Here is a 72,089-nt window from a genome sequence, read left to right as displayed (position 1 = left end):
TGAACTCATTAGTTCAAATTCAAATCCAAACAAAATTCAAATAAAAGCCAGTTAAAACCAAATTAAAACCAAACATGCGTATGAACATGATGTGCAAGAATTTGACTTTAGGAAATCAAATTTAAGCAATATTTGATCTGTTTGCCTAACTTTTAACTATAATTCATAATTGGACAAATTTATTCCAAATTTTGATCTTAGTGAATTTCAATGCACACAGTGTTACGCTCTCCTTTTTTGTTTTTTTCCGGCACGTGGCCTCTCAGGGCTACATGTGTAAACTATTTTCTTTATCAATGAAACAGGTACAATCTTGTGCTTGTTCGTTAAAAGAAAAAGAAAATCTTGTCGTTCCGTTTTTTTCTTTGTGCATTACCTAATCTCATAAAAATAAAAAATAAGTAAAATGAACATTCTACTACTTTGTAGTCACCCCTTGCCCACCATATTCGCTATAGCCTCTACGCATCGAGGTGCAAAAGTTATTAATAAATGTTAGGTCAGATCAACCGCAACCACATGAATGGAATTTCAGTCGTCGTCGATCCACCTGGCCGGCGCACGCGCACGAGAGGACGAACGCGGCTATACAACCGGCCAGTGTACGGCGTGTAAGGAACTATAGCGACGTCCGTCCATCCGAGTGGACCAGGACGGCGACGGCCATCTGCGCGCATGATGCACTCCTGGGCCCACCTGTCACTGTCCTACAGGTACGCCGCCGCTGACCCCACTTCCTGGCAGGGGCGGGCCTCCCTTGATTCAAGGCCATTCAGCTGAGTGCCTAAATTTTTGTCAAATAATTAAATATATATATATATATGTGTGTATTTGATATATGTATAGATATGTAATCAATTTGTTACGTATAATCAAATCATTTGCTTCAATTTGTTTGGTTTTATCTATGAACTTTTCAAGTAAGTATTTGACCCCTCTTAGTTACACATTTAGACTATTTATTTATGATATGTGTATAGATAAAAGGTCTAGAAATGTAAAAACTTTGGAGCTTTCGGTCATGCTTGTTAATTAAAAGAGATAAGGGTCTTATGAATTCTATTGTTTATAAGCTTTTTAAGTTGATGTTAGAAGTTTCTCAAGTTGATGTTAGTTTTCACGTGGCAATTGCTAACGTTGAGAGAGTACTTTCAGCAATGAATTATACAAAGAATAAGTAAGAAATAGAATATGTGACTAATTATTGAGTGTTAGTTTTTCAATCAAGTTATAGATGAGGTCCTGATATTACGCATCCAATCCGTGAAGAAGTACTTAGTTAAATCATATTATTTATTTTGTAATTTGTGTAACTACTTGTGTTTGTCTCTACTATAAATAATTTATATTATATTATGAAGTTTAATATTAAAATATTTTCATTTTTATTAAATACTTTATGCTATCGTGGAAGTTTAAATACCCAACAGAATGGTCGACCACTGCTTCCTGGCTGTATCCACGTGTACTTGCTCATGCTCGTTTGGTACAAATCGTCCAGATCACCTACTAGCAGCCACGCTTTATTTCGTTCCTAAATGATTTTGTCACGCTAGTAAAAAAAACTTAAAAGTGATAAGTTATAATTACTATAGGTGATAGGTTCTGTACTCGTCACTCTAAACGTGTTACTGATAATTAGTCATAAACGACAGGTAAAAATCCGTCGTCATAAGATTATAAGTGACGGATCAAAACTTAACCCATCGCTTATAAAGGTCATAAATAACAGATTATAACTATAACCTATCATATATTATAAGTTATAAGTGATAGGTCATAGTGACTCGTTACATATGACTGGATGAATTTTTTTTCACAATTTTAAAAACGAAAATAGTCTCAAAAAATATTTTTTTACCCGACCCGAGCTAGCACGAGCCCATCGCATGTGCCTCACAAGCCACGCTCTTTTTCAAAGTACTTTCAATACTTGTGTTCCGCAGGAATCGAACCCGCCACCTCTCTCGCACGCAAACCCCTCACGAACTCAGTTATTACGTTATTGTGATATAATGCGGATGTTTTATCCTTTTAAGCTTCATTGCCGAATGTTATAGATGACAGTCATAACTGTGATCCGTCACCTAATAAGTCATAGGTGACAGGTCATAACCGTGACTTGTCACCTAAGTTATAGGTGACGGGTCACGGTTATGACTCGTCACCTATATCTATGTTACCAATTTGAATTATAAGTTGCTACAGAGCTTAACCGCAAAGGGAATAAAAACATTTTTAGTGGTTCGATTCAAAGTTTTGGAATCAGAGAGTGGGATTAAAGTTCAATTGAACTGTTCACTTCGACCAAAAGTAGTTGCATAATTGAAATAAGCAATATAACTAATGTTTCAAATAAGTCACTCAAAGCGCCATCGGTAAAACGAGCCTAACTTTTTCATACAGACTCCAAATTCACCGTTCTTTTACTCTACAGATATCTATAGAAGAAGTTACATCCATTCCCCCCCTCCCACTTTGTCGGGTTCGGTGAATTTTTCAAGGCTAAAAACAGCTTGAAAGATTGAGTTCTCACCCTCGAAAGTTTATGTACCATTTTCGAAACGCGTGTTTGTGTCAATAGCCACCACCCCTTACATCAAACTTGGACAGATATATACATATTTACTATATAAGTAAATTTTTGAATGTACATTATTTCTTATACTACACATTTTATGGTCTGTAAATAAATGCATCAAACTGGTCATTAGTGACGATCACTAATAACTCTCTAGGATAATCCGTAACTGATGAGTTAGTCATTGGTGACAGGTCATAACTTAATCTGTCACTTATGTTAAATTATGACCCGTTACTTATGTCTAGCCTAGGAAGATCCGTCACAGATGACGAGTGACAAGTCATATTACGATCCGTTATTTTTAGCATAAGTGACAAATCATATTACGACCCGTCACTAATTTCTATCTCAATTGTTTATTTTTCATGTAATGTCATTTTTCTTTTTAGAGGCTAACATGTTTTAAGAAATCTCATCGGTAGATTGATTGCTGCAAAAATGTTGCTGTCAAATCTCAATCGAGCGCTGGTTGATCGATGAGAATAACTTTTCTGTTGAGAGGTAGAGAGGAGTGGTGCAGGTCCCACATACAGCAACGCAAGGAGTATACGATGAGATTGGAATGAGGTTGCTGCAATCGCCTCATAATTGCTGGGTGCAATTTAGAGAAAATCCTATTTTTTATAATAGCCAGTCTGTGGTTGTTGTGTTGTGCTTATGTTAGAAGTTATGATCCTTATTTAAAGCAGTGGTGTAAATTCTGGTAGTTTGTTTGGAAAATCAAATAAGTTTGGATAAATTTTGTTATGTAATTGTTGTTTCTCACACACTGCCTAGGTAATTTGAAACACATTAAAATATCGATCAATAGTTAGCGAAACACCATATTTTTAAAAAGAAAATCCCATCAAATGAGATTAGCGTAGATAGACAACTCCATGTCTTCTTGTCTCTAGTATCCGTATTTAAGGTTTCTTCGGATGAATAAGATTTCGCTAAATTTCCTAGATTTGGAGGAAATTAAAAAAGAAAATATTGTCTTATCAATATGGCTCGAATAGCGGACGAGGATGTAGCTTGGTGGCAACGCTCTGGATAAAGCTGAGCCAACGAGGGTTTGAGCCCATCACGTACTCCTAGATCTCCAATGAAAACAACGCTGTGGGGCGCCGTTAAAAAAAATGGCTCGAATAAACCCATCATCTAAACAAGATCTTACTATAGAAGTGAACTAGCTTGTCGCTATAAGACAGATATGTTTCTCCATCCAAGACAACACATGTTATCCCATGCAACCAAATTACTTGCGTCAAAAATTCATAATCCTATGTCTCGAGAGGTAATTTGTAGATATACTTCATAACGATGACACATAGTAAAAATAAACTGTAGTCGCACAACAAATCCTATAAACACTTTAGGTGACGAGAGACGAGACATGGTAAGACGAGAACTTAACCATTATCTTAGAATGGGTTATGATAGAAGGTTGTTAAACCATATCAGATGAATTTTATTTCTGTGTGTAAAAGTATCTATATTTTTGCGCTTATCATAAACGGATATTACTCTGTCTATAATATAGTTACATACAAATAGATCTGACTAATAACTACGTCTGTAATATGACTACACAACTATCAAGTTCAAAAGTATCACAGACGAACTTACGGTAGTAAGTGTCTGCGTGTATATACTATCATAGATGAGTTTTTTTTATAACCGTCTGTGTCTCTCAGATGGTTTCAGACAAGGACTGTAAAAACTGTTTGTGCCTTTAAGATGGTTTCAGATAGGGATTGTAGAAATCGTCTATGCTGGCTTATGGTTTGAGACAAAGTTCGTAAGCAACCGTTTGTGTTATATGACACGGACTGCCTTTCAAGTAAAATTTTACAGACATGTTATTTTAAGAACCATCTGCATGTAAATATTTCAGATGTCACTACTATAAAACCATATATCACTGTCGGTTGTAAAAGGCCTTTCAATGCCACACTACAACAAATTTGACATTATATGACCAACCATAATCGCCACAAAAAGTTATTTTTTGTCATAGATGATTATTTGTGATTAAAATTCACCGTCACACCTATCATCACAAATAGTGCATCATATAATGTATTTTATGACAAAAATTTGACGAAATGTCATAAAGTTGGGAGAGGGTTACCCAGCCGGGCAGCATGCATTCTATGATGAAACACAATCGTCATGCATAAACTTATTTATGACGAAAAAATTTTCCATGCATTTTGACCTTTTTTTTGTCATAGTTGAGTTATATACATGTGCATGAAATGAAATTTGTGATGAAAAATAATAGACACTGATATTGTTGTCACGAAAAGTATACCTCATGCCAACTCATTATTCCATTTACATCAATGAAGCAATTTAATTACATTTATACCACCATTCACAAAAATGTTCATACATATACTCCCTCTGCACATCTGTTATATAAAATGAAATAATCTACAACTATACAGGTCCACCGCGTACGCCACCTCCAGCCCGTACCCAGCCCTTATCTTGGCCGCATCATCGTGGACCCTGACGCCCACGAAGGTGAACCACCGTCGATGAGGAAGTCAAACATCGACTCTGGGACATAGTCTACATACATGATCTGGAAGACGAGGCAACGTTGGTCAATGCAGATCTGGAGGAGATAAGGCAGAGTGAGAGCCAAGGAAAATATCTATGGAGCTGGATGTGAGAGCGAGCCAAAACTAGAATCCATCAAAATTTCGGATCCAGATGAAATATCAGTGGCGATTCATGGCTAGAACCAGCACTGATAGTCGGTATCAGTGCTGTTTTGTAACCCAGCACAGATAGTAGCTCCAACATGGTTCAGATGCGAGAGGTTAAGAACTAGCAGTAATACATTTTCACTGCCGGTTCTTGCACAATCAATAGTGATGAATCGCCATCTATGATCGGTTCTGTAGTAGTGCGTATTCAAAAAATCGTCTATGTCTCCCTAAACCCTTCTAGCATTGTAGCATGTATAACTAATCAGTATTGTGTTTGCCTTCATACATAACTAACCCCTAAAGTGGTTGTACTCTTTTTAGCCTTGCATTCTAGCATTCTGACTAAATAATGTTGACTAAAAAAATTAAACATTTAGAAGTTAGACATACATAACTCTACTTCAATGTGAACTAGAGGTCATGCAAGAATTATGTATACATAACTAATCCTAGAGAACAAATGCAAAAAAAAAAAAAAATCCTACATTTTAAACCAAACTCTAATATTATACAAATGACTTGAGTAGCCAGCATTCAATACCAGGTAACAAGTAATAACAAACGCAAGAATAGTTTCAATTACCAAACACTAGAACTGTAGTGGGGAGGAGGAGGGCCCGAGCAATACCTAAAAAGTGTCGAAGGGAGACCTGAGCGCCGACTAAGGGGACGAGGAGGAGGACGAGCGCTGTGGTAGTGGAGAGGATGACGACGAGGACGAATTCCTAAGCACTACCGCAATGGAGAGGAGAAGGGCCTGACCACTGCCGCAGTGGAGAGGACGAGGAAGGAGTGCCTGAGCACCACCGCAGTTGAGAGGGGGAGGAGGACTACCCGAGCACCGCTGCCGTGGAGAGGTGGAGAATACGAAGCGTGCGCAAGATTTGTTTGTGTGAATGAACAATAGAATATGTGGCTAGGTTAAAATACATAGCACAAATGATTTTTCTTAATATCCGTCTGTATCTTACCACATCACAGACTATGTTAATTATTGTCTGTCTGTGACCTATCTTGTGCCTTATGGACCCGCACTACTATTCACAGATAGTTTTCTCTTAATGTCCATCTATGCCGTATTCCGTGCCTTGTTGGGTTGCCCTGTATGTCATAGATGGTTTCCTCTTAATATATGTCTGTGACCAAGGACACAGACTACTAAGGAGAGCCAATACTAATAGACAATAATTTCTTGATGTCTGTCGGTGTCATATGAATACTAACAGTTTGTTGCTCGATGTCCATCTGTGTCCTCTTACTATCATATGTGTCTCCAGAATTACCATACGTTATCAAACATCATATAAATTTGAACACAGACATTATATAAATTTGAACATAGACATTTCAACACGGGAATTTCAACAGCAACATGATACAAATTAATTTCAACACAGACAATATTTTAGAATTAACACATATTCACATCACTTCATCAGTATATGATCTGCAATTTACAAAAATAGTGTAATATCAGCAAAAGGGGGAGCTTCATCAAATTTATTGTACTCCTCGTCAACGACATTTTCAACTCCGACGATCCATCTTTTCCCATTGAGAACTACATGTCAGTTCTTTTGTGATGTATCACGTATATAAAACACTTGGGTAACATGCTTAGCAAGAACGAATGGTTCTTCCTTATATCTAGCACGTTGTAGGTCAACATTAGTGATCCCATACTTATCCACCTTCATGCCCTTTGCACTTTGAATCCAACGATATCGAAACAGGGCTATCTTGAAACCTATATAGTCCAGCTCTCATATTTCCTTTATCTACCCATAGTAGGCACTCTTGTGCATATTATTATTATAAGCATCTATGTGCATACCACTGCTCTGATTTGTACATTTCTCATCCTGTTTAGCCATGTAAAATATGTACCCATTAATATCGTATCCTTGCCATGTCACAATTGTAAAGGTCATACCTTTTGCCAATTTCTTAAGTACCTGACTTGTATAAGAACTCGATTGCATTCTATCTCGGAACCAAGTGTTGAATCTTTTGTTATGCTCTCTAATTATCCATAGATCGGTGCTTTTCGGATTTTCTCAAATGAGTAATGTCTTGTGCTCCTCAATATATTTTGACACTTCATCCATTTGTTGCAACACGAGGAAGTGAGCATGAGCATAAGATTTCTGATAAGAAGTTATTGCCTTTTTTTTTCCGATGATCCCTTTACCTACCAGCCAGCCCTCATGCTGAGATATGCACATACCGATAGAACCTGATAAATCAATGAAGTTGACACACCACTCGACAACCTCCTGAGATGTATATCCTTCAATTATGCAGCCCTCTAGATGAGATCGATTCCTTATATATGATTTTAGAATACCCATGTATTTCTCTTAAGGATACATCTAATGTAGAAATACTAGACCAAGATACTTTATCTCATTTACAAGGTTCACAATGACATGGACCATAATATCAAAGAAATAAGGTGGGAATACATCTCAAGCCGATATAAAGTCTTCACCATGTTTTTTTCTATGCATCTATTGTTGTTGGATCGATGACCTTTTGGGCAATTATATTAAAGAAAAAATGCAGGCTTATGATTGACTCTCTGACTGTGATTGCCAAAATATTCCTAATTGCAATAGGAAGCATTTGTGTCAATATCATGTCTTTTGCTCATGTTACCAAAAGAATTCATTTCATCCGTACTCAAAGCAAACCTAATGTTCCTCAGTTCTATGGCAAACTCCCCAAATTTTATATCAATGTTTTGCCACAGCACACAATTAGCAGGGTGCCGTAGGTTTGAATCATTCTTACGGACCTCCTTTTTGTGGGCAACCTTTATAGGAGGTCCATTGTTGCTATCAGCATCCCCTCATTGTTATGCCTCTTGTATCAAGAGGTTTCACATACTGGGCAATAATGCAAGTCTTCATACTCTTCACGATAAATAATACAGTCTTGCTTGCAAGTATGGATTCTTTCCACTTCCAATCCTAAGGGGTAAATTATCTTCTTTGCTTTATATGTGGATGTGAATAGCAGATTCCTGTTTGAAAGCAATGCTGCTAATAGCCATAACAAGACAATAAAACTCTTATGAGATCACCCATTACTTGCCTTCAATTTCAAATGTACAAGTACCACATGCAAAAACGTGTATTTCTCAAGTATAAAGGTTCATTCGACTACCGCACAAATTCTTAAAATATATCAAACTATCTATCATTGTATTCATTATTGCCCTCGTCATTGCGGACCATCAACTCTAAATTTTCAAGAATATCACCTCAGAACATAAAGTTATCAATAATCTATTTGATGCCCCTATCTGGAATAACTTTATACACATGACACGCAAGCTCTCATGCTTTATGCATATCGCCTTTAGACTCATTCACACATTCTTCTTCATGTTTGGTCCAACATGTATAGTTCAGTATGAATCCACAAATATGCATGTATATTCTGTGCCTTTAGAAATTTTCTCTCATTTCTGCAATCAATGCAAAGACAAGACATAAATTTCTCATTCTTTTTCAAAATATCTACCTCGGCAATACGTATGAACTCGGATATGTCATTAAGGAACTCATCACAAATACAATTATCTAGGTACGTCCAACTTCAATCGGCCATCTATATTTTTCAAAAGTAATTGTTATTGAATTTTCAAACTAAAGAATGGTTTTAAGTGCAAATTTTAGAGGTAATATAATAGTCCTAAACTAGAAAAAGAAAATAGATGTATTTTTAACAGAAGTTTGAACACAAGCTCAAATATTTTTAAGCTATAGGTCTATTAATCTACCCATTTAGAGCTAAAGAAAGTAAATTCTAATCTCTACAAATTTCAACAGAGGAAGCTCGCGTTGCAGAGGAAGCTCGCGCTATATAGTTGAACATAAACTCAAATATTTGGACGCAATGGTTCTATTCCAATAGAGGAAGCTCGTGCCAAAGGGTTAAACCCAATAATTCAGGAACACAGATGGTTATTATAATGAACTATCTATATGTTCACTATCGTGAAGACAATCGTTAAGTCCAGACGGTTTATTATTTTCAACTGTCTGTGAGTACCACAAAGACACAGATAAGTTTTAAAAGAAAATGTCTGTGACAAAAGTAAAACATGTCTGTATTTATAGGAGAGGCACAGACGGATTTTTAAAATCCGTCTGTGGAGGTTGGTAGACCCAAATGGTGGGGATGTTATAAACTCGTATGTCTTAGCAATCATATGTGGCTATTTTATTATTAACTTGTTCTAATAAATTATTTGTGACACTCACTGCTTTAACTGTTTTTTGGTAGTGAAGAAACCATCCATAAAACCTAACATCTGCCGAAATTCCTGGCCAAACAAGACCAATCAATAAACAAGACAATTTTAGCAAACCACACCTCACATCCCTCTATCTCGAAACCACAATTTTGTGCAACTCCGATCCGATCTTTTCCAAGACGACGGCCAACACTACTCATCAGTGAACTCAACATATATCGCCATCAGCGAATGAAAGAATGAATGAATGGCAAAATTGGTTTGGTGCTCCATTCGTTTCACAGAAAGGAGCTACCGGATTGGGACGCGTACGTGTTGTCCGGTTCCCAACCAGCCATGTGTACGGCTTTCTTTGTGTGCATCTTCGTTGGCTCATCGTCGTTCTGTGCAGTACGGAATTTGACGCCGCCCCCTCTCCTTTGTGTCGTATCTGCACTGATTTCTTGCTTGCTCGATTAGGACTTATGGTTACAGTGTCTATCTTCTTCTTTCTTGGAACCATTATTCTATTTGCAAATTCTTTTATCTATTGTTGTTGTTTTATTATTTATTTGTTTGAAATGCCTTATTCCTATTTTAGATATACCGTTCTTTCTGAAAAAAATACATGTTAGTCAGTAATTAAGCAGGCTTGTAAAATCAAGTCTTGTCAAATTAGAAAAATAAAAAGTGGTGACAGTGCTATAAGATGTTTGTATCTGCAGTGATTTCTTGCTTGCTTGCTCGATAAGGACTGATGGTTACAGTGTCTAGCTTCTTTTTTGGAGCAAGTATTCTCCAAATTCTTTTATCTCTTGTCTTTCTTGTATTTATTTATTTAATGAAATGTCTTATTATTATTTTAGATATAGCGCTCTTTCTGGAAAAATACATGGTAGCCAGCAATTAAGCAGCCTTGTAAAATCAAGTCTTGTCAAATTAGAAAAATAAAAAGTCATGACAGTGCTACAAGATTTTTTGTATCTCAATAGAAATAAATAATGCCACAACTTTGTTGCACTTTTGTGATAATAGAGTACCGGATAATTTCACTTTCTTTTTCGAATTCCTTCTGTGCATTTTCAGCTTCCACTACTACAGAATACCCATTCAGTGCTGGTTCAAAATGGCCTTTAGTGTCGGTTGTGCAACTGGTAGTGAATGGTTGGCATTGAAAAGGTCCGGACGAATCACTGCTGGTTGCACAACCGGCACTGAAGACCCATTCCCAAATCCAAAAGAATTAAAATGAGTCGGTTCGATTCTAAGCCAGCTCGGTTGCCGCTCTCGTCACCACTCGATGTGGTGCTCCTGCTACCGCTACCCTGACAGTTCTGCCGACCCCATCCTCGCCCCGATGTCGTAGACAAGGTCGCGGTTCCCACCACTGTCATGGATGAGCTCCCAGATCTAGAGATCGCTGTGGATGACCACCATGCCCGCGAGCCCCCATGGAAGGCCATGGCGGCATTCTTCTTAGCCTGCTTCTTGGTCCTAGCAGGGTCGCCCGCGAAGCTCAACCCAGCAAGCTCAATGGTGGAGGCAAACACCGGCAAGTGGCCTAGGTCTGACCGCACCACAGGCTTTTATTCGAAGCGATTATGTCCACCTCTTTCTAGTAAAGGTAAATAAAATTAAAAAAATTGACAGATTAAGCGCACACTATATTGTGGATCGGGGCTTAACTAGAATGAAGTTCAGCAGATAAAATCTATCAAGAAAGGCAAGTTCAATTACATCAAGAAAATGAAAGCAAGCAAGCAAGAAGGAGGAAAGGATAGGAGGAGCAAACCTACTTGTCAATGCGGACAACGATGTAGAGGTCATTGGACTAGAGATCCTAGACGGCTTCAGCAGCCCAATGAGATGGTCCAGCATGGTGCTACCCCTCTTCCACTCCCTCCTCTCCTCTCCAAGTTATGTTCCCTGCCGATCTTCTCTGTGATTTCTAGGTAGTAGAGATGGGGCTTGAGGAGGGGCTATAGTGGGGAGAGAGGAGATGAGAGGAGAGTTCGAGAGAAGGAGGAGACAAAGGGGATTAGAATGAAAAAGAGGATGAAGAGAGAGGGGCGTAGAGGAGAAAGAGGCACAGTTAGTTGTGAGCCGGATGTGAGGCTTGCGTTCCCATAGATTAATGAAGTGAAATTTCATATCCGGACATCGTATCAATGACAGTTCAAATTAAAACTCGTCAGAGATGTCTAGGATCGTATTATGCCTGTTACTGAACCTACGAATGAAATGTCGAAGGGATTCTTCCTTACCCTAATTCAGATAATGAAGATCGTCTTCTATCCTCGGGCGCTCGAACGTACCCTGGAAGTTTGTGATGAACTGAGCCTTCAGCTCGCTCCATGATCGAATTGAGTTAGGCGGCACGTTAGAAAAAAGGACCTCGCAGGTCCATCAAGGGCAGTTAATAGATAATTGGTCATCACTCAGTTGTCACCGTCAGCTGCTCGAATAACAATGGTATAGATATGCAACCACTCGTTAGGTTTTAGCTTCCCGTCGTACTTCTGAATCGAACCCGATTTGAATTTCTCGAGCCATCGTATCGACTGAAGCTCATGTACGAAAGCTTCACAGTCTCCGTTGAATTCCTTAGGAGGAGATGGTGGAGAACTATCACGCATGTTCCTTCGACCAGGGGAGCCACGTCGACCATCTCATCTCAGAGATCTCTTGCCGTTGTACCAACGATCATCCTCACAGTGTTCCACATGACGATTGTCTATCACACTCCATAGATCATGCTGATCGTGAGGAATGTGGTTCCTTAAGTCTTCATAATTTCCGCGCCTATGGATAGGGTAGTTACAATTCAGCCCATAGGGCTAAGCTCGGTTCAACCACCTGAGCTTCCCATCTACGATCCCTCGACTCTGGGATATCCACATATGTTCCTCCTTGAGCTGGCACCTTGCCGACTGGGGTGCTAGAGCCACTGGGGTTATTTGCTTGAGCCACCTGGACTTGAGCCGTATCGAGTAGGGTCTTAAGTTGGTTGACCATCGGGGTCAGCGGATTCACCAAATCCAACTCGGGGAAAGATCTTAGAATCATGTGGGTGTCCTAGACATTGGCCTCTAGGGTACTGAAAACACTGCTGCCAAGGATCTTCTACGGTCGGGCCGATGTCACCCCGTGATTACTATTCTGAGGGAGTTCATCCCTTGATCTCTGGGGCGCTGCTGGTGGAGGTGTATCCATAGCAAGTCAACATTGAAGACCAGGATGAACTTGACCTACGGTCCATCAATGAAGAGTTGTATCAGGAACAACGCTCGGCGGTGGCACCTCCGTGGCGCCGGTTCCTGTAGAAGAGGCCACCGCCGCTGGGTCTTCTGGGATTTCTGCATCATCGTTCATCATAGTATCCTGATCTCCAACGTTCTGCCCGACGGGTGTTTCGATGGCTCTGGCCATAAACATGAAACGATTTGTTCGACTGCTCTAATTGTCGATGGAGCCATTGTTGTCACTTCCTGACTTTCGTCGTTGCTATCAGTGTCCATGAACTAGAGAACGTTAGGCTCCTTGGGATTCCAATCGAGGTGCCCCACCTCACGGTATGCGTCCAATGGGTTGGACTCGAGAATACCGTTGTGGATCAGTCCACCCTGATTATCCTAGCGGTAAACCATAGTTTCAAAGATGATTTTAGAGCTGGTGGAAGGTGATTCGAAGATGACTGCCCCCGACTCAAGGTGATCATAGAAACCGGTGTCAGAGAATCCAACGTAGATGCCCATTTGAGACATGATCGATCCTGAAAACAGAAGAAGGCCGCTACCTGGCACACCAACTGTCAAAGATTTGTTCCTGACAATGTGTCAGGAATTAGACTGGGGTACCTTCAAGATCATGGATCGAGCACAAAATAAGACATACAATGTAGACAGGTTTAGGCCACCAGCTGAAGTGATACCCTACCTCCTGTATGGAGGTTGATGTATGTGTATTCTCTTGAGTACAAATAAGGTGGCTACACCTAATATTAGGAGTAGATCAGATCTAAACTAAACTAGAGTTGAAGTCGCTGAGTATCTCTTATGGAATTTGTGTTTGCATTGAGTTGAGTTGCGTTGAACTGCTCTGGGTTATCAAAGTTATGGGGTTTGTAGAAGTTGAAGTTGTAGTTCTAGTTGCCCTTTCAAGGGTCTAGGTCATGCCTTATATATATCCTGACACTACCCTAAATCCTACCGTAATCGATGAGGAGTCCTCTTTCTAGTCAATCAAGGCAAGACAACCGAATCCAGCTTGGATACTAGTCATACTCGAGTCAGTTAACCCAATCAAGTCATTTCTAGTATGGGCTTTCATGATCTCTGAATATACCAGGTCTCATGGATTCGGATCTCACTAGTAGAAAAATGATTTGTACAGACAGTTCGAAAATCCTGTGCGGGACACTTTTTTGTACCGTCTGTAGAAAAGAGTTTGTACAAATCAGATTTGTATAGACAGTTTTTGAACCATCTGTAAATTTTTTTTGTACAAACGGTTCCAATAACGAGCCATCTGTACAGATGTTTTGTACAAAAGATTTGTACAGACAGTTCTAGTAACGAGCCATCTGTACAGATGTTTTGTACAGAAGGCTTGTTATTGGAACCTTCTGGACAAATGATTTGTAAACAAGGCTCGTTATTTCAACTATCTGTACTAAGTTTTCTAGAGCTAAAAAAATATTTTTATCTACCCACACTAGCCCCCTATATTATTGTGTAGGAGGTGTCGTAAGTTACACAATTTTTCACACGAAATACCACGAGTGTGTTTTCTAGGAGTCGAACCCGCAACCTCTAACCTCGTGCGAATCTTTCTTACCATCTCACCTGTCGCTTATTGCTGACCATTGTATGAAAATAATCTATATACGATATACGCTCAAAACAAGTGGGATACTTTAGTACAGATGGATGTAATTTGTGAACATCTGTACTGTAGCGTTACGCTTTGTTGCAACTGCTCGTTACTATTTTCTCATACGGTTCTAATTTGGAGCTGCCTGTGGTACCTTCTGTATAGACGGCTCTATAAATCAGTCTGTACAGAAACGTCCCACTAAATAGATTAGGTAGTAGTATCTGTAATATCCGGAGTCGTTAAAAATATGAACAATGTATCTTATCCATATATGATATAATTCTTATACGTATATACTCTATAGTTAGATATTCGACAACATGTAAGTCCTATTTTATATACCTTCCACACTGCATCTCGGACCATACCTTGATTTTGTCTACTGCAGTCTTAGTTTCAAAATTCTTAAATTGATCAATATGTTCAAAGACAATACAATTTAGGTTTGTAGCGACCATCATTTATTTTCTATTCAGATATAGGCGCAGGCAAAACATAGAGTTAACATCCACATACACATCTTAGGTGGATTTCACGGACATATGACACCATCCCATTTGTATTGTACAATTCAAGTTCAATTAATATCCAGGTCTTCATCTTTCAGCAAAAATACTAAAACTAGGTACTAGTGCCTTGTTTATGTTCTTGTTTAAAATTTTGGAATTTCACATAATTCGCAATAACTTCAACGGATTAATTCTAAAACTAGGTGCATAAGGTACTAACGCATTGTTTATGTTCTTGTTCATCAGTAACCAGACTCAGAAGTTCAATTATGCAGGCGTTATGCTGAGAATTAATTCTGAGAAGGACGGTTTTTTTTCCCGTTTTGATCTTTCTTGAAACTATTTTGGAAAATAGATTGGCGACAAAACTATTTTCATTTTGACCCCCGGCTCCGCGCCAGAGGCTCTAGCGCGGATATTAGTGCCCGTGTGGCACGCTACGAGGAGTGATGCTAACGGGGATCTAATGTGGCCCACGCTCCGCGCCACGAGCTCTGGTGCGGACCCCCCGACAAATAAAGCCCCGTGCAGGCCCATCCTCCTTCTCTATTCTCCAGTCTTCTTCCAACCGAGCCATGCACAGGACCGGCACCCGAAAGCTCCTCCACCACCCCCTCCTAAAATCCAAGATTTTTGGGTGATTTGACTGTGGATTTGCTTGGAGATTAGGTCTTCAAGGTAATCTCATATAATCCCCTGTTGTTTGTCTCGATTTGTGGTGATTTAGGGCGATTTTGGTGTGAACCCTAGAGGTAGAAATCCATGAAAAACGCTTGCTTTTGGGCTTCATTTGTTTTTGGATTCATATATGGGGCAATGTAGGTAGCATATAGGTTGTATATGTAATTTGGTTCAATTTTGTTTAAATTTCTGCTTTTTGGTAATTTAGGGTTGTATATCATGGCAATTTTATTCAATTTGGGATGAAATTTATATGTATGTGCATGATAAATGTAGATTAGTTTTGTGATTGTGTTAGTTCATTTGAAAAGTGAGGGTTTATTGTTATGCATTGATAATTTATGATATTGTGTCTTCATTTGATCCTATGTAGTGTGTACATGTTGTTCAACACATCATAAATGTTGTGTTTTATTTTTGCCAAATAACTTATATGCTGTGTTTCGATGTCCTGCTATAGATGGAATGAATAGTCCACGTGCACTATGATGGTGAAATTTTGCAAAATGATGATGGAAGTGCTAAGTTTAGCAGTAGTATGAGATTGAAGGTTGTAGTTTTCAAGAATCATCCCAAGTTTATTGAGTTGGTAGAACGAGTGAAGGAGGCGGTGGGGTGGAATGAACCGGATATAGTTATTGAATTGCAAGGAAGGTATGACATGGGTCATGGCCATAGTCACAAATTAATGCTTGAGTTGGAGGGTGACATAGAGTGGGAAGCATATATGGACACGGTGAAGGAATCTCAGTGAAAAACTCTTGAGGTGGTTGTGGCAAGGAAGGTGGTTCAGACGCAATGTGTTGGGCTAACGAACGATTAGATACTAAGGTTGAAGTAGGTGCAAGCCAGCCTTTGCCCTGGGATGGTGGTTCCCAACCTGCAATTGAAGATGCTTGTGAAGAGGAGGTATTGAAGAGTGATTTAGTGCGTTTGGCACAAGAGGTTGGTACGATCAATGCATCAACAGTTGGTGGTAGGGAACAAGCTGATTTAGAGGAAGCATGTCGTGCAGCCAAGAGGGAGTTGGTACGGCATGACTTTGATCTAGCAAGGGTATCCGATGAATTGGACCCTCGTGTATTTGGCGACATGACAGCGAACGATGTCCCTTATGAGACTGAATACGAGGAGGACTCCGATGATGATGGTCCCGTTGGTGACATGAGGGAGGAGGATTGCCATGCTTTCGAGTCGGTCATTGGCCACCATCCTCGTGTCTTTGAATTTAGGGACCTTAGTGGAATCGAAGGCGTTGTAGTAGATGGAGGTCGTACTACGGCCTTGGTACCTGCCATTTCTCGAAGACCAGTTGTGTAGAAAGGTAATGAATTCCCCACAATGCTATTCTTGAAGATGTGGCTCCAAGAGTCAGTGAAGCACAACCGACCATATAAAGTAGCTCACTCTAATTGTAATGTGCGGTACACTGTGCAATATGAGAGAATTGGATGTGTGTGGATGGTCTGGGCCCGCAAGACAAACCGCAACACATGGAGAGTCACTAGTGTTGTGGAGCCCCACACATGTGCTGATGACGAATGTTCGGACAAGCATTTGCAGTTGAATGCCAGATTCATTGCATATCGGCTATGTAGCACTGTGAAAGCAGAGCCTAACATTACTCCTAGAGCTTTGATTAAGATCGTGGAGGAGAAATTTGACTACAAGATCAGCTATGGGAAGGCTTGGAAGGCTAGGGAGATGGCAAGGACGATGATTTATGGTGATTGGAGTGAAGCATATGCACATCTTCCTATCTTGTTCAAAGCAATTAAGGAGTGGAACCTGAGCACGGTGTACCACATAGAGCCGCATCAGGAGAAGTTCATAATGGTTGATAATGTTCAAAAGCCTGTTTTCGATCATGCATTCTGGTGCTTCGGGTAGTGTGTGGATGCACTGTTATTGTAGGTCGGTCCTCTTGGTTGATGCCACATTCTTGATGGGGAAATACAAGGTAACTTTGATGACCGCAATAGGTGTAGATGGGGAGGATCATTTGCTTCCTCTTGCTTTTGCTCTAGTGGAAAAGCAGGACAATAGGAATTGGGCATGGTTCCTGTACTTAGTTAGGATTAATGTAATCGGGCCACATTGTGAACTTTGTATCATATCCGACAGGCGCAAAGGTATTCTGAATGCTGTAGAGATGGACATACTTGGTCATTGCAATGTGCACCATAGGTGGTGCATGTGGCACTTTGCAGCCAACTTCCATCGGCATGGCACTACAAAGGGTCAGACGGAGGATCTCAGACGTATTTGCATGCTTGAGGAGAAGAAGTTGTTCTTTGAGGAGTTGAAGAAGTTCATTGTGTTGCTTGATGAAGGTCCTCGTAAGTGGTCGGAAGATCATATGGCTAAGAAGTATAAGTGGGCTAGGGCATTTGATAGGGAAGGACGCCGATATGGTATGATAACTAGCAACATGGCTGAGGTTTTCAACAAAGTGCTTAAGAGAATTAGGTCTTTGCCCATTACAGCAATCGTGGCCTACACCTTTGAGAAGCTGAATGAGTACTTTGTTGATAGGCTAAGCAAAGCTGAGAAGTTGAAAAATATGGACAAGCAAAAGTGGGGAAAAGTGGTTCTGAAGAAGTTAACCCAACAAAAGACTAAAGTGGTGCATCAATATGCGGTGTGCTTTGAGAAGAAGTCACAGAAGTATGAGGTAAATGAGCGTGGTGGCACAAGTGTGGGTGGTGAGCAATATGGCGGTCGGGCATTCGTGGCCGTTCTCTCTACAAATCAGCGTAGTTGCCAACGACCCCAAATATATCACCTTCCATGTTCCTATTTGATAACACTTTGTCGTATCCATAAGTTGGACTATCAGTCGCCTTTACGTGTGCCATTCGAGTTCTCCTTAGATGCTGCCATTGAAACACGGTCACCTCGCTTTGAACCGTACCTTGATCCTACACAGTGGCCCCAATACGAAGGTTGCACATGCGTGGCCGATGATACTCTCTTGGTCAGCACTAAGGGAAGACGGAAAACTAAGCGGCTATGGAACGACATGGATAGGATGGGGTCATCACGGAGACAAAACAACATGGATTACTTTTTGTACCATGGCACCCACGAGTAATGCTCACATTGCTATAAGAAAGGGCATAAAAACCAACATGCCCTAAACGTGAGAAGTCTAAGAGGGGAAGAGGGGGTAGTAGGCATAGGCCACGCCGCAACAGGACGTCTAGACAATCTTTGTGTTTCTCATCTACCGTAAGAGTTAGAATTTGTAAAATGTCCTGCAATTATGTTTCTTTCTTATGAACTATGGACTTGAATCTGTATGAAGTTAGTATGAAATCTGTTAAAACAATGAGTTGTGTAACTATGCAATGTATTGTCTTGAGAAACTATGTCTGTGACTTTACTGCTGCTGCTAGGATTCTGTGTGACAAGTGCCCGGAATGTGCCTTTGCCACGAATGCAAACTGGTAAGAATTTGCCTGGAATACAGGAATTCCACGCCAAAGAAATTGGTGTGGCCCTGCGGATGCTCTGCGCCAAATACTCTGGAGTAGACATATCAACCAGGCTACCCCCCACCAATCTCTCTATATCATTGCGCTAGACTGTAAATACTCCGCGCCAAAGAATTTGGCGCAGAAGTGCTACTGTACCCAGGCGTGTGCATGAGCAGTCCAGCGCCAAAGGTATTGGCGCAGGCTATGAGCAGTCCAGCGCCAACGATAGAGAGAGTTTGGTGGGGGCTGGGCGGGCGACCTATCCGCGCCAAAGTATTTGGCGCGGGCTATGAGTAGTCCAGTGCCAACGATACAGAGAGTTTGGTGTGGGTGACCTATCTGCGACAAGGTATTTGGCGCGGGCAATGACCAGTCCAGCGCCAACGTTACAAAGAGTTTGGTGGGTGACAGGGCGGGGGACCTCTCTGCGCCAAAGTTCTTGGCGCGGAGATTCCATTGTTCTATGCCAAAGTTTTTGGCACAGAGATCTTGTTGTTCCGCGCCAAGGCGATTGGCGTGGAGGAACCAACTGAACCAGGTCAGCAGGCGCCAACCCCACAACCACAGGATACAAGGAGTTCATAGGCTGGTGATTACTCAAGGGAGCAGAAGTAGTGGCCGATGCATAGCAGGGAGTGCATAGGAACTGTTCCAGGAATCTACCAAATTAGCCAAATCAACCAATCAAACTCGACATACAAATAGGGGATAACATATTAAGCTCACAAATCGTCGATGATATGGTTCACATAGTACAATCATCGACGATTACACATTAAGCTCACAAAATAGTTCACAACATTACACCGAACAAATAATAGATAGGCCCAACACAACCGCATACCCAGCCAACTAACCCATAATACTAATTGTCCGCCCCATTATAGATCAATTCATCATCAGTGTCATCAACATCATCGTCCGGGATAAGCACAAGTAAATTAGCAATAAGTGCCTTCATTGTCTCCATTTGCACCGCCTTAGTCATTGCCTCTTGACCCTCCATAGCTCTCCTTGGAGGACATGGTTCTATCACCCTTTTGCCTTTCCCTTTATTCTCTTCCTCCTCCATACATTCACCATCGGGACCGTACAACAAATCTTGAAAGTTACAAGTAGCACCATGGCGCTACATTCAAATTCATGATACAAGGTACATGACATCTAATTATATCTCATTCAAATTATAAACAAGCAACCATGCCCAGTTTTTACCTTCGTTATCCCTTCACAACGGAAGTAAGGAGATCCCCCTAAAGGTTCGCAAAGCACGCTTTGCTTCCCTCAGTTGCATAACGGAGGATCCGCTACACATTTTTCCCCTCAAATCCGATTTCTCTTTATAGGTCAGTTTTGGTGGATTTGGCGGGGGAGGAACCCAACGAATAAACTTGTCATATGGCTTCGAATACTAGGTAAATTGTTTCACCTTTAAAATTCTCAGGTCATACATCTCAGGCCCATCAATCCATCAAAAGAAGTAGCACATCTCCCACTCCTGTAAATTATTAAAATATAATGTCAGCAAAAGTAATATCATATGCTTCTACCCTAACCCAAAACAAATATATACTCACATGATAATCCTAGCACATGTAGTACGCGCGGCCAGCAGTATCTTTATGTAGGGTCTGAAGGACCACAATAGGCTTACCACAGTCACAAGTCAGGACGGGAAGAGCGGGAGGAACGGGGGCATCCTTACAACTAACATCGGGATACTCCTTGCCAATGTGTGCCCACTTTTGCTTATGCCACAAATGGTTCATCGTATCATACAACTGCATAAACACCAATCCATTACGAATTTAACATGCACCAAATATTTTTACATTCAACTCTACCATATCCTACATAATAAACTTAGTTACCATCTTCTAAAAAATCATTGCACACAACTTCAACCCATCACAACATATTATACGGGCATTTAAAAATAGTATCAATTTTGTTCTAGAACAAATATTCAATCATATGCAACCTACATTGCATTTCTAACCATTCCAAACCATAATTCATCAACTAGAATGGCCAATTTTGTACCACAAACTACATCTAGGGTTTCCACTCAAACTCACGTGAATATGGTAGAATCGGAGGAGAAATTAAGGGAAGATCGACAAGTTTACCTTTACAATCCGATTCCGATGACAAACCACGGTTAAAACCAACAAAAATACAGATTTGAGAGGGGTGGTTAAGAGGGAGGGAGAGGGGCAGCTGTCCTATGTGCGGCTTGGTTGGAAGAAGACTGGAGAATAAAGAAGGAGGACGGGCCCGCGCGGGGCTTTATGTGTCGGGGGTCCGCGCCAGAGCTCGTGGCACGGGATACGAAAGGACCGTGCCGGAGTTCTTGGCGCGGAGTATGGACCACGTTGGATCCCTGTCAACATCGCTCCTCGCAGCGTGCCACGCTGGCACCAATATCCGCACATTACTACTGGTGCGGACATAGTTAACATCCGCGCCAGAGCCTCTGGCGCGGAGCCGGAGGGTCAAAACTGAAAATAGTTTTGCCGCCAGTCCATTTTCCAAAATAGTTTCCAAAACGGGTCAAAACGGAAAAAAATACTCTGAGAAGCTATTTAATCCTTTGCTTAATTTGCAAGCTAGTAATTACCTCGACCATTATAGGCAGTATCTACGAAATTAATCCCAGATTATGAGTGTGTGGCTCAGAAGGAGGCGGTAGGCCCACCACCCACATGAGATGGTGAGTTGAGATCTCATTCCCCCACGTTAGTGGGAGAACCTGAAGTACACTCCGTGAATTGCCAACCCAAAATCAGTTGGTATTTTGGCCTCTGTCTGTCCCCAAATCTGGATTCTCCTTTTTGGCCTCTGATCTCAGATTTTAGGTACTCATTTAAGCTTCACCAGACATGCATGAGAACATAGGGGGCACTCTTTTTTTAATATCTTCACAGTTGTCTTCATATCTTAAAAAAGGAAAAGGAAATTGATGGAGGTTGTATATGAATGCTGCCTATTCATGACTCGTATGATTTGTTACAGAAAAATTTGCTCCAAAGAAATTCGCGTGTCAATAATGCTTGATCTGAATCGACAGAGCTGGACCACTTACCAGTGATGAAGTTTGTTAGGGCAGCAGGCAGCATCGATCTGAAGGTTGCATACGACATTTTGTTATTGGGTATATATGGGTTAATTAGTGGGTTTAGTCTTTTGAGTACATGCATTAGAGTACCACTCCTCTAGATGTATACTATTATAAATTAATGGTTAGTTAACTATATTGCACATGCAGGCACGATTTGCTAATGCTAAAGCTCAATAGAAAAATAATTGTATTGACTATATCATCATGCATGGATGATGCATGTACTTTGACTTGGTAGTTTTTTTGTTGTAAGAAGTGTCTCTATCGATGTATATACTGGTTATTTTTTAAAAATGTTGCTTTTATTGGTAGGTTTTGTTGTGAGAAGTGTCTCCATCGGCGTATATACTGGTCAATGACAAACACATGATGAATTGCTAAAGGCGACTCATCTTCTTCATTCACTAGCTTTCTCTCCCTCTTCCTCTTCCTCTCTTTTTTATTTTCCCTCTTATCTCTCGTTCCTCTCCATAAAGCACCATAAGGTAGGGGGTTTGATACTACTACAGAATTAGTCATAAGTATCACTTCATTAGTGCCGGTTTAGTCAAAACTGGCACTGATAGAGTATCACTGTCGGTTGGTAGCAAAATCAAACATCCACACGTCTATTCAGGCAAAAACCAACACTGATAATTAGTATTAGTGCTGGTTCATATTAAGAACCGGCACTGATAAAGCGATCGGATCCGAATTTTGTATTCAATCGGTTTCACTCTCGCCACCTCGCGTCCATCGGCTCGAGTGTGCTCGATCTTATCCTCTCATGCCTCCACAGTCTCCTCTCTTCTCTTTCTCATCCGTCTCTCTCCCGTGTCTCGGTCTCCTCTCTTAGTATCCTCTCTCTCTCTCTCTCTCTCTCTGTCTCTCGGTCTCCTGCCTCCACCCACCACTTCGTCGACCGGTTCGCGTGGCACGAGCGGCCGGGGGAGCGGTGCCGATGCCATGCAGCGTGCAGGAGGCGACAAATCTGGGCTTGGCAGGGGCGACGACGCCGACGGTGAGCGTGGAGGAGGTGGTTGATGTGGAGGGCTCGGTGCGGAGCGTCGCGGCGGCTGCCCGTTGGCCCGCTCCCCATCTATGACGTGCCACCCGGTTCCTGCCAAGCGACCCGCTGCTCATCGAGTTCCCGCACCGCGGCATAGATTTGATTTGTTCTTGTATGGATTTGATCTGTTCTTGTATGGATTTGATTGTGAGTTCATATGGATGATATATTTGATATGTTCTTGTATGGATTTGATTTTGAGTTTATATGGATTTGATTGTGAGTTCGTATGGATGAGATGCAGCGATGGCCGAGCGGTGCTTGTGCCTGTGCTGTGCTTGTGCTTGTGCTTGTGCTGTGGTAGTGACCTTCGAGCCACCGCGTTTGCAGGTGTGCCCGGCAGTGCGGCCTTTCCAAGTGTGCCCAACAATGTGGCGTTTGCGGTGGTGGAGCTTGACGGGAGCGTCGGCGGGAGCAGCATCCAAGCCAGCTCAAAAACAAGCCGGCTCGGATGCCACTCCTATTGCCGTCAATTTTTTTTTATTATCTGGAAATAGCAATTGTGTCGGGTGGGCAACCGGCACTGATAGTAACCTACTATCAATAATGAGTGAAGAGTGCCGATTAAAAAACAGATATTAAAACCATTTTTTAACCCGCCTCCTTGAAGATCCTCCCCTGATTCTACTTACTTTTAAAAATGTCATCCTACGACAAGGCTTTGGTTCATTACGATCAGTTCACTGCTGATAATTTGACATGGGCTTTGGTACGTAGGTATTCCAATAAGTTCTACTTAAGTATTTAGGTTGAACTAGTATGCTGTAACAAAATATTAATACAAAAGTTAAAAGACAAAGTAGTACGATCATGTCATTGTCCGCAGCAACATACATAGTAGATCATGTCAATGTCCTCAACAACATAATCTGCTACCGGCGGTAGTAATTTTATTGCATATTGAAGCGCGAGGGCGGCGCCAGGAATATGAGACAGGGTAGAAGCAAAACAAAATTCTTTCAAACATAAGAAACCTGCAACGCGCTAGTTTCCAACAAGAGAAACGCGATCACCCTGCCAGTACCCCACCACCTCTCCTTTTGACACGGGAAATATATAGTTTTATGCCAAAAAAATGCCCAAAATGTAGGAAAATATTCAATATAATATTCAACATCAAAATCGATTGAGAATTTCCCAAATATATGAAAAGGATAATCTCGACATTTTAATTTACCTACCATTAGTCAATTCCTAAATCCAAGAGAAGTCATTCTTTCTGTCAGGAGCTAGAAAGCGTGAACCACTAAAGGCGTAAATATTAGTAACAAGTACTTTTTCATACTTTCTCATTTATATTTCTTCGGAGTTAATTCACTACGAACATCCAGTAGAAACCATCGTGAACAAATTAACTGAAATTTCACCTCCACACAAATAATGCATAAACCACCGAAAGTGGCTACTAGAGGGGGTGAATATACGTAGCAATAATTTCTTATGAAATAGCTGGACTTCTCCTATTTTTAATCACTCAACACACCTGAAATCTTGAGTGGAAGCAAAATACTCAGAGAGACAAAGTAGGATGAAAATTTTCAAGGTAATATGGCTCCACGGATAGAATATAAACCATACGTTCTATTAAAAAATATTTCATGTCTTTGTGCCCAAAAGCTCGCAATTTAAAAGATAGACAAAACAGAGACAAGAACACCGGACAAGTAAACTCTCTAAGATGATAGTGTAGAGGCAATGGAATTTAAGACTCTATTATATATGCATTTGTATGTGAATTCTATGCCTCTAACATCAAGAAAAACAACATCCCAAGGTGTTAAAATTTCAGCTCAAAAAGAAAAACGAAAATCAACAACAAAACGTCAAGAACTTGCAAACTTGTACATGAATCAATAGAAGGAAACTAGAAGGAGGAGAATTCAAGCATATACAAAAACTTAAACTTCATTACTCAAAGAGGTCAACTCTATTTTGGACGGATTACAAAGATTTATCTCTCAAAACTGTCACCTATTACATAAGCTAAGCACTCCTCTCCTTCTCCTCTAAAACCCTAGCGTAAGACTCTTATATGGATGGCTCAAGTGCGGGGCTTCCCAACTAGCCATACCAATCTATTTATAGCCTAGAAAACTTGACCCCTAATTTTTCTTGACTGTTTCCAAAATACCCCTATCTTGTAGTACACTCTTACCTACCACCAGGGATATTTTGGTCTATTTTCTTGACACCTTCACGACTTAGCTTGCCTTGACATAACCTTCATGATGATACCACGTGGACCTCCAGTCCTCCCACTGTTTTAAAGCCAAACATCGAAACCCTAGCATGCTTCTCAAAGCATGACTAACCGTCACTTGCTTCCACCTGAAGCAAGCGCTCTAATGATGACACGTGTCCTCTGTCTTATGATCTTGACCGCCAGCAAGTCTCTCTCGATCTCGGTCCCTCGGGATGCCTTGTTACTTGCACCGGCATCCCTTTTACTTGACTTTGTCAACATACCGCCTTCATTTACCTTCATCTCTTACCTTGTTTGACCTCCACATGCACCGCTAGATTCATCCTTGACTCCGCCCAGCATCCTTAATCATCCGGTACCAAGCACCCCGTTTAGCCCCGATCACCTGTCATCGACCGCCAAGTTGTATGCATCACCTGCACACCATAAGACTAGCATACATGCATCTCCAGAACCATATAACATCATCACATGTTAGTCCAAATCGAAATCAAGTTTGAAAAAGATCGGACATAGAAAAATGTGAACACCGGATGGTACGACGTTCATACCAGTGCAACACCGGACCATACGGTGAATACAACTATACTGGAACCCAGTTTTGCATTCCTCTCTGGAAAAATTAGTCCGGTGATCATAAAATCCCAACACCGGATAATCCAGTGAACGCCTCAACATTTGCCTCAGAACTTAAATGCTCTGGTGATACTCTCCGGTGTTCACACGCCCATCACGAACCATACGGTGAGTACATCATCACTGGAACTTAGTTTTTCAACCTATCTGGAAATCTTTTTCCGATGAAGCCTTTGGCGATCACCCGTGCACACACCGCACCATCCGATGAGGCTACCGCACCAGACTTTCATATTTGCACCCTTCTCTGGAATTAGTCCGGTGCTCACTCTCACCCACAGCGGACCTTTCCGTTAATGAATTTTTCTCTGCCTCTACGATGAAAAGCTCCAGTACTCACATCTAACACACACCGAACTATCTAGTGAGGTAAAAAACCCTCACACCGGACTATCTGATGAGTATAAGCTTCCTACACCGAGATAACGATATAAACTCCAATTCTTTTCAACTTTGGTTAGACAAAATCAACATTGCAGTATATAACTATACATATGCTAACCAACAAAAGCCACACAAACATCAATCACTCATCACACAAGATAAACCAATGCTCATCTCAACTTGGTTTCTCAATCTCCCCTGGATGAGTGCATTGACAATATTACAAGAACAAAGGAAGGTTTGAAGATCGCACAAGAAGCTCATCCAAGTGAAAAAAAACTCGAGAAATAGCAAGAACATGTCACTAGGTATAAGAAGATTGCAAAGGCTTGAACAGAAGAAGAGACTAGCCAAAAAACAATAAAAATGCAAAAGATAATCTCCCTATGCTCCCCCTTGATGAATGCACATGTTATATTTTTCCCCCCTTTTGAGACTTGCTTTCATGATTTCTCCCCCTTTGGTAATGCAAACATCAAGGATAAAATATTATAAAATGCATTATAAAATCAAATTCTACTATGACCCAAACTTGGTTTCTCTCAAAATTTTCTAACTCTTTATACATGGCATTGACCCAATTTGAATCAGATAAAGCATTTTCAACATCATGTGGCTCGAAAGAAGTAACAAATGAAGAATCAGTAAAGTGAGTATGATGGGTAGATTTGGAATGAGTTACCCTCTCACTGAGATCACCAATAATTTGGTGTGGTGGATGACGCCGCTGAATGTGTTGAGGGGCCTCACCCTGTGAGAGGATCTCTCCCTCAAACATTGTTGATGCAGGCTCGAAAGCAGCTGAAATGGAAGTAGACGCTGCAAGACCCTCTGCCGGAGTAGAAGAAGCAGGTACCAGATCTGAAGCAGGCATGGTCGAGGGGAGTAGTGGATCATCCTCGTCCTCACTGAGAGCTGGAAGGTCGCCATCTATAAAGATGCTCTCACTCATCTCTAGATCACCTGCACACTCAAAGGTAGGGTTAGCACAAGGGGTTGATTCATCAAAGGTTCACATCACAGGACTCCATTATGGTGTTAGTGTCAAGATTAAAAACCCTCTAAGAATGACCATAAAGAGAATACCCCAAGAAAATGCTATTGGAAGAGTGCGACTTGAACTTGTCAAGATTGTCACGCTTTAGGATGAAACATCGACAACCAAAGACTCTCAAGGGTGAGACCTTCAGCTACCTCTCAAAGCGCAACTCATAAGAAGTAAAATTTAAAATCAAGCGCAAGGAAACCCGATTGGAGATGTAGCACGCTGTGCTAATGGCCTCATCCCAAAACTTCCTATGAGTCCTATGCTCGTCGAGCATCGTTCCAGCCATCTCCACCAAAGTGCGATTTTTCCTCTCAACCATGCCATTCTACTGAGAAATGTGTAGGGCAAAAAATTGATGCTCAATGTCATGCTCAAGATAGAAAGCATCAAAGAGGTAGTTCTTGAACTTGGTGCCATTATCACTGTGAATTGCTTTCAATGCACTAGGAAGTTCCTTGAATAATCTCAAAGACAAGCTCCGAAAGTGTGAGAACACTTCATCCTTGCTCACAAGAAAGTAGACCCAAGAGTAGCGAGTGAAATCATCAATAATGAAAAGTACATACCACTTTCCACCCACCAAACGAACCTGGGAAGGACCAACAATATCCATACGAAGAAGTTCTCTCGGTCATTCAGTCATCATTAGATTGACTGGTGGGTGGGAGGTATCAACCATCTTTCATGCCGACATGGAGCACAAACAGGATTGTTCTCAAACTTGAGCTTGAGCAATCCTCAGATCAAGCCTAGGGCACTCAAACGTGTAAGCAAATCAAAGCTCATATGCTCTAGTCTCTTGTGCCACATCCAAAGCTTAGAAGAAGGTTCAGTATTCAAACAATGAGAAGAACTAAGAGACTCAGAAAAATTAGCTCCAAAAACTCTCCCAACTCTGAAAATCTTGCAAATCAAAATACCAGAAGAATCAAGAACTCGAGAAGTATCTCATTTGAAATGCACTTCCATGTCCTCATCTAGCAACTGAGATACAGAGAGAAGATTGTATCCTAAATACTCCACCAAAGCCACATACTTGAGAGTAAAACTATCATTCACTCTCACCATACCTTTGGCTTTCACCCTTCCTTTCCGATCATCCCCGAAAGTGATGTACTTGTGCCGCTTCATCGGGGTGAGGCTGGAGAACCATGATACATCTCCGGTCATATGGCGTGAACAACCAGAGTCAATGAGCCACTTGTTCTTCAGGCCTCCGCCTGCCACCTACATGCGAGAAGAGTAGTAGGTTGATGGCTTAGTACTTGGGTTAGTCATAAACTTTTTGAGAATCCAGTACTGGGTCATCCGTCCTGAGGTAGTAAAAGTATGTGCATACAAATCAATCCTAGCACTAGCACACTGGGGGCAAGTACCACGTTGAGGTCTTGAGGAGAGTGTGGTTCGCCAAAGTGCTACGACTCAAAGCATCTTACATGTGAACCTAAACCATATGAGTCATGGTAGGATCCACGCCGGGTAACACATCTCGGAAGAGACTGAAAAGCGTTAGGGACTCATGACTGGAAGCGAGGAAAATGCTCATGTATACCAACAGAGGGGCGGTACATGTCCCGGGTGCTCCACCCACTCACACTGCTCATTTCTCCTACGGCAAAAGCAAAACTCAACCAAGTGACTCTCTCTCTAGCAGTAAGTGTAGTGGTAGCGTCTCTTGGGAACTCGACTGTTGGTCACTCAGGGTTCTCTCACAGGATCTCTTATCTTGGGCTGTGGAGCTCTCTTGGTATGTGATGCGGGTCTCTTCTTTGTGGGTTGTGGAATGGGTGTTTTGATAGTTTGTGGTATGATATTGATTTTGGACTTCTCAACTTCTAGGTTAGTAGGTGTAGTGAACACAATCATACTCTCCCCATTGTAAGCCACCCTCTCAAAACCCAACCCAAGAGCTAAACCCGCCTTATCGGGACACATCTTGGTCTTGGCAAAGATCAACTTCATTTTGCCATTGCCCTCTGAGCATTTCTCCACTAGAGAAAGGAGATACTTATTCTCAACCAAAAACTTCTCAACTTGCCCTCTAACCCAGTTGAACTTGTCCTGAAAGATGGTGCAGGTGGAACAATTTTGCTGCACATCCTTCAAACTCGCAGCACTCTCTAATCTAGATTCCAACTCCTTAATGTGCTTGGCTTTTAGCTCAACATCCTTTGAGGGCAAAGGGCAATTCTTGCAAGCACCTAAGAGAGTGGACCTAGACTCCTTCTCAAGAGATTTCTTCTCAATAGTCTCAAGTCGACTGGCAACTTGAGCATGCAAAGCCTAAAACTCGGCAAGTTTTGTCATAACCACCAAACAACTCTCACACTCCTCATCATCACTTCTAGACCTAAGCAATGCAAGCTCAGAAGAAACAGACTCATACTTAGTCCTAAGTTCCTTCAACTCACGCACAACTTTCTTAAGTAACCTATCCTAGCTAACGAGAGCATCATTTAATGTATCAACTTAGATGGAAAGCTGGTCGTAGGAAGGTAATACATCGGAGGGATCAAGCTCAGAGTTGTTGTCATTGTTGTCGTCCGCCATGAAGCAGAGTCCGGTGAGGTGCTTGGCTTTTTTTTCTTTCTATTCATTCGCTGTTCATCCTCCTCTAAGCACTCCTTCTTACATAAAGAGGTGTCGATGTCGCTGAGAGCTGCCACAAATGCCCTAGAAGCCGCCTTGTCCACCTTCTTGGCCATCTTGTCATGGTTCTTCTTAAAGAAGGGCTTCTTATTTTTCTTCTTGTGCTTTGTCATAATTGTGGTCGCAGTCTTACTTATTCTTGAGCTTAGGGCAGTCTTCCTTGAAGTGAGTGGTGTCACCACACTCAAAGCAGGTACAAGAACTTCCCCTCCTCTGGTCTCGATAGTTGTTGTAGAAGTAGGGGAATTTCTTCATGATCAGTGCAAGATCCTCATCATCAAGCACATGCACCTGCTCCTCTGTGATAGAGACTAAGGAAAATAAAGTAAAACCACCAGATAAAGTGTTAGTACAAGAAACACCAACTTCAGACTGGTTGCCACCGCTAGGTCCAGAAACCAACGTCATGTTCTGAGATAGGGGGTTTCTGAGACCAATCAGAGCTGCATTGACTATCTCGGTGGACTTGAGCTTGCTAAAGAGTTCATCACAAGTTAACATGTCATAACTTGATGACTCTTCAATGTTCGAGATCTTCACTTTCCATATGCTATAATCCAGAGCATAGAGAAGCTTGATCGCTCTCTTGTGGTCAGAATAGGGCAAAACACTACTTGATCGAAGTTTGCTAACAATTCCATCAAAGCGAGCAAACATGACGTCCAAAGACTCTCTGAGGCCTTGCACAAATATTTGATATTCTTGGTTATATGTGCTTTGGCATCTGGCCTTAATCTGATTAGTGCCTTGATGAAAGATACTTAGAGTAGTCCAGATCTCCGAGGCAGTATGAAGGTGCTGAACTCTATCAAACTTATTCCAACTCAGGCTTGCGAATAAAATATTTCTGGCCTTGTTGTTGGCCTCATACTGTTCGATTTGAACATGAATCGTGCGAGCAGCAGGGATCTCATAGTTGTAATCAACTACCTCCCAAATTACACTTCCTTAGCTTAAGAGATAAGCCTCCGTACCCACCTTCCAGTACGAAAAATCACGGCCATCAAACAGCAGAATCTTACCACTTCTCTCTATGTTACCTACGGATCAGAAAGCCAGTTAAGGTCAACAAGTGATCAAACCAGCTTTGATATCAATTGTAGGACCGAAAGTTTTGATATAAATTGTAGGACCAAAAGTGACGACTAAAGGGGGTGAATAGGCACCTCAACAATTTCTTGCGAAATCGATGGCCTTCTCCAATTTTTAATCACCCAACGCACCTCAAACCTTGAGCATGAGCAAAATACTCAGAGAGACAAATAAAGATAGAAAGTTTCAAGGCCATATGACTCCACAAATGGAATATGAACTATATGTTTCATTCAAAACCATTTCATGTGTCTTGTGCCTAAAAGCTCGCAACTTTGAAGACGGACGAAACATAGACAAGATCACCAGGCAAGTAAACTCTCCAAGATGATGGTCTAGAGGCAAGGGAATTTAAGACCTCATCACATATACATGTGCATATTAATTCTATGCCTTTAGCATCAAGAAAAACAACTTTCCAAGATGTTAAAATTTCAGCTCAAAAAGAAAAATAAAAATCAACAACAAAACACCAAGAACTTGTAAACTTGAAAGGGAATCAATAGAAGGAAACTAGAATAAGGGGAATTTAAGTATATGCAGAAACTTAAATTTCATTATTCAAAGAGGTTAGCCCTATTTTCGATGGATTATAAAGATTTATATATTAAAATTCTCACCTATTATATAGGCTAAGCATAAGGCTCTCATATGGATGGCTCTAGTGAGGGGCTTCCCAACCAGCCATACCCCTCTATTTATAGCCTAAAAAACTTGAGACCTAAATTTCCTTTACTATTCCTAAAATACTCCTTTTGTAGTACACTCCTACGCAAGCTTCATAATGATGCCACATGGACCTCCAGTACTCCCATGGTTTTGAGGCCAAACCGCGGAACTCTAGCACTCTTCTCAAAGCGTGACTAGCTACTACTTGCTTCCACCTGAAGCAAGCGCTCCGATGATAACACGTATCCTCCGTCTTCCGATCTTTACCGCCGGCAAGTCTCTCCCACTCCCGATCCCTCATGCCGCCTTGTCACTAGCACCATCATCGCCTTCACTTGACTCTATCAACACACCGTCTTTATCAACCTTCATCTCTTATCTTGTTTGACCTCCACGTGTACCGCTAGGATCATCATTGACTCCACCCAGCCTCCTTGATCGTCTGACACTAAGCATCCCTTTTAGCCCTGTTCACTCGCTGTCGACTGCCAAGTTGCATCCATCACCTGCACACCAGGAGACCAACAAATATACATCTTCAGAACCATATAACATCATCATATGTTAGTCCAAATCGAAATCAAGTTTAAAAAATATAAGACGTGACAAAAATGTGAACATCACATGGTCCGGCATTCACACCAGTGCAACACCGGACCATACAGTGAGTACAACTCTATTAGAACCCTGTTTGCATCCCTTTCTAAAAAAATTAGTCCGGTGATCATAAAATCCCAACACCGGACAATCCAGTGAACACCTCAATATTTGTCTCAGAACTGAAAGGCTCCGGTGATACTCTCCGGTGTTCACACGCCTATCATCAGACCATCCGGTGAGTACATCATCACTGGAATTTAGTTTTTCAACCTATCTGAAAATCTTTGTCCGGTGAAACCTCCGGTGATCACCCATGCACACACCGCACCATCCAATGAGGCTACCGCACTAGACTTCTACATTTACACCATTCTCTAGAAAAATTAATCCGGTGCTCACTCTCACCCACACCGGACCTTCCAATGAATGAATTTTTCTCTGCCTCTGCACTGAAAAGCTCCAGTGCTCACATCTAACATACACCGAACTATCCAGTGAGATCAAAAATTCTCATACCGGACTATCCAGTGAGTGTAAGCTTTCTGCACCGAGATAATAATACAAACTCCAATTTTTTTCATCTTTAATTAAACAAAATCAACATTGCAGTATATAACCATACATATACTAACCAACAAAAACTATACAAACACCAATCATTCATCACACAAGATAAACTAATATATATCTTAACTTAATTTCTCAAAGTAGCTCTGCACAAATCGGCCAAAACTGCACTGTGCATGTAACCCACCCATCCTAAAACACCAAATCTATTCCCAAACAATAAAAAACAATTCGAAAAAAAGAGAGAAAACAACGGTGGCGGTATTCTATAAGGAAGCACAAGCTCCCGTGAGTTCTCGCCGGTCTCAAGTGGGAGTGACGTCGATCTACCTACCGTGTGCCCACCGCGTGGTCTGCTCCCCTCCCCTGATCCCCTCCACCACCGTGGCGCTCAGCATCCATCGATTTATCCTTCTCACTCTACTTCTACCACCTCGTCTCGTTTCCCCCCACACCACTCCTCTCTCTCTCTATAACTACGAAAACTATTCAAAACTCCGTAACTGACCAGCTAACCAACAGCAGGGCAGCAACGGCACGCCAGGGAGGAGCCACCTCTATCTTCTTGCTGTTCTCCGGCCGTTAATCGATCAACCGTGTTGCTGCTGCTGCTCAGCAAGAGAGGAAGGTAGGCCTTGCTGTTTGCAACTCATTCCCTGTCTTTCCTTCTTGGACGCCCTGCCCTTAGTGTTTATCTCTGTTTGGTGGTCTTCTTTGTGCCTGTGGTCTGTGTAATTGCCATTGGGGAATGTTTGGAGAGGGGGCTTGCAATTCAAATCCTTCAGATTTAGTTCAAGTTTGAACTGAATTCTGAAAATTCCTAAAGCAATCCTCCTCATCCAAGCGGGCCTTGATAGTGTTCTTGGCCATCCTCCCTTTTTCTCCTTGGATTTTGTAGCTCTTCTTTTTTTCTTTTCTTTTTGAATATTTAGCTCTTCTTTTTGAGGAAGAAAAGGGTTCAAATCAAACCTTGCAATTGCCTGTTGCCTTGCCTCTGTCTCTTCTTGATGCTTCTCTGTCTGTCCCTTTCCGTGTGATTGCGAATTCAGCAGCTGCTAATTAACTGTAGTTGAAACCAAGATCAGTTTCTCCTTGTCTGTACGGTAATCTCCTGCTCCAGTTGGACACCGGCACGGTTACATAACTTAAATAAACCAGTCTGGTTTAATCCCTCCCTCGTTTCCTTCACAATTGGGAAAAATGAGAGTCAGAGCACTGCAACAAGCCAAGAACATGTTAAATATTTTCCTTGGAGTTTTACCCTGGTAATCAATCAGAAGGCAGAGTGAAGTATTTGTTCTGCCCTTGTTGTTCTTGAAGCTGTATGGCTGCCATTGCATCTCCTTTTTTCTTTTGGAGGTTTTTGCATCTCCTTTTCACAAGACTGACAGTTGGAGAAGAGCCCCATTCCGTTCCTTCATTTTTTTTGGATTTCCCCCACCAGCTCGATTTGCCGTGTTTTTCTTTTCTGATATTTTTTCGGATTTCCAAATTGGCCGTATTTATTGGCAGCGAACGAAAGATCCTATCTTCTTTGAATTTGTCATGCGCGTAAGGTAGGAGATCGCATCGCACGGCAACCAACCGACCAAGAAACAGAGGCTTCACGTCTCCTCCTTTCTGCCCCTGCTTGCCTTGCATCTCGGATCGGATCAAGATCAACTAATCGCGGCCATTGCCGATGATCACTGTGTGTCTCTGCAGCTGCAGTTCTTGGAAATCTTTTCCGTTGAAGAATTCTAGAGGGGTTCTTGATGAGTTGGTTTATTGGTGCAGGGCTAACTGCCAAGACGGCTCCGCTCCGGCTTCTCGAAGCTCCGGCTCCCTTCCGGACACTCTGGCCCTCTCCGTGGCGCCGCAGCTTTGCACCTTGAGCGAGGAGCATGCGAGATTGCTCTCCTCCGTCGTCGTCACTCTCACGATCGCAGCGTCGCTGCTGCCGAGGGCGTCTCCCGTAGACAACGGCTAATGGCTGCACCTGCGTCTAGCTACTAATTTGGAGGGTCGGAAAGAAGTGCGCAAGAAGTGATGGCTAAGATGAGCTGCTTCCCCACTCTGTTCGCCGGCAGGAGGAAGAAGCATGGCAACGTCGCCGACGCCAAGAAGGTCAGCGGCAACGACTGCCCCAAGGTGAAGCCGGTGGAGTTCATCAACACGCCGGTTGCCGCCGGCGTCGGCGAATGCGGGGAGAAGGTCGCGCCGCACGATGTCAAGGTCGCCGCCGCGGACGACGATACGGTCCCCGTGGCGGCGCGCAAAGGAGGTGACTTATTCGGTGACAAGGCGTCGGTGAAGGGGGACGATCTGTCGGATTTCGAGTTCGACTTCCACGCGGGCAAGAAAAGGATGTCCTTGGGATCCGACGGCGACGGCGCGGAGAAGGGTGACGCTGGCACGGCACCGGGCGCGGCGGTGGACGCGGGCGACGCGGTGGTGGACGCGTCGCCGAAGCTGAAGCGGTCCTGCTCAAACATCGAGACGAAGCGGCCCGGCCCGCGTGACGCGCCGGAGATGCCGGCTCGGTCGCGCTCCTATGGCGATCTGAGGGACCTCCACGGCGGCCTCGCCCTGGAGACCAGAACCCCGCGCGACGAGCCGGAGGCGAGCCCGGCGTCGTTTAAGACGTCGCGCACGGCCGACCGCGTGATGCTGAAGAAGCGGTCGTCGAGCCAGGTGCTGCCCTCGCGCAGCCGCAAGCTGTGGTGGCGGCTCTTCTTATGGAGCCACCGCAACCTACACAGACCGTGGTCGGCGCGCCCAGCAGCCGGGTCCTCGCACAATCGGCACGGCGGTTACACCTCGGACACGTTCGAGGAGGGCCCGGCCACTGCAGCCAACCGCAAGAACAAGAAAGTGATGGTGGACGACTCGCCGCCGCCGCAGATCCCCAACCAGTGGGTTTCCTTCTCCGCTGAGAACTCCCTCGTCGACCGCGTCAGCTCGTGGGTCAGCAGCATCGAGAACGAGTCGTTCCGCATCACCGAGGACGAGTTCGAGGACGACCGCAGCGACGAAATTGAAGACGGCGATGAGCACGGTGAGTGCGCGGCGCGTCCACGTCCCCTCGAGCTCGGGGAATCGTCGTCAGGGAAGGGCCACGGCAAGTCCAAGCGATGCACGGCGGCCGACGAGGTCGTCCAGGCCAACAGCATCGTACAGTCCCTGAATGCCTTCTCGTCGGTGGCGCACATATCCGGGATGGGCCTCAAGGTCGTGCCCATGATCGCGCCATTCTCGAGCCTCCGGGCCGTCAACCTCTCCAGCAATTTCATCGGTGAGCAAAACATATCTAGACAACAGTGACAAATGTTACTGCAGTGGTAGTTTCAGTAACTAGGCAGCTTCTGTTGTCGGACAAAAGCTGAATTCAGTTGCTCCTGCAGTTCATATCTCCCCGGGATCGCTACCGAAGGGACTGCACTCGCTCGATCTGTCGAGGAACAAGATCCCAACCATTGAGGGGCTCCGGGAGCTGACGAAACTGCGTGTGCTCAACCTCAGCTACAACCGGATTTCGCGCATCGGGCACGGTAAGCACGTTTGTTCTGAATTTTCACAGCAGAATCTCAATTTGTCAGAGTCTGCTATCCGCTGCATAGTAGCATGCATGATTGCTCCTTCATATAGCCGACAAGTCTGTTTGGATCAGAATGATTGAGCAAGACATGTCACATTCTAGCATCTGTTTCATATCTTGGCTGTCAGTGGCCACAATCGTTGGAACTTGGAAGCTGGAACCATTACAGTAGAAATGGCCTTATCGAAGTAAAGCCCTGACGTTTACTCACTCCTGAATCTAGATATCTATATATGCATTTGCATTTTTGAGGTGGTCCAATCGCACGATTTCATCGATCAATCAATCAATCAATTAGGAGTGGTCATGTGAATGATTTTGCTAAAATTGCAGATGTCTCGTGCAGGTCATAGGTGGGTTACCGTTTACATGATAGTACCTGAGCCCGGTAGCACGTGAGGCTCATCTTTTTATTTTAGTTAGTTATTTGGAAAGATTAGATAGCATTTAGAGATAAGATTAGATCAGATTTAGTAGGAGTCATTTACAAAGTAAGATTAGATTTTTTATCAATTAGATATATGATTTTATTTGGTTTGTTAGAGTAATGGAACAGTTAACACATCATTTGAATCAAGCAAGAAAAAAATTAATCTAAATCTTCTCAATCTAGTCTTATCCTTCCTCTAGCAGTCGACGTAGTTTAGCTATCCTTCCGACATGTATTTATCCCATAACAGCAAAACAAGGTTCAGTTAAAAAAAAAACTCTACATTTCAACTTGTAAGGAGCATATGTGATTGTGAATTCCTGGTTTGCTAATCTTGGAGTAATTAGTTTCTAAACATCATGTTCAGAAGTTTACTTAGTACATTTTGCTGATGAGTTTCTTTGTGTGATGGGGTCAGGTCTGTCGAACTGCACGGCGATCAGGGAGCTCTACCTCACCGGCAACAAGATCAGCGACGTGGAGGGGCTGCACCGGCTGCTGAAGCTGGCGGTGCTGGACCTGGGCTTCAACAAGATCACCACGGCCAAGGCGCTGGGCCAGGTCGTGGCCAACTACCACTCCCTCCTGGCGCTCAACCTCGTGGGCAACCCGGTCCAGGCCAACGTCGGCGACGACGCGCTGCGCAGGGCGGTGACGGGGCTCCTCCCGAACCTGGCGTACCTCAATAAGCAGCCCGTCAAGCCGCAGCGCAGCACTCGGGAGGTAGCCACGGACAGCGTTGCGCGCGCCGCGCTCGGCGGAGGCGGCTCCGGTGGCGGCAGGAGCCAGCGCAGGCGGGCGTCGAGGCGGCTGGCCCAGAGCCCCAGCTCTTCGTCGTCGGTGAGGGGCGGCGGCGGGGACGGGAGCGTTAGGAGCAGGTCCAAGGGCAGGCACCATGGCTCATGCTCGACAAGGAAGTGAAATTGTTTGGAGGGAATCGCCATGCATTAGAGCATTTGAAATTGTTTGGAGGTAATTGCGATGGAACAATAATGTACATACTTGTTTTTGTGTGTGTGTGAGAGAGCGAGCTGCACTTTAAATGGGGCAAGCATGCTAGATCTCTGTGATTCTTTTGGTTACTTTATATATATTCCGGGGCAAAAACGAAGCCCGATTTGAAGTTTTTGCCAATTTGGTCAGCACGTCACACGCTGAAATCAAATGCTCGAATTGAGCATGAACTGTTGTAAATGCATAGGAACAGTAAGAAATGTAAAAAGAGAAAATAAAAATAAAAATCATGCAACAATGTGGCTGAACATTATAAGTAGACATCCTGTAACAATGCATCGCACAAGCTGCAGTTGCTTCAATGTTGGCTCAGCAATCAATGGGCTTGGAAGACATTCTCTAGAAAGATAGGTCAGCCCATGGTCACATTTTTCTTAGGAATCAGCTTTGCCGCTCTTCCAGTCCGATCAGAGCCTACTTAAAACAAAATTGGAAAACACCAAATTTGCACCACGAAGCAAAGAAGCGATTCGCTATCAAGTATCAATACATGCAGGTACAATAACAATACCGATCTAGTATATATGCAGGTCATGCGTGCATACGTGCTCAGACATATAGACTAGCATGCCTCCCAAGCAACTCCAACTCAGAGATTGTATGCAGCCTATGCACGCACAGATGCACGCCGAGTATCATTCCATGCATGCATGCCTTGCTTCCCCGCTCATGCAAGCAACAAGGATACTAAGCACATCACATCACCCATATATATCTACGAACTTACTAGCTGCATCGTCACAATCTCTGAAGCTTAATCTCAACTGCATTTCGTCACATGGCGTGCGGCTCTGCGACCATGAAGAAGCTAAGGCAATGCGCCGGCTGCGGTCTTCTCCTCGCGCTGCTGGTCAGCTTCGCGCGCCCGTGCCACTCCCTCTACCACCCCACGCCACCCGTCGTGGCCTACCACCACGGCGCGGTGCTGGACGGCGCCGTTCCAGTCTCCGTCCTCTACTACGGCACCTTCTCGCCGCACCAGAAGGCGATTGTGGCCGACTTCTTGCTCTCCCTCTCCCCGCGTGGCAGCCGTCAAAACCGCTTCGGCGTGCCGGGGCCGGCGCCGCCGCCATCGGTGGCGCAGTGGTGGGAGACGGTAGACCGGTACGTTCGCAAGGCCGGCAGGGAGCCGCCGCGGGTGCTGCTGGCCAGCCAGGTGAGCGACGAGGCGTGCTCGCTGGGTAAGTACCTCTCGCGGGCCCAGGTCGAGCACCTGGCGGCGCGGCTCGGCGTGGCGCCCGGAGGCGTGGCCGTCGTGCTCACAGCCGCCGACGTCGCCGTGGAGGGGTTCTGCAGCAGCGCGTGCGGGGCGCACGGCGCGTCCGCTCCGGGGGCCGCCGGGCACGTGTGGGTTGGCAACGCGGCCGTGCAGTGCCCGGGGCGGTGCGCGTGGCCGTTCCACACCGCGGAGGGCTTCGCCTACGGCCCAGGGCAACGGCGCGGGCGCGACGAGACGCTACGCGCGCCGAACGGCGACTTCAGCGTGGACGGCATGGTGATCAACCTGGCGGAGCTGCTGGCCGGCGCGGTGACAAACCCGTACGGGCACGGGTACTTCCAGGGCGACCCCAGCGCGCCGGTGGAGGTGGCGGCTGCGTGCCCGGGAGTCTACGGCCGCGGCGCGTACCCGGGGTACCCCGGCGCGGTGAGGCTGGACACGGCCACCGGCGCGGGGTACAACGTAGTGGGCAGGAACGGGAGGAAGTACCTCGTGCCGGCGCTGGTCGACCCCGACAACTACTCCTGCATCATCATGGCGTAACCGCGCGAGTCGTCCATCAGCTGAGGCTCGTTTGATTTGTACGCGCTTGCGACATGCGTGAATTAGGAGTTGGGGCTTCAAATGCTTGCTTGCTGCTAGCGCTTTATTGCTGGTATATATACGATCTGGTGCTGAATGTAATTTGATCACCACTGATTTTATAAGGACTTGTATGTATTTACCATGAATAAAATTGTGCACCTAAATGACTCTGAAAGGAATGTTCTTTGGCGTGTAGGCATCAATCACAACGGTTGTCGCGTGTGTGTTGTGCCATATACGTAACATAGTATAGTCGGGAGTAACTAGTGTTCGCATGCCCGTTAGAAAGTTCCCCAGATTAATAGGCTCTTGCACAACACTATTGAACAACACACGCAACACTTGAAATCAACATGTGCAACGAGAAAATTCCTTACATGTCACTGAAACTTATATTTTTTTCCAGTATACCATTCTAAAAATATAAAAAAACCACCATTAGTTTAGTTGGTCTTGCCCTTCTATACTATTTCTGACTAAGGATGCAAGCGAGGCGGATTGCGGCTGCCCACCCCATTTCCGCATTAGCTACCGACGTCACGCGGGCACAAGCGGCAACCCACATGCCACGATGGAGTTTTTGCAGGCTTCTATATATATGTGGATGCTAGGAGAGGAAAGAAAGATATGGACCATTTCAGTAGCATGACATCGAGGATTAATTCTTTCATACCCAATGCTATGAACACTTCAAGATTGGAATATTCAAAAAATTATTTTAAACTTACAATAATGGATTACAAGGGTAACTCCATTACAACCAATTTTTCATAAACTTAAACAGCAGAATAAGAATATAAAAGGATCAAAGGAAAGGAAAAGGAACCACAGCTCTCGACAGTCCTTCCAGGCTATGTTTCAATTGCACATCACCAAAATTCAGTTCTCAAGGACTTAATTGCTTTGTCTGCACATATTTCAGACTATTCTGCACATGAGATTCAAGTATTCAAAAGTTGATGAGTTACAAAATAGCAACCAACAACAACTAGTCCACGGATACATATTTTGAGATCCCATAGAACAAGTAAATATATTGGAACAATATCTCTGGTACCACTTCCAGAGTTATATATTGGGCAATTATATAACACTTAGAGGAATCAGACTATCTTGATTATCAGAGAAACTAATATTCTAGGCTACTTATACCACTTCATTCCACATCTCAACTAGTCTATTAGCACTTCATCAGAGAAACCTCTAGATTCTAAAATTTCTTCTAAACAAATCCTAATTTACCCTATCATACAATGTTGAATTTGACTCAAGTAGTAAACATGTTGGACTGGACATTGAAGTACTCTTTTCTCCTCAAAATCCCACAAATAAATGTAAACGGAAGGAGAAGACTAACAAAATTACTGAGGATTGCAGCACCAAAAAGTCAAATTTATCCCAAAAATATAATAGTAAGAGGCTAAAATCTTCCAAGGCAACTTCTGATAAAGAATCAAGCATCAAGAAATTCATGAGCAAATACGCCACCACGTCATTCTTGAATGACTCAGCTAAGAGAAAATCACCAGGTTTTCTTTCAGACTAAACATGGATGGAGGAATACTAGTGAATAAAAACAGTCCATCACGGCGCCACGGCGGAAGCAGCAGGAGTAACCAGGGACAGGGATAACACTGGAAATCAAGATCAACAATAGACTAACCAGGGATGGGGAGACTGTCGAGGCAGAGGCAACAGGAGGAGGACCAGAATGGCAGAGGAGCCCGCAATCATGCACGAGATCGGAGGGCGCGCTGATGATGCGAGTGCCAACAGATGTAGATAAAGCCGCTGACGAGCAGCAACCATGAAGCGTGAGTTGACGAGGGGGTTTGCAGTGGAGGGAGCGTGGATGATGAGGGTGGGGGTGGACGCGCCAGCAACAGATCATCATCTTAGTTGCGGGCTTTGCGGTGCAGCTAGGTCACACGGGTTGACCGCGTAGAGCCGCTCTAGTTTTATGGGCCGATTTGTGACACTATGCGGGCTTGCAGTGCAGGCCAGCCCAGCAGGTTCTCAGCACAACCCGCCCCACTTGCAGGCCTATTTCTGACCGAAAACCATTTACTGAGATGTGTAAAAACCATTATGCCTTTGCTCCTTTCTTCTTCTTGCGAGGAGTTGAAGGGGGTGGAAGAGGCGGCGGCGAACAACGCGTAGGTCCTTGCCTCCTCCGATTTTGGGAACACGCTGCAGCTGACGGGAGAAGGGCTTGAGCGGGCACTACCGGCCATAGCTCTGGTGCTGGGGCTACGGGAAGGTGGCTTTGCGTGGGTGGCTCCCACAAGGACGAATCGGCACCGAACTCTATCCACGGTGGCGAGCTTGCAACCCGGTCGGCGGAGTATCCGCGCGTGCTTGTCGCAGAGGCTTGTTTACCGCGATGTGGCCATCGCGGTTGATGGGTGAGGTGCCCGGTTGCGCAGTGGACGAAGCAGGTCAGCTGCGGCAGCTCGCAGTGACAGAGGAAACAAGATTTGAGTTGTGGATATGTTCTCCATCGATTTGATTTGTGTCCAAGCTGATGTGATGCGTGCTTTATATGTGATTCGTGCGTGATTGTGGGTTGTTGTCCGTGCTTTGTGGCATTAATTTGTGTTCAAGATGGTTCTTGCTCAAACAGCGTCCAGAGCATTGCGATTTGGCTAGCTAAGCTGATGCACTCATGCACTTCATGGCCGACGTGTGGTACCAGAGGCAGAGGATGGATCATGCTGAAACATGATCCATATCGGAAGGGCAAAATAGCCATTACAATGAAAACTTGATAACATGTGCAAAAGAGACATTAAAATAAAAGTTTCAGTGGCATATAAGAAATTTTCTCCATGTGCAATATAATCCTGAGCGGCTGAGCCAATAAAAAAATCAAACGCCTCAACCATCGAGGGGTCTCAAATACATGATGGGTTTTAGTTGTTTCATTTAGCTCAATGCAAAACGTAAAGGAGCAGATTTTAACTACTGTTGGCGTAATAACATATTTTGTGCCAACAAGTACGGTGAGAGTACACTCACAGAAGTGTACTCAAGGTTGGAGAAAAAGTGAAGAGAGGAACACCAGATATATGATGGTCAAGAAGGATTAGTTCCTTAGTTTGATGTCCAAGGGTCTGTATTTATTAGTGTCATACAGGGGTAAATATACAAATATATTATAGAGATAACGATACAAACCATCACTATCCCATAGGGACCTATGATTAGTCGAATCACTTGGCATGGGTCTAGGTAGGATGTATTTTATTCATAACCAGAAGATATTATCTATCGTGTTAATACAGTAGTGCAAGTGGTCCTAGAGACGTGGTGCCCAGCCCCCTGCCTATTGTGGTGCCGCACTGTCCACAGTTCGGCCATCATTTGCACTTGGGATGTCAGGACGACTCTCACATGCATCGCACTGAATGCCAGTCACTTCCTTACTGTAGGAGGATAGCTGGTGGGTCCCCTATGGTTGATCTTTCTCCAAGATCAGATGGCCCCTCTGAAAGGACAATGATGTCGCCTAGAGGGGGGTGAATAGGCATTTTACAAAAATTCATTCCCTTTTACCGTTGGCCTAAACTTGCAGCGGAATATAAATTAACGGATTTTTCACAAATGAAAAACCTAAATATGCTAGGCTCAACTAGTGCACAATCACACTAAATAAGTATGGAAATTACAATCATAAGGTGACAAAAATTACTCTAATCTAGCGAGAGATATGCAATAAAACTTAAATTGAAAAAGGCTAAAAAACACTGTTCATATGACTGAAATTACTGTTTATCCGGATACTCCGGTGAAGACCGGAGTCTCTGGGTTGTACAGGTCCGGAATCTCCGGTAAAGTCCGGATTCTCCGGATTCTGTACAGAACTGGGCCCGAAACTGAATATAAAGGATCGGTAGAGAGTTCTAGCTCAAACCAAGTGATATCGTGTGTTCCCGGAGATGATTCTAAGTAGATCCATGGAGAACCTACACTCAAATACACACAAACAAGTAGATCGAGCAATATGTACAAAGATTTGAACAAGAACTCAAAAATAAAGAAACAAGGGAGGAGACACAAGATTTGTTTCCCGAAGTTCGGATTCACCACCGTGAATCCTACGTCTCCATTGAGGAAGCTCCAATGAGCCGGGTCTCTTTCAACCGCTTTCCTCGATCCACTCTTGATTTCTTCCCTTGCGGAGGCGAAATCAAGCCCTTCACAAACTTCTGCGGCAACCCACAACCTTGGGTGCTCATCGGCGACGCCTAGTCACCTAGGAGGCTTCACCTTCAAGAGTAACAAACATGACGACAAACTTCTTGCCGAGAACTCAAGTGCTCAAGATTGGATTTTAGCTCACTTGCACTCAATCTTCCAATCTCTCAACCCAACTCACTTTTTTTCTCAAATCACACATTAGATTGGAGTGGGAAGAAGTTCTTTTAGCTCTAGAGGATGTTCTTTTCATGCCCTTGCAGCAGCCCCAAAGGATGGGGTGAGTGGGGTATAAATAGCCCACTTCAAAGAACTAGTCGTTACTGTTCTGACACACCTACCCCGGAGTATCCGGTGAACACCAGAGTATCCGGTCTCAATTCCAAAATGGCGTCAGAACTGTCACAGAACTGTGTCAGAACTAGCCGTTATGCTCTTTTCTGGACTTTACCGGAGTATCCAGCCTACACCGGAGTCTCCGATCGGCACTTAACACAGAAAATAGCCCCGGAGACTTTCCGGAGTCTCCGACCACTCCAGGTATCGGAGTATCCGGACTTCACCGGAGTCTCCGGCCACTCCAGGTATCGGAGTATCCTGACTTCACCGGAGTCTCCGAGAACAGCACAGCTGACCTCCGAAAAACGACGATAACTTTTGATCTCGGAGTCCGATTTCGACGATTTTGGACTCTATGGAAAGCTTATTCAGAGAGCTACACATCCCAACTGAATTAATGACCTAAAACACATAGGATCAAACTATGAACACTCCAAAACCCATTTTGAACACTTCCACACTTTCTGCTTCGGACTCTTAACAAGAAACTCTCACTTTGGGTTTGATTGGGAACTCTTGAGCACGAGACGCGACAATTAGCTCATGTTGCATCCCTCTTAATAGTGCGGCATACCTAGACTCAATTTCAAAGATAAAACACATTTGAACCAATTTGAGCCTTTTGAATACTTTCAAGTACCGCTTCTTACTTTCAAACCTTTGAGGGCTGTCAACTTCCATAAAATCTTCACTCCATCTATTCTTGATTCCTCATGTGATTGATGCGAATCACTCATAGCTTCTCATGGCCTTGCACGGTCCATTGGCGCAAAGCTTCACTCGCTCTTCACCATCGCCTTGGTCCTTCGGCGCCAAGCCATTTGCTTGCCCTTCACCACCGGATGTTCCATCGCAGCCGAGTCTTTCTTGCCCTTCACCGTCTTGCCATAGAAAATCATTTTGTATTCGACATCTTCAGAGAATTCACTTTTTCATATATGGAGTCCACTTTTGTTCTTCACTCTTGGCATATGTGATTTCAATTCAACTTATGCCTTCTTATAGATCCTAACCCCAACCATTCTTAAATACATAGCACACGAGTTAGTCCATAAAACTCTATTAACAAGTCACACCTTTAGTTACTTGATCTCCACAAGTAACTTAGCCTTCAAGCTTATTGCTAATCTTATTGAGCTTCTTCTTCTTCTTATGAGCATCACTAAAATCTCAATGACTTTTGATGCAATTCTTTGAACTCATGGCATTTCTCAAAGAATCCATGCTTCATCATTTATGCATCTCCTATGGAATAACCTAATAGCAATTCTCAATATGATTGTTAGTCCATAGGCATTGTCATCACTTACCCGAGCTTCACCTAGAGCTCATTCATCTTGATGCATTTTCAATCTCCCCATTTGCCTAGAGCTCATGCATATCTCTCATCCATGTATCACCTATGGAACAACCTACTAAAAAACTCAACACCATCGTTAGTCCATAGGTATTGTCATTAATTACCAAAACCACACATAGGGGCTAGATGCACTTTCACCCTCCCTCCAGGTTCCAGAGAGCCTACCCAGGCTTTGGGAAACAAGAGCTTTGGAAGGTCGTGGCTTCAGGGGCGTCGAGGGCTCCGAGAGCCTGGGCTCCGGGAGGATGCGACTTTGGGGGCATCAAGGGCTCTGGGAGCCTAGGGCTTCAGGAGGCTGTGGCTTTGGGGGCATCGAGGTCTCGAGGAGACTAGGGCTCCAAGAGGTTGTGGCTTCGGGGGCATCGAGGGCTCTGAGAGCCTGTGGCTCTCGAGGCATTGAGGGGTCCGGGAGATAAGGGCTCCAGGAGGCTGTGTCTTCGAGGGTGTTGAGGGTCCCTAGAGATGGTCCCTGCCCTCCCTTAGATGACGGCTTCTTCTCCCATCTTGGGGATAGCTTCTGGAGGGACCGACGACCTTCAAAAGCCAGGCTTTCTTCTGTGGAGTTGAAACCCAAGGGTTCCAACGGAGCTCCTAGTGGTGATCTTTTAGTGATATCTACGGGCAGGGGTATTTCCCTCTAACAGTACCCCTTCATTTGCTGACCCGAGGTAAGGAGAGGGTGAGCGGATGTAGAAGGAACTAGCTCTAGCCCGACCCCGTAGTCTGGATATCTCACGTCGTAGCCTCTATCCATATTGGAGTCTTTTGGTGATAACCATGAGCGACGATGTTGGAGCCGGATGGGGACGACGAGGCTCGATGGTGTAGGTGGCACCGAGGCCAAAGGCTGTTGTGATGCTGGTAGAGGCACCATGTTTTTGAGTCCATGCGGAGGCTGGAATGAGCCCTTCAGCTTTTCTAATGGTAGGTCTTCTTGTCACTTGAGCCGTTGTAGCATGGGTCATGCGTAGAGGCAAGATTTTTTCTTTGTCCTCGATGTAAGTACTAATGGCGTGTGAAAATAGCAGTGTGTCTGACTGGGTTATGCATAGTCTCTCTTGGGGCCTTGCGCCCATGACTCTTGCATGTGCCGAAAGGGGCTTGACTCATGAATGTGATGAGACGTGTGCGTGGAAACCCAGAGTGCCACCGTAGGGTGTCGCCATGTGGACATGGGTCAACTGGGGTATGGTCACAAGCCCTTCAGGAGAGTAATTGGAATTACCATGAATCGATGCCCCTGGCGATTCCATTTCCTTTCCCATGCGCGTGCAACTAGCTAGCCCAACTATAAAGTCAGGGTTTGCTCTGTTGATTCATCACCATTTATGTAGGTGAGCGGTTCTCCTTGAGTTAGCATGGAATCTTCTTCCTACTCATCGTTGGAGATGCCGATGTTCTTGACGGTGAGGTCACCCTTAGTTCCGGTGCCGGTGTTTGCAGGATTAGAGCCGGTATCCATTGTACTCCCCTCCTTGCAGAGGGGGCTACCGCCCATTGCTCTGTGTCGGTCTCCGATCCAAGCGGTTGCTCCAGCTGAGACCATCGACATCTCCGATGACGAATAGGAAGTCGACTGGAATTCTCTCGAGAGGAAGATTGATGAGCAGGAGAAGGCAGAGGGAAAGAAGGAGGCGGTCAAGGTGGAGAAGGAAAAGGTTGAGGAGGAGGGAAAGAGAGCAACGGGGGAGCTTGTTCCGTCCTCCTCCTCCTCTGGTGATTCAGGGATCGGCTACTGTATTAGCTTCCATAGTGGTAGGCCGCAGATGAAGTGCATCAGCTGCGACATGTGCCATTGATAGGGCTTGTAGTATCCTTGATCATCACCTTGTACTTTTTCTCCCCCTGGATTGCTCTATTAAGGATTTGTTTTTCGTTCGTCAATGCCCCCTTTGTAAACGTCCTTTGGATGTGCAAATTATTATTTGAGGGTCCTTGGGAACTACTTGATGTCTTTTCGCAGATCGAAATGTGGGCGATCCCCCGAATAGGTGGTCAGATATGAGTTTTATGTGCCTTCAATCCCGAACTACGGTACCTTCTCTGGCCTCTTCGCATGCCGTAGTTGTTTGGCGGCCGGATCAGCGAGCCCTCTTTTTTATCCGAAGCTGGTGCAAACTCTCACTCTAAATTTGTTCCAGATTTCCAACTCACGGCAATCTATCTGGAGCCCTGCAACGGTCACGGGAGGTGAAGCCGATGACTTGAGTGACTGTGTGATGGGCCATAGAGGATTCCATATTAGCCTCTGTGTTACGCAAAGTGGACTTTCACTTAATATTAGTATGTCTTCTCTCGTATTGGTTGGTTTATGCAGCCATGTAGATTGGCTGTTATGCGATACCTTCGATGGATGCCGGAGGTGAAGCTGATGAGTGGAACAAGGGAGGTTGCCCATGACTGCCTCAGCCCTTAGCCATTGTGAGGCTCCAGAGGCAGAGCCATCTGGAGCTTGATGATGATTTGCCGGAGGCAAAGTTGACGAGTGGGCCAAGGGAGGTAGCCTACGACCCCCTCAGCCCTTAGCCACCGTGAGGCTCCAGAGGCAGAGCCATTCGGAGACTGGTGACGATTTGCCGGAGGTAAAGCTGATGAGTAGGCCAAGGGAGGCAAGCTACAACCCCCTATGCCCTTAGCCACCATGAGGCCCCAGAGGTAGAGCCATCTAAAGCATAGCGATGGTTTGCAGGAGGCGAAGCCTACGAGTGGGTTGAGGGAGGCAGCCTACGACCCCCTCGGCCCCTAGCCATTGTGAGGCTCCAAAGGCAGAGCAATTCGGAGGCTGGCGACTGTTTGCCAGAGGTGAAGCCAACTAGTGGGCCGAGGGAGGTAGGCTGTGACCCCCTCGGCCCTTAGTCACCGTGACGCTCTGGAGGTAGAGCCATCCAGAGCATGGCGACAGTTTTCCAGATGCGAAGCCTACGAGTGGGCTGAAGGAGGCAGCCTGCGACTCCCTTGGCCTTTAGCTGCCGTGGGGCCCCAGAGGCATGGCCATCTAGAACATTACAACGGTTTGCTGGAGGCAAAGCCAACGAGTGGGTCGAGGGAGGCAGCCCGCAACCCCCTCGGCCCTTAGCCGCTGCGAGGCTCTGGAGGTAGAGCCATCCGGAGTATGACGATGTTTTTCTAGAAGCGAAGCCAATGAGTGGGTCAAGGGAGGCAGCCTACGACCCCCTCGACCCTTAGCCGCTACAAGGCTCCAGAAGTAGAGCCATCTAGGTTTTACTATCTACTAGTTTCACCTGGCAGTTATCGACTGTAAGGGCTTTCAACATCTAGGCTTGCTACCTTCTATGTGCGCTGATCTTACTGTATGAAAGATTAGTCAGCTAGGCAAGCTATTACTAGGGGGTTATAGGTGTAACTTTGCCAAAATAAGGTCTCCTTGGCGGAGTCAGAGGCCCGGAGACCCTCATAGCTTGTAGCGGAGGAAGGGCTGATCCTTCCGGCCTATGAAGCCTCCGGAGCCCATTAGGCTCCGGAGGCCTAGGTTAGCCCCTAGAGGATTTTGGCTTGCAGACCTCCAGAGGGCCCCAGACCCTCCTGCCAGGGCCCAGCATCCTTTTACCATGACTGACTCTACCCTCGCTGACCCTAACATTGGAAGGATCATTGAGGGCTCTGATCAGCTGGAGTTTAGGCTGCCCTCCCCCCCATGTGGGAGACCAGTTGGGCTCCACTGAGGTTAGGCTGTTGGTGTGTCTCAGTCCTCATTGCTGGGGTATGGTATCGACGGTGGAGCCAGAGGTGGCATAGCTGGCTGAGGGGGGCTCAAGGAGGCCCGAAGACCTAACTTGTAGCTTGCTCTAGTTTCATGACCCTTGGGTCACCCGTTATCGGCTTTTCCCACTGTCAAGTGTCCTGCCTGTCTCTCGAGGTATTCCTCTTGGAAAAAAGTGAGGGTTCGGCAACCATTTGTGTTGTGGCCATGTCTGACTCCATGTAAAATAAATTGGTACCCCTCTGGTGGTGCCAGAGCCTATGGTTGGCATCGTGGGTGCTAGCAGGGGCTGCGTGTACCAGAGCTCGTGGTGCCCCCGGGTCCCTTTTCCACTAGGGGAGGCTGATGCGACTGCCAGGCGACCAAGCCCCTGGAGCCGGAGTGGTCTTGGCTATGTCTTCAAGATCGTTCGCGGAGGCTATGCCTTCAAGATGGCAGAGGGTTTTTTAAGACATGTTTTTAAGACATCTTCGTGTGCGAGGGTTTTAATACATGTTTTTAAAACATCTTCGTGTACGGAGGTTTTAACACATGTTTTTAAGAGCTCTTTGCTACTGAGGCTATGCCTTCAGGCGCAGAGGTTTTTAAGATATATCCATGTGCGGAGGTTTTTGATTGCTTTGCGCAATTTGAGTAAAGGTGTGACTTAAGTTTTACTGTCTATTGTTTGAACAGAGATATAACTTAAGTTTAATAGTCTACATTTGTCAGCGAATAGCTAGTTGCAACATAAGTTATGACTAGGTCGAACGGCTATTCTTAGCACATGCCAAACTTAGGTATAACTTAATTATTGTTGTTTTAATGTTGTCTGCGAACAGATAGTTTCCAGTAGAATGCCATGTAAAGGTCAAATGTAAATAGTGAGTACGATCTTCATGACTACTCGTTGAAAGCCATATATGCTGAGAGCTTAGTCTGGCTTTTAGCATATTTAAAAAGGGGCTGCATGGATACGTGTAGAGGCCGTAGAAATGGTCTGAAGCCATAGTGGTTTGTGGTTGGCGGCAGGCCGAGGCCTGGCTCGGAGCCATAGAGGCTAGGCTTTGCGACCTCTATGGAGGTAGCCCGCGGGCCTCACACCCATGGTGGCTAGCACCCCATGATGAGCACCAGCCACGAGTTGTTGGTGGCACACCATAGGCGCGCACCACCCATCAGGATCCGAATGTTCCTGGACAGCCGATAGGGTCATTGTATACATAGGGAGTGTACCATGACATCACCTCCTCCTTTCCTGGAAGTACCATGCCTCAAGCCCCAATATCACCGCCAACGTGGCGGATAGCCTGGCGAACCCGGGAAGGTCAGTGAAGGCGGTCCACGTGAACTTGGTCCACATGTGCCTGTACGTTGGGCTCCTTACGATGTAAGTGCATTGGGCAGCGACCAAGATCCACTATGCCAGGCTAAGCATGAATGTCGCCCCGAGCAGGAGGAGGAGCGGCCTCGAGAAGGCATGCATGACGACGAGCGGCATGTTGGTAGCCATGAGCAGCACCGTGGAGCACTGCAAGAATATGCCCAGCACCTCGTACTTATCTGTGCCGTACGCCTGTCCACACAATGTTTCCACCACGCTGCTCATCTGCAGCATGAGGCAGTAGGCGAAGACCAGCATGTTGTTGCTGCCAAGGGAGGCAGTGACGAGCTGGATGTTCTGAGTTGGCCACGAAAAATCTGTGCTGCTGATGGCATGACAATGATGCGCATGTACACCACCACGACCGGCGCACGCCATCAACCAAAGCTCCAGCACCGCCACCAACACCGTGTATCATGGCCACAGCTCCTCCGAGCAGTTGCCGAAGAGCGGTGCCTCTAGCTGCCTGTTAGCCATGCCGGTGCAGGTGTGGTCAGCTGATCTTTTGTCCTACCCCAGCGCACTGTATGGTGGGCTAGAAGGGGCTTCCGGCTCAGGGGAGGCCTGAGGAAATGGAGGTGAGCCGGAGGAGCTCTGGCTGAGGAGTGGGGAGGCTCTGGTGCAGAGGTACTTTCGTCGTAGATGGGCTCCAGCGTTAGTGTGCTTCGGAGCAGAGGGGCTCTAGCGCAGAGGTTCTCCGGCAGTCGAGGTCTCTGGCATGAACATGCTTCGCTATAGATGGGCTCCGGCAGCAGAGGTACTTTGGTGCGGAGGCTCTCTGGTAGTGGAGGGCTTTGGCATGGACATGCTTCACTGCAGATGGCTCTGGTGGCCAAGGTACTTTGGCTGTAAATGGGCTCTGGTGCGGATGTGCTTCAGTGCGGAGGGTCTCTAGTAGTGGAGGGCTCTGGCATGGATGTGCCTCACTGTAGATGGGCTCTAGCGGAGGAGGTACTTCGGTCATAGATGGGCTCCGTCGTGGGTGTGCCTCAGCACGGAGGCTCTCCGATAGTGGAGGGCTCCAGTGTGGAGGCTCTCCGACAGTGGAGGGCTTCGGCGTGGATGGAGGGGCACGCGGCAGGAGGCCTTGGAGATCGAAGCAGGCGGACTAGAGAGGCGAACAACCAGAGGCCATGGAGAATGGAGGCCACCTCAATCAGAGGGGCATGCGCGGCGAAGGCCATGGAGACCTGAGGCCACTTTGGAAGGAGGGGCATGCATGCAAGAGGTCATGGAGACCATAGGGCACTCCGAAAGGAGGGGCGTGCACGTTGGAGATCATGGAGACTGGAGGAGTCTTGGCTGAAGGCTCAAAAGAGTGTGGAGGCACAGCGAGAGGTCTGGCCATGGAGCACGGCAGGATTGGAGGGTCCGGCCCAGTGAGGCTTCGTTCGTGGAGACACGGAGAGAGAACGGAGGCCTCTCTTTGCACATAATCTAGGGGGTTAGAGTGGTGGCACGCCATATGGTTGGAAGGTTGCCTCCGAAGCGGAGGTGGTCTGAACATGCGATGAATCAAAGTGTCGGCATGGAGCCACACTGGAAGGGGCCTCGACTGCGAATTATAGATGTAGCAAAAGCTTGCCTCCGCTTGTGGTGCTTGAACCACTGTATGCACATCCAAACAGTAGGTGTCTATATGGGTTAGTCTAGAAAAGATATACCAGAGTAGAATAATCTATAGGACATTTGCAGGTTGGATGACTTCATGTGTATGTCAGCAAAGGTTATCCTTATTGGTGCATATTTAGGACATATACAGTCGATAAAGGAGTCGTGAGCGGCTCCACTAGGGAGTAGCACACCATAATAAATGTGGCACCTTTTTTGACCGACATCCTATATCTATCTACTCCCTTCACTTATTTAATCTTTTTTACTAGCTACTTGCTCTACCTCTGCTACTACCTGCATGGTAGTAGCTATAGCCTTATTATCTAAATGGGTCTGCTTCCTTTTTGTCATTTTTCCATCCTGGGTGTAGCCCTTTGTGCTAATAAACAAATTCTGACGCCCCAAGGATAATAGTAACTAGGTGTAGTGAACACCTGCCCAAAGATAAGCATGTTAGTAGACAGACATGTGGGTTCCACCAAAGTCAAGAGCTATTCTCTAGAGCCATCCACATGCACCTTCTGACATAGACCATAAACTATGGGCACTTTGTACGTGCACGGTGAGTAAATATATTACTATCTCCCACACCACGAGAACAAATATCCCTAGGTCATGGTGTGAACACGAAAGCTTTAGTCAAGTGTTGCGGTGCCATGCCCTGATGTGGACTTTGCATGTGTTGGGAGCCCACGCCGAGTGGATAGGGCCTGCCCCCTAACATGCTAGTGATTTACACTCATCCGTGGAAAAGCAACTAGCTCTACTCTATTTGTCCATTTATTGCTTCTGAGGTTCATGCACACTCACCTTCGCATGAAGGTACGCACGCGCGTATATACGAGATAATGGTCAGCCTCCTCAATCTGTAAGCTTACGTGCTACTAATCAATGAGCCGCGTGACCAAAGTTGCCTCCACATAGTGTACGAAAAACAATAGGGGATGCCCAGTGAGGGGCCTCCCCAACCTACCACAGATGGTGAAGGGTCCAATGGGAGACGACACACTGGTACGCGTAGACCCGTGATATTGCGGCCTCCCTATACTCGCTGCCGAGGCCGTGAAGGGCGGCGGGATTGCTCGTGCAGAACCAAACGACCACTGCCCTTCGTGTGTGCAATCTAGCACACCAAGCTATGCAGTATTCAATTCTGAGCATGAGTATTTCAAGGGTGTTAGATTTTCCAATCGTGCTTGCTTATCATGCTCTTAACTTCTCTCCTCTCATGGCTTCTTGTGTCGTTCCCCACAGACAGTGTGTTGTTGGAGCAAGAAAGTGTGCCCCAAACAGGTACGGCGAGAGCCTTGCTCATAAGAGGACGCTCAAGCTTGGAGCTGAACAGTGAGTCGAGAGGATAAAATGAGAGAGAAATGAAGCTAGTGTTATGGGGAAAACATCTGGCTCTCCCTCTCTAGCTCTTTAAGGGCTTATTTATAGAGAGAAGAGGCAGGGGAAATTACCAGCCTACCCCTAAGATATTATGTTACAATCTTGTACATAGAGGGGTATTTTGAGTATTTTACCTCTTTACATACCACGTGGTGGTTCTGATACTACGATATCTATGGTAATACCACAGTGCATCGTCTAAATATCTCTAGGCTAAGGTGTTCCCCCATCATGTGCCGAAAGAGATCAATACCGATGCGAAGAAGCAAGATCACTTTATGGACGGTCTCTCCTCCAAAATGCAAGACCGTCTATCGGCTCATGAGTTTGCCGACTTCAACAAGTTAGTGAGCACCTCCCTAATAGTCAAACACAAGATGAAGATCCACCAGGAGGAAAAGAAACACAAGAGAGTCCTGATACCTTATGTAGGTGGGAACTCTCAATGTCCGTGTATGGAGAATCATCGTCCTCCACCTAATGTTTCGATTTTGGCTATTCCACAGCCAATGTGGGTGATGCGATATCCGCACCCCTCATAACAAGGACAAAATTCAAGACTTACCAGATCCCAAGGGAGTGTGATTGGTGGCCTCGGAGGCCCATGCTTCAACTGTGGGCGTATCAGACACTTCACGCGGGATTGTCATTTCCTGAAGCCATGAGTTGTTGTGACTACTTCAAGAATGTCATTACCTGTGCAACCCCCTCATTAAGTCCCTAAGGTTATGCAAGTTCCCAAGCATGGTCATGTCAACTACACCACCGTCGAAGAAGCTCATGAGGTTGCCGATGTATTAATGGGTATGCCACTTGTAAATTCTCATCCCACCATCGTTCTTTTTATTCTAGAGCTTCTCATTCCTTCATAATGAGGAGTTATACTCGGAATCACAAGCTAAAGGTTAGCACTACCCCTGCACCCTATCTCACAGAAGCACCCAGAGCCAACATCCTTACCGATCAATTTATATCCAAGGCATTGATTACTATCAATGAGTTATCCTTTCTAGCAAACCTGCTGGTAATCCATGCTAAGGGGATAGATGTCATTTTGGGAATGAATTTGTTCACTAAAAATAAGGCCATCATTGATTGTGCTCAAAGGACCATCACACTTGATGATATATCTGGCATACAAGTCCATCTAAAGCTTAAGGAAGGTGGTCCTTGTCTTTATGCACTAAGAGGCACCGCAACAATGGATCTCCTAGATATTCCTGTGGTATGCGAGTATCCGAATGTTTTTTTCTAGAAGAATTGTTGAGAATGTCACCCGACCAGGATATTGAATTCATCATTGAGCTCATGCCTGGAACATCTCTGATATCTAAATGACCTTATCGGATGCCTCTCAATGAGTTAGTAGAATTGAAGAAGCAGTTGAAGGAATTGCCGGATAAAGGATTTATCAGCCTGAGCTCCTCACCCTGGGGATTCCCAGTTCTCTTTATCAAGAAGAAGAATGGCACTCTACGGATGTGCGTTGACTATCATCAACTCAATGTTGTCATAGTTAAGAACAAGTATTCTCTTCCTCGAACCGACATATTGTTTGACCAACTGATTGGTGCCTGTTTCTTCTCCAAGATCGACTTGAGGTTAGGCTACCATCAAATCAAGATCCAATTGGAGGACATTCCTAAGATGGATTTCTCTACTTGTTATGGGCTATACGATTATACTGTTATGTCATTTAGTTTAACCAACACACCAGCCCACTTCTTGCACCAGATGAACAAGGTTTTCATGGAAGAGCTGGATTCCTTTGTTGTAATCTTCATCGATGGTATTCTCATCTATTCCAAGACCGAAGAAGAACATGCTAAGCATCTTTGAATTGTTCTTGGACGACTTCGAGATCACCGTCTCTATACCAAGTTTAGCAAATGTGAGTTTTGACTCAAAGAAGTTGCTTTCCTAGGTCATGTCCTATCTGAAAATGGAGTTGTCATTGACTCTAGCAAAGTATGAGATTTCCTCAATTGGGTTCAACCCAAGAGTGTCACCGATATTCGAAGTTTTCTTAGACTTACGAGTTACTACCACCGGTTCATTGAGAACTTCTCCAAAATTTCCAAACCCATGACTGAACTATTAAAGAAGGGAAATAAATTTGATTGGTCAAGAGGATGTGAGGCAGCTTTCCAAACCTTGAAGAATTTACTCATGACCGCTCCCTTTCTTGCTCAACCTGAAATATACAAGGGTTTTGATATCTATTGTGATGCTTCCTGCATAGGCTTTGGATGTGTCCTCATGCAAGAAGGACAAGTTGTTTCCTACGCTTCAAGCCAATTGAAGCGATATGAAGAGAATTATCCAACTCATGGCTTGGAGGTTGTGGCAGTTGTGCACACTCTAAAACTTTGGCGCCACTATATACTAGGCAATCTTTGCCATATCTACACTAATCATAAGAGTCTCAAATACATCTTCACACAAGCTGATCTGAATAAAAGGCAAAGAAGATGGCTTAAACCAATCAAGGATTACGAGTTGGAAGTTCATTATCATCCCGGCAAGGCGAATGTTGTCGCAATGCACTAAGTCGAAAGGCTCAATGCAATTGTCTCTCGCTCCAGCCTGGAGTTACCACGCTTTGTGATGATTTCATAAGGTTGGGGCTCAAGATGGTTCTGGAGGGATTTCTTTTCAATCTGGAAATAAAATCCACCCTCCTCGAACAAGTCAAGGAAGCAAAGGGAAGACACCGGCATGAGAAGAATTCATGATAGGATCAAGGAGGGGGCAAGCTAGATGCTTTAACGTGGATGATTAAAGTACTTGAGCTGAGAAAGAAATTATTAGATGAAGCTCATGAATCATTGTTATCCATCCATCCCAGAAGCATAAAGATGTATCAAGATCTCAAGCAAAGATTCTGGTAGACTCACATGAAATGGGAAATTGCCCGATATGTGTCAGAATGTGATGTCTGTCAACGGGTAAAGATTGAGCATCTCAAACCGGCTGGTATGCTGCAACCATTGCCTGTTCCTTCATGGAAATTGGAGGAAATTGGCATGAATTTTGTCGTTGGTTTACCCAAGACCCCTCAAGGCTATGACCCCATTTGGGTCATAGTGGATCATTTCAAAAAAAATCTGCACATTTGTATCCCTGTGAAGACTCGATATAGTGCAAAGGACTACGTTGAGTTATATCTCTCATGAATTGTTTGTCTTCATGGAATTACGAAGAAGATCATTTTTGATCGAGATACTCAGTTCACCTCTCACTTTTAGAGAAGCCTCCACAAAGCTATGGGAACCAAACTATTCCATAGTACAACCTTCCATCCACAAACTGAAGGCCAAACTGAGAGAGTCAAATCCTTGAAGATATGTTAAGGGCTTGTGCGCTCACATATGAAAAAAGGTGGGAAATTTTCTTGCCATTTGCGGAGTTTTCATATAACAAAAGGTATCAATCCAGTATCCAAATATCTTCATTTGAAGCTCTCTATGGAAGAATATGTCGAACGCCTTTGAATTGGTCTGAGTCTGGCAAAAGAGTTTTCTTGGGCCTGGATTTGGTCAAAGAAGTAGAAGAACATGTCAAGACTGTTCGCAAATGTCTTCTCTCAATCTCAACAAAAGAGCTATGCAGATCGTTGTTAACAAGAGCTAGTGTTTGCTGTTGGAGATTTTGTCTACCTCAAGGTGTCTCTTCTCAAGGGGACGCACTGTTTTCAGGTCAAAGGAAAGATAGAACCTCACTATCTAGGTCCTTTCCAAATCATTGCTTGGCGAGAAGAGGTGGCCTATCAGTTGAATTTAACACTATCCCTCTATGCCATTCATAATGTGTTCCATGTCTTGCATTTGAAGAAATAACTTCGAGTACCAACCGAGGTCATTGAAGTTGCAAACCAAGACTTACAACCTGATCTATCTTATTGTGAGCGACCAACATGGATTTTGGATGAAGCAGAGCGCAAGACTCGATGCCACTCCATCAAATGCGTCAAAGTGCAGTGGAGTAACCACACGAAGGATGAAGCTACTTGAGAGCATGGGGATCGAAACCGCTCTGAATTCCCCAATCTATTTGAAACTTGTGAGTATCATTCCAATTTTGCAATTGTCGGGCATCTAACATGTTTATAGTTCACCATTTTACTAGTTGGAATTTTCTTCCCTAAGGAACACGCTTAGAAACCTCTATAACCAGGAAAAGACCCTCCTGGCGGTCCAACTACGCCCTGTCGGTCTGGCTGCTAGAAGTGCCCAGTACCAATTTTGGTCTCTGTCCCCAAACAGTCTGACCGTCCTGACTCACGGTTTGACTGTGAGAATCCTTCAGAGCCAAAAACTCTTTGTTCGACTGGCGATCTAACCGCCACGATTGCGGTCCAAACGCCATAGTGTCATGGTCTGACCAGGCTTAGCCACAGTCTAACTGCCAGAGCATAGAGGTCCGATGAACATTCTTCCATGTGCGAAATAATTTTCCCACTTTGTATCCATCCTTGTTTGTGACAATGCATCACCATCACCTTCTCTCTGAAGCAGCCCAATCTTGGGACAATATTCTCTTTAAAGGAGGGAGGGTTGTCACACCTCAAAACCCTAATCTAGTCATTAAGCATGCATAATCATCATGACATCATATTCATGTCATTCGTGTCAATTTGAGTATAAAAAACATGTTTCAAAATTATTTGCTATGGATCGCCACGTGTTTCCACCATACATGTATTTATATTTATGAGTGGAAATCATTTAGAGATAATTAGGAAGACCCCAAAGTCTTTCGAGAAGGAGAAGAAAAAGAAATGGAACAGATGTGGAAAAAACATTTCCCACGATCTGACTAGGAATCCCCATGTTCTGACCGTCAGAGCACATAGGCTTTTCACTTAAAGCCACCGGCCAATGTTCATTCGTCTCTCTCATTCTTTTCACTCCTCTTCATCCACAAACTAATGGAGAGAAGGAGAGAATCACCTCGATGACCTTATTGGTCGGAGATTGATGGAAAGGACTTCCCCGAGTTCCCTGAGCTCTTCCCCATCATCTTCCTTGCTAGAGATGTTTCCATGTGAGATCTTCCACTTCGAGGACAATAACCACCCGGAGCCCAATCTTTTGATCGGAGCTTTCCTGGAGTTGGCTAATCTAATAGAAAGCTTCCCCATGCCAATGTGAGTCTTCCCCTACCTTTTTCCTGTTGTTTCCGAGCTCTAATCGGTCTCCATTTCATTTAGACCCGAGCTCTACCCTAGCTATGTGCATATCGTCCAAACAACCCAAGAAATAATCCCCTAGTCTCGTAGAGTGTTTTGGTACCCTTCTTGATCGAAGGCATCACGAATGACCTCACCAAGTTGGCGTCGACAAGGCCCAATGACTTGACCGTTGATAAGGCCGGTCTGACTGCCAGTTGAGGCTTGGTGGCTCAAACCCTAAGTCATACTCCATAGTCAGGAGTCAGATCGTCAATAAGGTCGATTTGACCACCAGCCGCGGTTTAACCACCATGGGTCTAGTCTGACCGCCACCTCCCATGGTCTCATCGCCAATTACTCAGTACTATGTGCACTTAGGTTGTCTTATATGAGGTTTAAACCTTTTCTTGCCCAATCATTTAGTGTTCTTTTGCAAATACTTTCGAAAACATGATGCCTTTCTCGTCATTCACGGCCATGCATCATAGGCAAACATTGTGGTCATTTGTTTGTTTATTCCATGCATTCTTATTGTGTCTAGAGAGTGATGCATTGACGATTCAAGCAGTCGAGGCCGATGCTGAACCGGATTTGTACGAGAAAGAAGCACCAGAGCAACAAGGCAAGCATCTAAATATATTTCACCTTATAGTTTAGATCGTGTGAAGTCTAATTTGATAAATTATCGCTTTATGTATGTTCTGCTTGTGACTTGGTCAATGTCGGATTATGTGGGTAGAACCTATGTTGATGCATTATTTTCTACATTGAATTATTGATGAATTCTATCCTTGTGACCTAGGTATACCAATGTTGTTGTCCAACTTAAAAGTTAATCTGAGATGCTTAGTCATGCATAGGACTTCGGTAGAACTCGAGTGGTAGAAGTTCTATCGTTCATGAGCTATAAGACTTAATTATTTTCACAATGATAATGTTTGTGAGAAGTTTGTGAGAATGAGATGAGATGTGGGTGGTGCTAGGGGTAGATCGGGAGAGGAACCCAGATGCCACAGACCGCTTGCATCATTTAAGCACCAATTGTTGGTGTCGTTGGCTTAAGCACTTGTTCGTACTTTCCACATATCCGACTATGGTAAAGATAAGCTGAATACCTCTTGAGGATACTTTGGGAGTAGACCTAAGTGGCCTCTGCACTGAGAGGCGGATGATCCTAATGGTCGGGGCTTAATTAGGAAAGGTTGTCATGGCTACCCCCTTGTGTAGCTGACAGGTTGCACAAGCCGAATGGTCTCATGTCGTGTGGGTAAAGAAGTATCCCTCCGGGTGTAAGATCAATTCGAATTGCTATGCTCTCAGTCATAAGCACGCTTATATCCATCCACATAAGTCGTAGAGTTTCGAATATGGTTGTAGTTGGTATGTTGGGAAATGGCTAATGTTGGTTGTGTTGGACAAAAGGATGATTAGGTGATCATTATGTTTATGGTCATGATCTTATGTAGATGTACAAGTGGTTAGTAGTAGATTCTCACACATATGAGTGGAAAATGCTTTTGCATGTAAACTCATTTAACCTTTTTGGCTAATTCCTTACTACGCATCCTCAAACGCATAATCCTTGGAGTCCGGTTATTATATGGACCCATTATGGATTAATCTCTGTCAGTACCTTCGTAGCCATGTTGCTGTTGATGAGTTTTGCAGGTGTGGAAAAAGTAGTATATGGTTACTTCATACCTGCTAAGGTTGGTGACAGGAGAGAGTCGTGCGAGCTGCTCATGTTGTGTTGTTTTAGGGTGGTGTTTCAAGGTAAATGACACTACATATCTTTTGTTGTTTATAGACTTTATTTTCCTATGCGTACTAATTCTAACCGGTTAGGAGATGAAGTTGTTCTCTTGTCCTCCTAGCGTATGTAGTTTTGTAAATTGCCAAAAACTATATTATCTTAAGAACTTGTAATATATTTATTTTACTCGCTCTTTATTATGCCTTGATGTGATGAAGCATGTTGGAAAGGCGTGTGTTCTGATCTTAGGCATAAAACACATGTCAGAACCACCGAGATTGGATTCTGGTTAATTATTGTGATCATGATTATATAAATGATCATCTTGATGATTAATTAGAATATAATTTGGATGATTCCTCACATCCTTCTTGATGGGTGGCGAATTTCAGCTATCAATAAGATACCCACCAAAGGATGAAGGATCATGGTTAATGGTGTCTTGAGAAGGATGATGCGTTATTCTCAGCTATCAATAAGATACCCACCAAAGGATGAAGGATCATGGTTAATGGTGTCTTGAGAAGGATGATGCATTATTGTGCATGAGTCCAGTAATCTCTCCTACTTAAAAAGTACGTAACGAGTCCCGCACTCAGGTGGGACCTTCACACAGTTAACGAGTCCTGCGCACCTATGCAGATCTGTCTCGGCTCTAGCTCACTCATCGATCTCACATCCAACCTAAATCCCACCCCCATCTGAGTCTCGCACTCACGTGAGTCCCGCACTTTGGTAGCCCTCCTCTGATTCTCACACATCGATCTCCTGCGTCCTCCCTCACCCGCATCGATCAATGTCCTGCGTCTTCCTCTACCCATTATACTACATGGAATTGCCATCGCTGCCCTCACTCTAGCCCACCAAGATGCCACTCCCCTTCCCTCGTCCTCGGCTTCATGACAGTACGCCGCCATTCTTCCTCCATGCCTTCGGCTCCACCTTAGATGCCGCACCAAGTAGCATCTAGAGGTAGACCAGTCATGGCGTCGGCAGCAGATGGAGCCCCTTAATCGGCCTCGCAATGATGGAGAGCACAAAAGCCGCCAGATCTGGTACATAGATGAGCGCTGAACATGTGGCACTGCCGTGCGCAAGTGAGAAGGTGCATTCCAAAGGAATCGATGGAGTCGCTGCGTCGGACCAGTTCACCGATGCCAAGTATAGCCTTCCTTCATGCCTCCGTTATCGATTCCAGTGAAAGGATAGGTGACATCCTAAGAGGGAGGTGAATTAGAACACTTATAAGACTAAACCAAATTCGCTCCAAAAACTTCACAAGATAAATCTATATCAATTTATATCTAAATGTGCTCTAGATCTATCTAGTGTGTCTATTCTACCACTCCAAAGATTTGCGACATGTAGCCAATCCTAGCAAACTACTATAGGAAAGTAAATGCACAAAGGTATATTGCAAGAATGTAAATGCAGAACCGTAAAGACTGTAGAGAAAACACATTTGGCTCAAGAGATTTTTATCTCATGGTATCAATGGTATAAATATAACCCCTAGTCCACGTTAGTGCTCCACCATGGATATGCACCTAGTCGCCTAGACTCTTCCGATCATGACACTTGAGTCATCAAGTCACAAAGACAAGGTCTCAACCTAGATGAGCCACCAAGCCGCAAAGGCACGGTCTCACCACTAGCCTCTTTCCCAGTCACTTGTCGCCATCTTCACTTCAAAGCTTGAGCCACCAAGACAAAGATCTCTGCGTCCTCATACATGTGTCTTGCCACCACTCCACACCAAGTCAGAGGGTCAATAAACTTGAGCAACTCTGGCTCAAGGTGCTGGCGAGTCACCAAGACTCAAGGCACCGGTGTATTACCCGGTATAAGTTAGGATCACTCCTTGATCCACTCTCTAGGCAGCAATCACCTAGCAACACTCTCTCTAGGCCTATAAGCACTAATCACTCACTAATATTATGCTTAATTGCCTTAAATGATCACTTAAACACTTTGGTAGCTTGAATGTCTTCTCAAGTCTCTATGTTTCTCTGGACTCCAGCAGCATGCCACACCTTCAAGTGACTGAATGGAGGGGTATTTATAGTCTTAAAACTACCAACTAGTTGTTTTCCCAATAGCTCAGAAAGAAAAGATGTTAACACTAGATGATCCGATGATAACAGTAGTACTAACACCGGATCATCCGGTGAGTACAACCTCAGAAACTAGCCGTTGGAAGTCCACTCAAAGCATCTGTGAACACCGAACTATCTGATGTAACATTCAAACCATCATCGGACTATCTGGTGAGTTATCTTGAGCCAACCGAGCCACTTCATTCTTCTCTGCACAAAATACTCTAGTGTGATCCTCTAGTGTACACACATATATCACTAGACCATCCAATGAGTTGATCTTCAATCTTCAACATTTGAATCTTTCTCTGCAAGAAATATTCTGGTGCAATACTTCAGTGAGTACATCTTCAATCACCGGTCCTTTCGGTGTGTTGATCTTCAACTGCCTTCTTTTGAAAATGCTCTGGTGTGTACTGCTTCATTGATTACCGGATCATCTGGTGAAGCTATCCACATCCCCTATTAGAAATGCTCCGGTGTGTTCACTAATTTATCACCGGACCTTCTGGTGAGTGTAAATTCCTTGAACTCTAGTGACAGAAATACTCTGTTGTGTTTAGGCCTAGCATCGGACTATCTGGTGAGGCTAACAGCCTCTGGACATAATACTCTGGTGAGTGCAAACCCTCCGCACTGGACCATCCGGTGAAGCAAATCTTCCTAGGACTTTTTCAATTTAACCAAACCTTGTCCTGACTACCGTGGCTTCTTTATGTATTTCATCCATGAGATCTACTAAATTATATACTTGACAAATATGTTAGTCTTATTGACTATATTGTCATTAATCACCAAAATCACAATCATAACCTAATAGGGTAATTTTCGCTACAGCCAGCATCCAGATCTAGGTGAATTTGGTCGCCCTTTCCCCCTGCACGAAGTCACGGTATGTGTCGCCATCTTGCTGCTTGTGTCTCCATCACCGCGGATGTCTCTTCCGTCTTCGTTGGAGAACAAGGTCACGTTGCCAGGGCCGCGGGGGACAGAGGACGGAGGATGTGGCATCGCCACACACCATTGGAGAACAAATAGCATGTGGCGTCAACATAACTGGGGTACAATTTCGGGATCCAGATCCGGTTGCCAACGTTGCTTCCGGAGGCGTAGCACCCACGGCGAGGTGAACATGGAGGCTGTGCATGGGCTACGATGATGAAACTAACAGGCAGCAAAAGCAGTGTGGCGGCTCTCCCTTTTGCACAACGCCCGTCGTCCCCCATCTCTTTGGTCATTCCACACCCCGCTCCCTCGCGATGCCAGCACGGGCGTGAGTGCAAGGTCCAGGGCCGCGGCGAGCATCATAGGATTGTGTCGAGGCCACATCCTAGTCGAGGCCAATGTGGGAGCCTGAGGGGGCAATGCGGGCACACAAGGGAAGAAGAAGCGATGGCGATGGGGAAGGCAGATGGAGAGGTCAACGACGGCCCTCACGAAGGGGAAAACATGCTTTTGCCACCCAAGAGGGATGCAACAGGTTGAGTTCATCGCCACCCCTTCCTTTCTCGATCACCTCGTCCATTCCTCTGCTGCACATTTTCTAATCCCACTCATCTCTTTTGCTCCATCCCCTAGGCAGATGGCGACCACAAAGTGGTCTCTGACGAGGTTATCCACTGGGTGGACATCGCCATCCTCCTCCTTGGGGAGCAGAGGGTAGAGGCAGCCATCACTAGCAGGGGAATTGGCCTAGATTTCGCCTGTGAGGGGCGTCAGCCTAGATTTCTCCTGCGAGGGTGAGAGTGGCCGGGTGGGGAAGGCACCCTGTTCTCTGATGCCCCTATCCGTTGCTGACACTACCATCCTTCGCCGTCTAGATGAGCGTGGCAACTTCCTTTCATGACCTCCTCCTTTTCTTCTCTCCAGATTCACACACACTATTTTTTCTGTTCCTTTTATGTGTGGAAAAAAGAAGACCTTGGTGATTTTGAGAAAGACAACGGACTGAGGAAGAGATGGGCAGGTCAACAGTAGATGGTGATTGTGGCGTCGTCAAAGACTGGTATGAGCAGCAACATAGCATGGCTGGAATCTCTTTTTCTCTGTATGGTTTTTGTATTGCTACTGGTAGCCAATTAGGATGATATGTTTGTAGTGTTACTGCATTCATCAGATAGCTTCATATTTAAATGGAAATGATTTGTTTGTCCATCTTCTAGCTATACCTTTTGACTTTGTATATCCTGGAATGCAGTGTTTGATGAGGGAGCTGGTAATTCCTGATGTGTGAAATGTTATTATGCAGTTGATATGATTTAGCATATGAAGTTTTGCATATGAATATAATTTAATATGCATCGGTTTACTTTTACCATTATTATGTAGTATTTTCATGGTTTTCCATAAAAGATAAACTCTAATCTTCCATTTTAGAGGATTCTTGGTTTGTGAACTTTGTGATAATGTGAGGGTGCATTTTTGTTTTCCAGGTCTGTGAGGAGAGGCTACGGTGGTTGTGTGGCTCTTAAAGAATCTAAGATGATAAATGGTTCCGTCCCTCACTTTACGTCTCCCCTTAAGCATTTATAATCTGATCCAAAATTGTCGTTCTATGCTGATGTTGTGCAGAGTTTGAATGCAGAGTTTGAATAGAGTTCACTTTGATGATCATCTTCCAGTTTGCATTTGGCTTCTATCAAGCTCATGTGGCTGCTTAGTCTATAATTTCCAAGGCAGGCCTCTCTTCAATAGGTGATAAAAAAATGTAATAACATTCTTCTTTTTTATGTGCTCATATAAAATTGTGAAATACTGGCATGATGTTTATCTGTGTTTAGTTATGTACCATTTACCTCTGAAGAGGTTGTTTGTGAGTCATTATTATGGTACTAAAAAATTGATTGAGATCGCCTAAAATGAGCAGGCATATTAGTGAGGCATCAGGTCTTCTTTATGAAACTATTCGCAAATCACAATTTCTGAAACAATCTTATGCTCTTTTTACTTGACTTTCAGATGCTCAGATCTTTGTCCTCCAGAAGGACGAGGAGTAAATTAGTGTCTTTGTAGTTCTATCCTCAAAACATATGAATGCAAAACCGGAGAAACATATACTGAGATACAAAAGAAAACGAATGCTGATTTTTAGTGCCTATCATGTGATTTCGCCTATTTTGTCCTTACAATTTTTCCTTCTTTTTACTCGCTTCTTTATACTCTTTAATTATTTACATGGCTTCCTTTCTAGGACATCTTTGCCATTCCAAGTTTCTAATCCAAGTCTTCAGGGTTTGATTTCTTCATGAAGAACTGGCCAACCAGACCGTCCAACTAGAGAGAAAGCAGGTGAAGAATAATTTGATTCATATAAAAAATAGTTGAAAATGCATATATTTATGTCTTTAAAACGAGAATCAAGTATTGTTTCTGAAGCCGCATCTCATGATTATGCAACTTTGTGTGTAAAAATCTACCAATTCTCACTATATGCTTGTTTTCCATCTGTTTTAAACGATAGCCGCTTTACATTAATTATATTTGGCATTGTTGATCAGATTAGGAGGATGTGAAAGGATCTTTCAAGTGAGGTATGTTTTGTCGTGAATACTTATACTAAGGTGAGACATTAGCTCTACTTTGATGAGCTTGCCACCGACAATAGTGATTAATCATTTGATTGGCAGCTTTTTATCACTTTCATGGTTTTTGAATTCCTCTGGGCAGTGATAAGCCGAGACAAATTTGGTGTTCTAGCGCCCGGTGGCAATTGCTGGGCTCAAATGGTTAGCGTGGTTCCTCTTCCATATGCTACACTATGTCTGAATCTGAATGTTTTAGAATCCCTTCGTATTAGTTCCCTGTTTTACTTTCAATTGTTTCCCGGTGTCCCCTACTCCTATGTCTCACACAATCATGGTTGGAAAAATTAAAAATAAATATATTTGGTTGCTATTGTGAAAAGTTAATCGGAATGGAACAAATAGACTCCGAGTGGGATAGTATTATGGATTGTCTCGATTTGTGACGCCACATGATGAACTCATGCTGTGTGGAACCGACCTAATTAAGTCGATGGTGACACATGCTATATCATGAAAATATTCAGTTATGTTACAACGTACAAACATATAACTAGTCTAAATGGCGAAGTGGTTAAGGTGTTCGATTACTTCTCGCGCCTTGGACAATTTTTTAGCATTGACATACACAATTATTCATAGTGACCTTGTAAGACTAAATCAGGACTTATAATACCAATCGATATGGATTTGGCAAGGATGTATAAGAACACCATCCAAAGGAAAGATAAAATAATACACCATAGTGATCCTTGGAAGCTATACATTTTAAAAATATAGTGAGCTATGGCTGACATTTTTGAATTTGTGGTTCCAATCGATCAACATGTTCGAGTAGCTCAACGTAACCTATAGCTAAGACAATAAATATTACAAAGGTTATCATTTTTTTATTTCTACTTCTACTCAGATGTGAAAATTTCATTTCCATTAAAATTTCATAAGTTGTATGCCTCGTTAATACACCATGAAGTCCTGCCTTTTTTATCGTATTAATTTCAAAGGATTCTTATAGAGGGTTTCAGCCATACGATTTTTCACGTGAAACATGTTTAAAACCTACGATTGAGTTATATAAAATTTCTATGTAATGGTTTCCTATGCCCCGTAGGAAATAAAATTAGCTCAAACTTTATATTATTTTTTCTTTGAGAAGCTCAATGCACATTCTCTCTTTACTCTCTTTTGTTCCCAAAATCTGTGTTTGTTTTTGTGTGAATAATCTAAAAGCAACGTCTCTCGTGTTTCCTAAGTTGCCAAATCCTGACCGTGTACGTTATGTGCCAATACTGGTACGTTTTCCAAATTTTTAGGGAAACACATTGAAAATGAGGGTCTTTTGACATGGTTGTAGATTCTTTTAAAATGTTCCGATGCTAGTTTCTTCCTTCAAACGTTTATCTACTGAATTAAAATTATTTTATGCGATCGCTTTACTAGCTAGACGAATTTTGATTTTTGAAAGAAGATGATAGTTGTAAATGAGAAAAAATGATCGAGAAACAAAAGAAACTATATTTTACCTATTTCTTTCTCGTAGTGTAAAAAAGAAAAAAATATTTCTCCCGTTATGAATTCAAATTACTTATCAAAAGTATATTTACTAAGTATTCCACTAATAATTCTAAGCAGAATCCGAAAATTTTTAGTAGCAAACGCACCCATAATGCACTAGCTTCGCATCGAAGTCAGAAGCCCCAGAACAAATCGACGGCCACGATTGGATCGTTGGTCCAGAAACAATCAATCATAGTCGCCCAGCTAACTACAGGTGGTTCCTGTTCCATTTTTTCTCCCCTCCTCTCACCCTCCACCTCCAGATCCGATCCGAGTCCGATCCACGCCGGCGATCACCTGAGCACCGCCATGGCGCTCAGCCTCCGCCAAAAGCAGCTTGGTAAGCCCGAATCCTCCCCCCATTACCCCCTTTTCTTTCTTCCTCTGCCTGTGTGTGTCCATGGCTGCTCTAACCACGCTCTCTGCCTCGGATCCAGATGTGATCGTGCGGATGCTGCACCTGAACCAGCAGCAGCAGCAGCCGTCGCCGGACGGCGGCGAGGGGCAAGGGGAGGACGAGGCGTACAAGATCCTGGTGATGGACGCCCCTTGCGTCTCCCTCCTCTCCCCCGTGCTCCGCGTTGGCGACCTCCGCCGCCACGGTGTCACCCTCACCCTCGGCATCGACCGTGCTCGGCAGGCGGTGCCCGACGCTCCCGCGGTCTACCTCGTCCGCCCCACGCCCGCCAACGCCGACCGCATCGCCGCCGACGCCGCCGCAGGCCTCTACGCCTCGTTCCACATCAACTTCTCAACCTCAGTCCCGCGGCCCGTGCTCGAGCGCCTCGCCGCCGCCTGCGCCGCGTCTCCCGGGGCCGCGCGCCGCGTGGCCCGTGTAGCCGACCAGTACCTCGACTTCGTCTGCCTTGAGGATGGGCTCTTCTCCCTCGCCCAGCCGCGCGCGTACGTCGCGCTCAACGACCCCGCCGCCGCCGACGCCGACATCACCACGCTCGTCGAAGCCGTCGCGCTGGGCCTCTTCTGCGTCGCCGCCACGCTTGGCGCCGTACCCGTCATCAGGTGCGCGCGCGGAGGCCCCGCGGAGATGGTCGCTGCCGCTCTCGAAGCCCGCCTCCGCGACCACCTCCACGCCAAGCCCAACCTCTTCACAGAGACCGCGTCCGCCGCGTCATTCCAGCGCCCTGTCCTGTGCCTGTTCGACAGGAATTTCGAGCTGTCGGTTGGGGTACAGCACGACTGGAGCTACCGGCCATTGGTCCACGATGTGCTCGGCTTGAAGCTGAATAAACTGAAGTTGCCGGCGGAGAAGTACGAACTGGAAGACTCCGACAAATTCTGGGTGGCAAACAGTTGGTTGCCATTCCCCAAAGTTGCTGAGGAAATTGAGGCGCAGCTTGCCAAGTACAAGCAGGATGTGGATGAGGTGAACCAGCGCACTGGTGGTGGCAAGGTTGGGGTTGAATTCGATGGCACTGATCTGATTGGCAACACCAAGCATCTCATGAATGCGGTGAATTCGCTCCCAGAGCTGACAGAACGGAAGAAGATGATTGATAAGCACACTAATATCGCAACAGCATTGCTTGGGCATATCAAGGAGAGGTCTTTGGATGGATACTGCGACTGCGAGAATGATATGCTCGTGAATGGCACTGTGGATCGGAACACGCTGCTGAGTCTCCTTAGAGGTAAGGGTACCAAGGAAGATAAGCTCCGGCTAGCTGTAACGTACCTATTGTCCTTTGAGACACCACCATCATCTGAACTGGAGCAGGTTGAGGCTGCGCTGTGGGAGTCGGAAGTCGACATGTCTGCATTTCAGTATGTGAAGAGGATAAAGGCATTGAATACCCAATTTGCTGCTGCTTCAGGCACAGCAACAAAGAGCAACATTGTCGATTGGGCAGAGAAGCTTTATGGGCAGTCCCTTAGTGCAGTGACTGCAGGTGTGAAGAATCTCTTGTCAGATGGGAGGCAGCTGGCCTTGACAAGGACAGTTGAAGCTCTGATGGAAGGGAAACCAAACCCAGAGGTGGACGACTACCTCTTGTTCGATCCACGGGCCCCTAGGTCAGGAACTGGTGGGCAGTTTAAAGGACCCTTCAGAGAAGCTATTGTTTTCATGATTGGTGGTGGAAACTACATCGAGTACAGGAGCTTGATGGAACTAGGACAACGCTCACAGCCTTCCAAGCATGTTATATATGGTGCAACAGAAATTCTTAGTGGTGTGGAGTTTATTCACCAACTTGCGGAATTGGGACAGAAAGCAGGATTGGGTGGTGGAAGCAGCAACCCACCACCTGGTCCAGCACAGTAGGTAGAAGCTTTTACCAGACCTTTTGATGTTAAGGAGTGATTCAAGCTTCAGAGATTACAGTAAATATGCTCATACCACACGTTTTTATTGTAAGGAGTGATCCAGGTTGCATAGATTGTGGTATCAAATTTCCTGAACTCAGGTTTTTGACCCTGCATTGAATGAGTTGTCAATACATAACTTTGTTGTTATTTCAATTTGGGAGTCTAATGTGGTAGATGTCCATGTATGCCCATTTTAATTTGCTGTATTGTGTTTCCTCTTGCACCCTTTTTGTTTACTGAGAAATTGTTGGTGGAATCTTGTTTGCACAATCCCAGAAATCAGTTCATGAGTACTTATAATAGAACACCAATTCTGATGTTTGGATAAATTGATTTTGGTTGACATTTTGGTCTTCCAGGCGGTTATATATTTTCTTGCTGCCCTTCTGCTGAGCATATGTTAGTTTCTGGGACTGCAAATACGTGATTCACCATGTTGGTAATATGTGTTTCTTCCTGCCCTTCAACATTTGCCGATTGAGAATAAGTATGTTACTCGAAGAATATAGCAACTTCATAGTTGGATGCTTGGATTTGGGGAATGCATCGTAGCGATTTGAAGTTGAAGGCAGTATTAACTGTATGACATTTTTTTTATAGTAGCACAACTGGGTGAATTGTGCTGTTTCCAGTATGTATGTATTCTTTCTGTAAAATTAGGGGATTATTATATAGGGGTACACATTTAATGAGAAACTGTGAATCTAACAAAGAGTCTTCAACCCTAATTCTGTTCATCTTCAGCCACCTCAAGCTGAGGTTGCATTCTATTTCACGTTCACGATCAAATCCCTAATAGGCTACTTTAAAAAAATAAAAAAAATCCATAATAGGCTTTGCTCCAGCCATAATTGTTGTATAAATTTTCTTCACACCCTTACTTTCACTCTGATTTTGCATCTGAGTCCCAAATCTTCTGCACTGTTGTCAGTTGTGTCCTTCCGGTCAAGTGATTGTTAGAATTCCAACCATGTTAATGTTTTTTTGGTTTCTCCATGAACAAGTTGTATTCCTGCACATAGTCAAATTACATAATATGATGTATTTGCTGGCACACCAGAAAATCCCCTGAAGTTGTATACTACCATATTATTGTTTTTCAGTTGCAATGCATATTCCCTATTCATTTATTACTTTTATCTCCATGGTACAACTGGATGTTTCTTCTGCTTCCTGCAACAAACTGTATCACTATGCCTGATCTTCATGGATCCTTGTTTTTTGTCAGATTGATCTTCATGGCACAACTGGTTGAATGGCAGCAATGTCTTGCTGAACCTTAGTGATGTTGATCCTGCATTGGCCATCCAATTTTATCCTGATATTCATCTCAGAAAGAACTGTGTTTTCTGTGTGCGGCAGCGAAAACTGGTAATCAGGAGCTGAGCCAGTAAGTTCTCTTTCCGTCTGCTAATACAGCCTCTGCAGGTGGCACGTGAGGCGGCACATGTCGTCGATGATCTCACGTTCTAAATCCCCCTCTATATCTGCTTCCAAATCATCATGGATTCATAGCTCCTCAGTTGAAACTGTGTTCTCTGAAACGGCACCCTGCTCATTAAAAAGAAATGGTGAGATAGTTCGTGCTAAGAAATCTCAACTTTGCTTTTGCTCTTGTGTTATCTGTAAGTAAATTTTAATAGACGCTGATGTACTTTTGATGTTGTACCAGGAAAATAAGTTGTATGTGATCCATGATACTGCTTACCTCTCCGTATACCCTGAAGGAGCATAACTAGTGTGACAACAGCATGCAAGCT

General features: G+C 44.5%; 3 protein-coding genes across 11 annotated transcripts in view; all 3 read left to right on the top strand.

Annotated features, from left to right (window-relative positions):
- The first annotated feature begins 33,382 nt into the window (after positions 1 to 33,382).
- Positions 33,383 to 38,228, top strand: LOC133903313 (uncharacterized). 3 transcript variants are annotated; one of them, XM_062344624.1, is made up of 5 exons: positions 33,383 to 33,721; positions 34,606 to 34,783; positions 34,870 to 36,367; positions 36,477 to 36,623; positions 37,519 to 38,228. In XM_062344624.1, the coding sequence occupies exons 3-5, from the start codon at positions 35,122 to 35,124 to the stop codon at positions 38,019 to 38,021; spliced, it is 1,896 nt and encodes a 631-aa protein (XP_062200608.1). In that variant the 5' UTR covers positions 33,383 to 33,721; positions 34,606 to 34,783; positions 34,870 to 35,121; the 3' UTR covers positions 38,022 to 38,228. The 3 variants fall into 3 exon arrangements, with proteins under 3 accessions (XP_062200608.1, XP_062200609.1, XP_062200607.1); XM_062344623.1 differs by lacking the exon at positions 33,383 to 33,721 and adding an exon at positions 33,751 to 34,358; XM_062344625.1 differs by lacking the exon at positions 34,606 to 34,783.
- A 135-nt stretch (positions 38,229 to 38,363) lies between these two features.
- On the top strand, positions 38,364 to 40,082 carry LOC133903314 (protein PHOSPHATE-INDUCED 1 homolog). The gene has a single exon (XM_062344626.1). The coding sequence runs from the start codon at positions 38,893 to 38,895 to the stop codon at positions 39,874 to 39,876; it is 984 nt and encodes a 327-aa protein (XP_062200610.1). The 5' UTR covers positions 38,364 to 38,892; the 3' UTR covers positions 39,877 to 40,082.
- A 28,106-nt stretch (positions 40,083 to 68,188) lies between these two features.
- Positions 68,189 to 72,089, top strand: part of LOC133903377 (SEC1 family transport protein SLY1-like) — a 4,567-nt gene continuing 666 nt past the window's right edge. For 2 of the 7 annotated variants that reach the window (XR_009907234.1, XR_009907236.1), the window contains exons 1-5: positions 68,189 to 68,344; positions 68,442 to 70,344; positions 70,689 to 70,768; positions 71,558 to 71,900; positions 72,002 to 72,089. The exon at positions 72,002 to 72,089 is cut by the window's right edge. Coding sequence is in view for 2 of the 7 variants with exons in the window: in XM_062344731.1 (XP_062200715.1) it covers positions 68,314 to 68,344; positions 68,442 to 70,285 (1,875 nt within the window). In the remaining 5 variants the exon portion in view is untranslated. The other 5 variants (XR_009907238.1, XR_009907237.1, XR_009907235.1 and 2 more) reach the window with 5 other exon arrangements.

The sequence above is a fragment of the Phragmites australis genome, chromosome 21 (genome assembly GCF_958298935.1).
Source record: "Phragmites australis chromosome 21, lpPhrAust1.1, whole genome shotgun sequence".
In the NCBI taxonomy this organism is placed as follows: Eukaryota; Viridiplantae; Streptophyta; class Magnoliopsida; order Poales; family Poaceae; genus Phragmites; species Phragmites australis.
This window is presented reverse-complemented; position numbering and strand designations above follow the sequence as displayed.

Excerpts from the sequence above, each read along its gene's own strand:
- LOC133903313 (XM_062344625.1), top strand. The coding sequence starts at position 35,122 with ATGGCTAAGATGAGCTGCTTCCCCACTCTGTTCGCCGGCAGGAGGAAG. Across the intron at positions 36,368-36,476 it reads CCTCTCCAGCAATTTCATCG|TTCATATCTCCCCGGGATCG; the intron begins GTGAGCAAAACA and ends TTGCTCCTGCAG. Across the intron at positions 36,624-37,518 it reads GATTTCGCGCATCGGGCACG|GTCTGTCGAACTGCACGGCG; the intron begins GTAAGCACGTTT and ends TGATGGGGTCAG.
- LOC133903314 (XM_062344626.1), top strand. The coding sequence starts at position 38,893 with ATGGCGTGCGGCTCTGCGACCATGAAGAAGCTAAGGCAATGCGCCGGC.